General features: G+C 45.0%; 1 protein-coding gene across 4 annotated transcripts; it reads left to right on the plus strand.

Annotated features, from left to right (window-relative positions):
* Positions 1-20,364: 20,364 nt before the first annotated feature.
* LOC137427048 (RNA-binding protein 4B) lies at positions 20,365-60,243 on the plus strand. 4 transcript variants are annotated; one of them, XM_068116177.2, is made up of 5 exons: positions 20,522-20,768; positions 21,401-21,424; positions 32,204-32,290; positions 47,873-48,923; positions 58,504-60,243. In XM_068116177.2, the coding sequence occupies exons 3-5, from the start codon at positions 32,281-32,283 to the stop codon at positions 58,535-58,537; spliced, it is 1,095 nt and encodes a 364-aa protein (XP_067972278.1). In that variant the 5' UTR covers positions 20,522-20,768; positions 21,401-21,424; positions 32,204-32,280; the 3' UTR covers positions 58,538-60,243. The 4 variants fall into 4 exon arrangements, with proteins under 4 accessions (XP_067972277.1, XP_067972280.1, XP_067972279.1 ...); XM_068116176.2 differs by lacking the exon at positions 21,401-21,424 and having other exon boundaries at positions 20,365-20,768; XM_068116179.2 differs by lacking the exon at positions 21,401-21,424 and having other exon boundaries at positions 20,398-20,768; positions 47,932-48,923.
* The last annotated feature ends 11,846 nt before the right edge of the window (positions 60,244-72,089 follow it).

Raw genomic sequence — 72,089 nt, forward strand, 5'->3', positions numbered from 1 at the left:
GGCACTCCTGAGGGTAGACACACACTTTTTCCGAGCTTGGTGGAAGGAACTGAGATTGCCTTCAGTTGGATTAGCCTTCCAAGAGGCAAAGGCAAGTTGTTTCAGGGCAACTGCCTCACCACAAGATTCAGTGTACCATGGACGGGAGGAAGGGTAAGACAACTGAAGACGAGATGGGATAAATCTGTGCATGAGAGAGAGCAGTTTGCTTTGGAAGAATTCCCAGGAAGAATTGATGTCAGAGGCAGTGGAGATGGGAGACCAATCCAGACGATTGATGGCTGCTTGAAGACCGTCCCAGTCGGCCTGAGTGAAATGCCAGACTCGTCGACGCTGAGGAGGCTCTCTGAGAATGGCCAGAGAGATGTCCACTTTGACAAGCACATGATCAGAAGAACCGATTGGAGCAGAAGAAGAGCAGCAGACATTAGCAGGGAAGTTTGTCATAACCAAGTCTAGAAGAGAAGATACTCCATTGGCTGAGACCCAGGTCGGGAAATTTACAGATTCTGTCAATCCCAGTGAGTCACAGAAGTCCTTTGCTGAGGTGCCATGACTGGTGAGAGAGGAACCCACACCCAACCAGCTGGCATGATGACAGTTGAAGTCACCACATATGAGGAAGAGAGAGTTGGGATGAGTGGATAGAAGTTGGTCCATGTTGTCAGATAGTGAAATGTAAATGGAGTCATCACTGTTTGGAGGACGGTACAGAACACATATGAACAAAAGGTGGGAGCGGAGAGGAAGCCGTAGCCAGAGGTACTCCTGGGGGTGAGGAGGAGAGAGGGCAGTGCAAGGAGAGTGAGGAAGAGAGTTTTTGATAAAGATAGCCACCCCACCACCAAGACGAGGCTCAGGTCTATCATACCGGAGGAGGGAGTAACCAGGAAGAGATATTAAGGAATCAGAGACATCTTGAAGGAGGAAAGTCTCTGTTAAGCAGATCAAGTCTGGATTGTCAGAAACAACCTGTATGGAGAGATCAGTCATGTTTGAGCGAAGGCCCCGGATGTTAGAGGTCCATCTATCTATAATTCCAGTAATCTCTGTTTGTACGTTTGTCTGTGACCGCTGTTTCTCGACAACCACGGGTCCGATATACTTTTAAATTGCCAGGTATATTGCTGGGGACCCGAGGATGTGCCTTTTCAAGGTTTCATATTAATCGGACAATTACTTACCGAGCTATGTCCAAAAAACGATTCAACCAATCAGAGAGCAGCGAACTATCGCGTGTGCCGAACGTGGCGGACACACTCTGCCTCGGATGGCACATTTGAGAGCGTATTCATTTATTTCACGTTTGCAAACTATGTTGGCGTTAACCTATGTTTTAAAACTAATAAAAACGAATTTGCGATTCATTCGCTTTCCTGCGCGTTTGTGCACGCGATGGCGATTTCTTTACCAAACTCCGGAAGCCGTTCGCTTTGGACCAAACCATTTCATGTAAATAGAGGGGGGGGGATATAATTTTAGATATAGATATAGTACGGGCAATGCCCTAGTACCGTTAAAGTTAATGAAGAGAGAGGGGGAGCATCGGGTACAGGACAGGGGAGGGGAGGAGTAGGGTAAGATGAAGGATGAGAGGGGGAGGTAGGAAGAGCAGTTGATAGTGTGTCAGAGATTACAGAAGAGGCGATGGGAAGATTGATGGGAAGATAGTTACTGAGGGGTCAAAGGTTATAGACCATTGTCATCTCACCGGTAAATATAGGGGCCTGACCCATCGGGACTGTAATCTTAATTATAAATCCCCCAACTTCATTCCGGTCTTTCTTCACAACAACGCTCATTATGACACACATCTATTTAATAAGGAGTTTTCAAAGACATGTGGGAGTATTTCAGCAATTCCTACCACGGATCAGGATTACATTTCATTCACTAAAACAATCCGCACAAAAATAGGATTTGACAAAGAAAAAGGCAAAGATATATATGATATGACTCACATCAGGTTTATTGACTCATTGTCCCCCGTCACACCACGGAGCGAAAGGGGGACGATGGTTTTCCCCACCGTCCATGCGTGCGTTGAACCTTGTGAGCAGAATATCTTGAAAAATAAATGAACTACTAACTTCTAATCTGGTGTGTGGGTGTATTTCGGCATAAGGAAGAACACTATTGAAAATTGGGTCGCCACGTCGAAATCCAAGATGGTCGCCGCTATATATGTCTGAACCTTGTGAGCGAAATATCTTGAAAAATAAACGAACTACTAACTTCTAATCTGGTGTGTGGGTGTATCTACGCATAAGGAAGAACGCTATTGAAAATTGGGTCGCCACGTCAAAATCAAAGATGGCCGCCGCCATGTATGTCTGAACCTTGTGAGCGGAATATCTTGAAAAATAAGCGAAGTACCAACTTCTAATCTGGTGTGTGGGTGTATCTCGACATAAGGAAGAACGCTATTGAAAATTGGATTGTCACGTAAAAATCAAAGATGGCCGCCACCATGTATGTCTGAACCTTGTGAGCGGAATATCTTGAAAAATAAGCGAAGTACCAACTTCTAATCTGGTGTGTGGGTGTATCTAGGCATAAGGAAGAACGCTATTGCAAATTGGGTTGCCACGTCAAACTCCAAGATGGCCGCCTTGCGTCTTCCACTTTGTGAACTCACATCACTTCACCGACGGGGGACCTAGGCGTAACGCTTGTTTAAATCAATGGCAAGTCCATTATCTACCTTGGCATCAAATATTAAAAACTTTCCTTGTCTTTCAGAGTATATATCAGATAAAAAAGAAATTGAACTCTTATCACAAAAGGGAATATACCCGTATGATTACATGGATTCATTTAAGAGATTTAAAGAAACACAACTCCCCCCAAAATAATGTTTCTATAACAAGTTAAATAAATGTCATATAACTGGTAAAGAATATACTCAAGCACAAAATATTTGGAAAACGTTTAACATAAAGAACCTTGGGGAGTATCATGATTTGTATCTTAAAACCGACGTCTTACTACTAGCTGACGTCTTTGAAACCTTTAGAACAGTTTGCCATAATAAACAGACATACTAAACGGCTAGATCCCATCCACTACTACACCGCCCCCGGATTGGCTTGGAGTGCCATGTTAAAAATGACGAAACAGAAGTTGGATTTAATCAGTGATGAAGATATGCTTTTGATGATGAAAGAGGCTAAAAGAGGAGGAATATCACAAGTATGTTCTAAGAGATATACTGAAGCAAACAATAGGTATCTTCCTAATTATGATGATACGAAAGATAGTTCTTACCTGATGTATTATGATGCTAATAATTTGTATGGATGGGCTATGTCTCAAGCTCTACCTTATGGAGGGCTCAAATGGGTTGAAGAGAAAGATTATGAAAAGGTTTTACAAAACCTCGTTACATCCTCACAAAAAGAATTGGATGATTCGGAAGTTTGATATTATTTTGAGGTTGATTTGAAATATCCAGAAGAACTCCATAATAAACACGACGACATAGAAATACCATATGCCCCTACCAAAGAATGTCCGAAAGAAGAATGGCTCAGTGATTATCAACGAACATTTAATATAAAAGGTAAACCAACAGAAAAATTACTTACTACATTATATGATAAAGAAAATTATGTTTTACACCAAAGGAACTTAAAGCAATATGTATTGGCAGGATTGATAGTAAAGAAAGTCCATAGAGTTATACAGTTTAACCAAAGTCATTGGATGAAGGAGTATATTGATTTTAACACTCAAAGGAGAACTGAAGCAAAAACTGATTTTGAGAAAGACTTTTATAAATTGATGAATAATTCTGTATTTGGAAAGACGATGGAAAATCTTAGAAATAGACAAAACATAAGACTTACTACATCTTTAGAGCAAGCAGCAAAATTAATTAATAAACCTAGTTTTCAAAGAGAAGTGGTGTTTTCAGAGAACTTTGTTGCTATTCATTTGCAAAAAGAGAGTATTAAAATGGATAAACCTATTTATATAGGAACGACGGTTCTTGATTTATCAAAATTACTAATGTATGATTACCTTTACAATAACTTGAAGAAGAAATATCAAGATAATGTTTCTCTACTTTATATGGATACGGATAGTTTCATTTTAGAAATTAAGACGGAAGATGTTTATTCAGATATGCTTGAGGATAGTGACTCGTATGATACGAGTAATTATAAGTCAACTGATAAGTTGTTTTCCTCAAAGAATAAAAAGGTTATTGGAAAGTTTAAGGATAAATTAGGGGGAAAGGTAATGACAGAATATGTTGGGTTGAGAGCTGAGGCTTATGCTTATAAATGTCTTGATAATGGTGTTGAGATATGTAAGAAGAAGTTGAAAGGAATAAAGAAAAATGTTATCGAAAAAGAAATAGTGTTTAAACATTATTATGATTGTTTAACTTTAAAGAAAGAGGAGTTTAGAAAAATGAATACGATAAGAAGTTATAAACACCAATTATATATGGAGGAGGTGATCAAGAAAGCTCTGGAAGCTTATGATGATAAAAGGTTTATTTTAAACAATGGCATTGATTGTCACTCTAATGGGAATATGTACATAATTAAAAAATAAAGTAATCTAATAATAAAATGAGTTATTGTATGAAGTGCAAAAAGAAAACCAAAACTAAAAATATATCGTACGATATAAATAAAAAGAATAGAGTTTGTTAAAAGGGAGAATGCGTAATATGCGGCGCTAAAAAGTGTCGATTCATCTCATCTAAAAGTGGGGGTGATATACAAAAATTTATATCGGGGAGTAAATTTACAACAACGGGGATTCCAGGGGAACTACATCTACCAGGCTATTCCTTCTGTGGTCCAGGAACAAACTTAGAAAAAAGATTAGATGAGGATGGTAATCCTAAACCCTGGTCGAAACCTAAAAACAGGGTTGATGAAGTGTGTCTAAAGCATGATATTGCTTATGGTAATACCAATACATTAGAGGGAAAACACGAAGCCGACAGAGAAATGTTGTATAATTTATCTCTGATACAAAATCCTTGTTGATAGGTTTATCGTGAAGAAAGTTGATAGGTTTATCGTGAAGAAAATGATAGGTGCTACATTGAGGTTTTGGCTTGGGGTTGCCCTTCAAAAAAACTACTAAACCAAAGAGTGATATTAAACCTGAGGAACGGGTCATTTTAGCTAATGAGTTACACAAACCTATAATCACAAAGTTTAAACGAAGGAAGGTTTATTCCAAAGGGGTAGATTACATCTGGTCTGCTGATTTAATTGAACTAAATAATGATAAGGGGTATAAGTATGCTTTAACCGTTATTGATTTGAGGAGTAGATTTGCTTGGGTTGTTCCCCTGAAAAACAAGAAGGGTAATACTCTGATGTTAGCCTTCAAATTGATATTTAATAAAAGCAAGAGAACACCTAAGAAGCTATGGACCGACGAGGGTTGGAGTTCTACAACAGCATATTGTTATGTCTGGCAGGTAGTGATATGTAGAGCAGATAGAGCTGAGTAGGTAACATGCTTCGAGGTGTCGCTGTAAGGAAAACTACCTTGTAATAAGTTAATGTGTCGGCGTTTGTCAGGTTAAGATGTATACTTGTGAATCTACCAGGAGGTTCGAGTGATATGTAGCATAGGGATTAAGGAGTAGTGCCCCTGTGTGTCCTCACCTGGTTAGCCAAACCTTTGTCCCTTTTGGCACTGCACACCACATAGACATTTCGACGGATCCTTAGTGCAACACTAAATAACGCCCTCCCCCTGACATGACTTCGGAAGAAACCAGGCCAGGAGACCGCCGATGGGCGCCGCCGCCATTTACACCTCCGACAGACCTATCCACCTCGAATAGCACGTGCTATGACACCAGGAGCAGGGAGCACGAGTGGGAGTGATGCAGGGGGCGTGCACCTGGGCGAGCCGGCGAGGCGGTGGAGGAGATTGATTGTTTGGCAGTGCACCAAGGCTGACGTCACGAAGAAGGTCATATTAGCGAGCGCCGAACGCCATTTGAAAGAGTCGTTCAGGGATCCCGAGTGAGTTACGCACGAGTTGAGCAGTTGCGCACTAGTGAGATTCCTGGCCCTGGCAGCTTCCTGAGATCCATGGTTGCGTTGGCTCGCAGATTCCAGTGAGATTCCTGTCAGATTCCTGGAAGATTCACGGGCTGAGTTGGCCGTCCCGGTGAGATCCGAGTTGGCTTGTCGACCGTGTATGAGGGTCGACCTCGTGGTGATCGGTGCTTGGTGCGTGGTGCTCGGTGCTTTGGAACTTGGAGCGAGGCGTGCCACGGGACGAAAGGAGCCGCGTGTTGGACGGCGGCCAAAGCCAACGACAAAGACCAGATAAGACCGAATTGCGCGTTCACCAGTACATGACGTGTTCTTTTCCTTAATTCAGTTCCCTCGTTGTATTTGATATCTGTCGTGTGCGGGATCCCGATTTAGGAAATAGATTTACCGGTGCGTGCTTTTCCTGTCCCTGCCTTTATTTAATAAACCCTTGCATTATTTTTGTACATATACCTGAACGCAGTTTTCCGGGTGATTGATTTAAACAGGTATGGCTGCAGGGCTCTCGCCGCGCCCCTCCACCCCGCGCGCTTGGTGTAGCTTTTTGGAATCCGCCATTGAGTTTTCGCCTCAGGGGCTAAGGCCTTCGCGATCGGCAGCCGCGACCGCCTGATATTAATTAAAGGCGGTTGCGCGACAATATTCATGAAATTTCTTAAAGAGCATGGCATTACGTTATACAGTACCTTTAATGAAGGAAAAGCAGTTGTTATTGAGCGTTTTAATCGCACTTTGAAAGAGTGGTTGTATAAAAAATTCATACAAGCCGGTTCTCAACAATGGATATCTATAATTCAGGATATTGTTGATAATTACAATAATGCGGTACATTCATCGACAAAAGAAAAACCATCAGAAACAGTTACAACATCAGTGTATGCAAAGAAGATTAACTTGAGAAACCCCAAGTTCAAAGTTGATGATGTGAGAATATACAGATGGAAAAACCATTTTGAGAAGGGTTCTACAAAGAGATGGACTAATGAACTTTTTTAAATCGCTGCTGTAATGGATACGGTTCCTTGGACTTACAAGTTCTATGATTTAAATGGAGAAGAAATCTTAGGTTCATTTTTGTCCCCCATAATTATTTTTTGGTTCATCACCTGCTTCTTTTATAAGGCGTCCAATTTCAGAAGCTAATGTAGGAATCTCGTAAGCTCCAGGTGTAACTTCTATAGTTTTATACCCACTTCCCGGATTATAACTAAACTTGTTATTTTTTTCTGTGATATTAAATAAGGTATTATAGGTTTCCATAGACAATAACGCCACTTCATATTCTTTTGTGGGATCAAGTTGTAGCGGGTATGGGAATGATTTTGTAAAATCGCTCTTTCTAAAATTGAAATTAAGTGTTGTATCTCTCATTTTATTTAACGTGAGATAAAAGATCTTTGTATTGGCATTTATTAATTATTTTCCTATTCATCAATTGATCTAGAATGGCTGATATTTCATTAAAACAATTGTTGTTTCCCACTTCCTTACTACCTAGCAACAATAATAGTCTATTAATTAATTGTGATGAGTCACTCGGAAGAAAACTAACACCCGAACCAAGCTTACTTAAAGCATTAAGAATATCCTTTTCCTTCTCATTCTTCTTACTTTTACCGGCAACAGAAACACGATAATCAAGCGAGTGTAGTACATCAATATATACCTTATCTTCCACATTTTCCATATCAAGCGGGTCATCAAAATATTTTGAATTAGTATACCCATCTTTTGTGAGAAGAAACATTAATCTGGTGGTTAATGTAATAGGTGATAGGTTAGAATTTAAGAATAACAAATTATATCATTAAATATATATACCTTTTCTCTAACAAGATAAAACATTGCTGGTTCTTCTGTTGGAGTGAGACCCGCTTTGGTTTTTGAATCCGTCGAATATTCATTGTTTTGAAGAGCTTTCACAACATAATCAGGAGGGTGATTTCTCTCCTCAAATTGTTGGACTGAGTCTTCATTATCAGATTTTGATGCTCCTATATCTCCAAGCTCTTGCTCTGTCATTTGACTAAAATCTTTTATCATTTGAAGTTTTTTGGGAGTATATTCCAGCGCAGGAACTTGAAACGAAACCGCCTTTTGTTCGGAAGATTTTAAAAGAGGCTTAAAAAACTTCTCTTGTTTTCTTTCAAATATTTCTTCACCCGTTAGTTTCTGTCTCCGTTTCTTCTTTATCTCTTCCTGTTGTTTAACAACTTCTGAAAGTAATTGTTGATGTTCCTTAAATTTTCTTGCTCGTTCTTCAGCATTCATTTTATTTAACCGAGAAAATTATTGTTTATTATATCATCTTCTTTAACAACGATATATTTATATTTTTCAGCCGTATGTTTCATAACGCCCTCAAATTCCTTTTTACGACATAATGTAGAGCAATTATCCCTCCAAAAAAATATTTATATCTATTGCATTTAGTTTGAATAAAATAAAAGTATTAGCATTATTTCTTATTGAGCGACGAGGAAGTTGAAAGTATGACTAAAAAAAACAAAAAACAAACAAACAAAAAAAAACCTTTTGAGGCCATTTTTCCCCGCAAGCGGGGGCCGGGGGTTGGCCTTTTTTGGGGACTGTGGTTGTTGTTTTTTTTTTTGGTCTCCTTTTTGAAGCAATGTTTTACGGCCGGATGCCCTTCCTGCCGCCAACCCTTTTTGTCGCCTTTTTACGACAAACAGGGAATTACCAGTGAACTGGTACTCAATTTGCCGACCTCGGAAGGATGACAGGCTGAGTCAACCCCCCTGGCGTTAATTCAGCGATCGACCGGGATTCGAACCCAGGATCCTAGGATCCTAAGCTGGCACCCTAGCCGCTAGCCCAACACCAGGCAAGACTGACTGAGATAAATGCAATTACAAGAAGAATGCCTCCCCCTTGTATAGTAGCTGTCCATAACCGTTTGGTTTCTCTCATTAACACAATCGTCAAAGATAACTAGATTCTTTTTTGTTTCATCTAAATCTTGTGGTAAAGGTATATCATCTGTATTATTGCTAAGAATACAAGTTATAGGTATAAACGATGTGGGTTTTGATTTCTTTTTACCTTTTTGTGGAGTATCACAAAATTGTTGTATTAGATCTTCAATGTCAAACTTATTTAATTTGTGTTGAAGTTTAAATAACCCAACTATATCTTCTTTTTGAAGTCCCGCATTAAAACCTTGATAGTAGTTGATACTCTGGTTGAAAACTTGACTTTGTGAAAATTGTTAAATTTTCATAGTCTAAAGATTTTGGAGTAAGGAGCATCTTTAAAAGCAAACAGGTTTTCCCACATCCGCTTGAACCAACTATTAGACATCTTAATGAATTTGGGAGATTCTTTTGATTATTAAATTTTATCTTTCCCAAACGGGTAAAAAATCATCCATTTTATATAGGATTGAAAATATATAACGTTTAATCACTCATCCTGTGTGTTATCCCTATTATAATTATGTATACATATTAGAAGTGACTCAACCAGCCATCTAATTGTGTTGAATATATCTTGAAATATTTTGAAAATGGGTTCATCCATTTTATATACTCTGGTAAAAAAAAGTTTTTCTCAAATATTTTAAAAGAAGTATAACATAAATGTTATATTTCTATAATTTTAACCACAACTTACCCACAGCCTATCGTATAAATTTAATTACATCTTTTATATGACATATACATACATGCCGCTGCTGCTTCCGTAATTTAATTTGGAGGTGTAAGATTGTTAATATTAATCATTAGTTTGTTTGTTTTTCCACATAGTTCTTGGACAACAACATCATTAACTTTCAATCAAATGTATGGACCCACACCACCGATAAAAACATTTGATATCTCAATAGCGCAAACAACTTTACATTTTGTATCCATCAATTTTTCTGGTTCAATACGATGATCTTCGAGACATGATTCTTCATTGATGTTGTCATCATAAAACGAGGTCAGAATTTCGGGGGGGTTGTCCTCTTTCCTACATTTTTCATATTTGGTTAAAAGTTTTGGATACATTGTTGGTGGGACTCCCTCAATAGGAATTTCTCCATCACGTTTCCGATAAAATATTGTTGCGAATATGGAATTTGGCCTCCATATCCGCTTGTAAATATTCCCCTATTTTCTCCAATACTCCCCAACTTTCCCCAATCCCCCATTCCCTAGTCCCATTGCATGTAAATAACAATCAGTAGAGCCGACCTTCCCCTTATTCCCCCATTAAATGTCGTGCCCAGGTCCACCGCACCACACGTAGCCAACTTTCGGACATCTTCCTAGTTATTCTTAATCTATGTCAGTTAAGGCCTCGTTTCCATTAATTATGACTCTTCGTTGCACCAGAATGTGATTATATGGCATCAGTAGTGAGTTTAGGACCTTTCCCATACCTCCTCCCATCTTCTTCCCCAAACAACAACTACAACAACAATTACAACAACAACAGAGGAGATGGCGGCGGAGCGGGGGAGGATGCGTCCTCACACCGGCTCGATTAGCTCCAGACCATGCGCTCCACGGGGTTACCCCGAAGGGGCTGGCTGTCAGCTCCTCGTCAGGGGCGGAGCCAGTAACCCCCCCCCGCACGCACCCAATGAGAAGCAACGTGCCGATTCCACGAGGCGGAGCTAACGAGCCGAGGGCGTGTCACTCCCCGCCGGATATACGCGGCCCCGCGCCGGATGTGACGTCAGATGCGCCCCGAGCTGGAGAAAGAAGGACCTGCGAGCGCTGAGAGAGAAAGGCCCGCCTGTGAAAGAACGTCCCCTCCGAGCGCTGTGAAACCTCCCGCATCTCTGGACCGGACCGGGTCGATTCTGCCTTGAGCCAAGAGTGCACCTTGAGCCATCGCGACCTGCCTTTCCTTTTCATCAACCCCCGTGTGAGTCAGCATTTTGTCCCGTGTGTCTGTCGTCTGTCCGGGGTTAATATAAGAGTGTGTCTAAGTGCCTGTCTTCCTGTAATATACCTCTAGCCCCTGTAATCTAACCTTTTTCCGTACGAATATACTTGAGAATCGAAACGTTGGTGTCGTATTGTGTCATTATAACCCAGCCGGGTGTCTTCTTTTTCCTTCATTGGTCTAGCATAGCGCGATTAGTCAACCCCGGGTGCAATCGGGGTAACTTGTACGGATACGGCGGCCATCCCGCTCGGCCCACCATACCATCAAAGTCGTATCTGTAACAATTGGTGTCGGGAGTGAGATTCGAGGCCCGACCAAATTTTGAAAAAAAAAAAAAAACGAATAGAGGAAAAAAAAAATTTGGTCAAAATTTGGAGCGGCCGAAATTTGTTTTGTTTTACGAAACTCGAATTTTGCAAGTCGCGCTATGGCGGATCAAGACGGCTGGGGTCCGGTAGGGGAGAGTGAAGCAGGGTCGGTCCAGGACCAAAATGAGGGACAGGAGGAGAGCGAAGCAGTGAGGGCGGCAGGTTCGCAAAATAGCGCCGTCACGCACGAAGAAGCGGGCGCGCAAAATGGCGCCTCGCTGGTCACCGCGCCCGCGACCGTGGCAGCGCCCCTGGTGGATTCGAACCTTTTCCTCCTGCAAATGAGGGCCCTTATGGAACAAATGGTGGGAATGAGGGCTGATAGTGAGCGGTTGGGAAACCAAATGGGGGTAATGAGGGACGAAGCGAGGGCTCAGAGTGAGCAAATGGGGGTAATGAGGGACGAAGCGAGGGGTACCAGTGAGGGGTTAGACAATAATTTTGAGGAGTTAGACAAGAAATTTGGGAAGTTAGACAATAATTTTGAGGAGTTAGACAAGAAATTTGGGAAGTTAGACAATAATTTTGAGGGGTTAGACAACGGGATAAAAGAAGTGAAAAATGGGTTAATGGGGGTAGAAAATAGAATGGCTGCCCAGGAGAATCAGATAGAGGGAGTGAAAAATGGGTTAGAGGGGTTAGAAAACAGTATGGAAGGCAAATTGAGGGACATGAGGGACCAAGCGGAAGGGAAGGTGCCCAAAACTCACCTCCCCCTGGCAAGGCCCAGGAGTCGTCCTGTCGCAAATCTGTGACGTGGTCTTTAAGATCAAAATGGGGCCACGAGCCCTCCCTCGGATCGTCCACGCCGACCGGATAAGACCTTACACCGGCGAGCAGGCGCCCCCGTGGATCGCCTCGGCTTTAGATGCCGAGGCGGGACCCAGTACCTCTGAATAAGGGGGGCTTATTAGTGCCAGAGGACTGGGGGATTGAGGAGCGATAGGCCCGGTGGGAGAGGGTGGCATCCCTGCCACCTTTCCCATGTGTGGGGGGCAAATGCGCAATAGCTTATGGGGTGTATGGCAGTGAAAACTAGCCCGGGTGGGTTAGGATATGGTGTGTAGGGATCTAGCGAAGATGACATTAGGTAACGTTAAGGTTAGTTAGTGACTGATACCTGTAGTGGGGACGCAGGTAGATTAGAGTGGATGATAATGACGAGGGAGCGCAATAGTTTAAAGGGACGACTGGGAAGCGCAAGTTTCAGAAGGGAGTAGTTAGCTGAGATGATGCCGTGTTTGTGAGAATTGAACAGGTGTGATTGCACAGGTGTGCAACTGGACAGGTGTGTGGAGCAGTGTATGAGTAGTGAGTGTTGTGGATCAGCGCGAATGCGCTTGGGGAGAGAAGGGTGCCGGTGGCACCAGGTGTGAGAGCACAGGTGTGCAAATACAGGTGTGTGGAGAGAGTTGGAGTAAGTGGTACGGAGTGGTGTGCATGGTGTGAAGGTGTGAATGGGGGAAGAGTGGACCCCCATCACGGACACCCGGGGCGGGTAGTGTAAGTGTTAGGTAGAGGGTGCAGGTAAATTGTGGTTGGATATTGGCATTTGTGGTGCGGTTGCAGAATGGTGTTGTGAATGGGTGCATTAGTGTTGTGGAAATGGCTGGGCGTGTAGCCTGTTAGTGTGTGTAGTTGGTTGGGCACTCCACCACTGTGAGGATGTCGGCCAGGTGAGGCCGCAGGTGGGCTCTGGGAGCCGGTAGTTGTGAGTGGGTGCCTGAGGATCCCGGGTGTGGATCGGGCAGCCCAGTGCCAGAGAGGGCACGGAGTGGGGAGAGAGCCAGAGGGCCTTCCCCTGGTAGTTAGGTTAGGGTAAGGAGCAGGTAAGCTCGGAGGCAACTGCAGTGGTGGAGGTGTGCAGGTGGGTAGACCCACTGGGAGAGGTACACGTCGCAGCCCAGAAATTGTACGAGGGCACCGGGAGATGAATCGGGGGAGTGAGACCCCAAATTGAAGAGCACCACAGTTTGGCCAATGGGAATTGGTTTTTAGAACCCATTGTGTAAGAGGGCCAATGGTTTGGCCGGAGAAAGACCCCGGGTGGTGTAAAGTTGTTAAAGTCATTTAGGAAATAGTTAGGATTGAAGAACCTGTCGCACCATACGCAGCCACTTACCTGTGGTGATGATGATGACTCCACACCTGTGTTTTCTTTGTTCTGTGTGCAGGAAATGAGATTGCTGTGGATTTGTGAGACGCATCACGACGTGGATGAGACATTGGGGTGATTCCATCTCTCCCTCCCTAGGAGGGACTGATGTTGAGTTGGAGATGGCAAATTTTGATGAGAGTTGAAAATGGCAAATTTGATTGGTTAGGAGGGAGAGAAGACGAATTTGGTTTATGGGAGGAACGGGGAAGACAGTAGGGATGTTTGTTGATTTGTAAAGTAGATGTTTATGGGTAGTGTTGTGTTTTGTGGATACAGTAAGGGGTAAGGGAGGGGCCATGTAGGTTACCTGGTGGGGGGGGGGGCGTACGATAGGAACGTACCTGTCTCACCTGGTTCCCATGTGCCCCCAGTGTGCATTACCAAAATTGCGTGCACTTTTGCGCCCTTACCACCTTACTCACTTGTTTCTTCTGTTGTCTCCCACCTCCGAGGATCTGGCTTTGGGGTAGAGAGAGAGGAGAGAGAGGTGCTGGCTACGCAGTTGTGGGCCTGCACTTTCGCTGCTTGCTGCCTGGATCGATACACCATATGGACCGCAATGTTGGTGGCCACCCACGATGGACCGTAGTTCTTTTGCGGCCAAGCACCACCCGTGGATGGACCTATGGGTCAACGTGGCACCTATGCCATACAGGTGAACCACTTTTAGTTGACACCAAGTACACCACAAGAAGAGCAAGAGACACCTGCAGGGTTAGGGGTTGTCGAATTTATTTTTATTCCAATGAACAATGGTGACTGCACCGATTGGTGGTGGGGTGGTGCTTTTGATGCTCGGGAAGGGTGCTCTGCACGTTATTAAAGGCCGTCGGCCACAGAGCACTCGTGGGTTGGTGTATCGATGCTGGCAAGCGCGCTCTCTCTATGCATAACATCTGCATGTGTTCCTCCAAAAACAGGTCCTGGATCGTAGTGTAAATATCAGCGTAATCTTGTAAATAATGCTCCCTACCGGCTGTATGTGTAGTTTGCGAATTCTTTCCGGATTCGGTTATCCTGTGGGTGTGTTTCTGTGAGGAGAAGGGTGCAACGTCGCAGGGGGACATATTTACTCATTTGTGAATATCTGTAAAACTGTCGCACTCAGGGTAGAGTTAATAGTAGAGGGAACTACATTGCGTGCCACACTAAAGTAGGTAAAAATTTATCGGGTCGGGACGCCCCGAGGGTAGAGAAGGGTGCAATGTTGCGAATATGGAATTTGGCCTCCATATCCGCTTGTAAATATTCCCCTATTTTCTCCAATACTCCCCAACTTTCCCCAATCCCCCATTCCCTAGTCCCATTGCATGTAAATAACAATCAGTAGAGCCGACCTTCCCCTTATTCCCCCATTAAATGTCGTGCCCAGGTCCACCGCACCACACGTAGCCAACTTTCGGACATCTTCCTAGTTATTCTTAATCTATGTCAGTTAAGGCCTCGTTTCCATTAATTATGACTCTTCGTTGCACCAGAATGTGATTATATGGCATCAGTAGTGAGTTTAGGACCTTTCCCATACCTCCTCCCATCTTCTTCCCCAAACAACAACTACAACAACAATTACAACAACAACAGAGGAGATGGCGGCGGAGCGGGGGAGGATGCGTCCTCACACCGGCTCGATTAGCTCCAGACCATGCGCTCCACGGGGTTACCCCGAAGGGGCTGGCTGTCAGCTCCTCGTCAGGGGCGGAGCCAGTAACCCCCCCCCGCACGCACCCAATGAGAAGCAACGTGCCGATTCCACGAGGCGGAGCTAACGAGCCGAGGGCGTGTCACTCCCCGCCGGATATACGCGGCCCCGCGCCGGATGTGACGTCAGATGCGCCCCGAGCTGGAGAAAGAAGGACCTGCGAGCGCTGAGAGAGAAAGGCCCGCCTGTGAAAGAACGTCCCCTCCGAGCGCTGTGAAACCTCCCGCATCTCTGGACCGGACCGGGTCGATTCTGCCTTGAGCCAAGAGTGCACCTTGAGCCATCGCGACCTGCCTTTCCTTTTCATCAACCCCCGTGTGAGTCAGCATTTTGTCCCGTGTGTCTGTCGTCTGTCCGGGGTTAATATAAGAGTGTGTCTAAGTGCCTGTCTTCCTGTAATATACCTCTAGCCCCTGTAATCTAACCTTTTTCCGTACGAATATACTTGAGAATCGAAACGTTGGTGTCGTATTGTGTCATTATAACCCAGCCGGGTGTCTTCTTTTTCCTTCATTGGTCTAGCATAGCGCGATTAGTCAACCCCGGGTGCAATCGGGGTAACTTGTACGGATACGGCGGCCATCCCGCTCGGCCCACCATACCATCAAAGTCGTATCTGTAACAATATATTAAGGCTATTAACAAAACCTCTAAATTTATTCTTTTCCTTTTTCATCTTTTCAATAACATCGTCTCTCATCAGATGTGTTTTAACTGCACTAAGAATTTCTTCAAACAATTCTATTGTTTTTGATTCCTCCGTTGTCATGAGCATTTGGGAGTTATGCATAACAAGAGGTAACGAATATGATTCAACTCTACAGTCCTTGGTATTATTTACAATCGCTTTAATACCCCACGAAAACAACGTTGGTGTTTCGATAAACAATTTTCTAATACCGCTTTCTGTGTGAGTATGATTGTAATTATATTTAATCATATGATAATAAATAAATCTATTGTTGTTGTAATACTTTGGTTCTTCAAAGATAATATTTTTAATATCAAAATTCAGATAAGTCAACGCCATAATAGTTCTTTTTAATAATACTATTTTTTTTTTAAATCAAAAAATCATTTTTTTTAATTTAATTTCATAATCTTATATAAATGACAATATCTATTATTACACAAATATTATGCATCATGACCTCATTCTCCATTATGAACCGTTGTACACCGCAGCTAAATGATAACATTAACCTTGTTATTTACCGTTATTTTCCATGTTGTTGTGCGTGCGATTGTGTTAAGGATAATGGTAATTACATTACCGAGTACTGTGAGTCCGTAACCCTACCCGAATGCTGTGAACACCTCGTTACTTGTATGAAGCATATTAATATTATAAATCCATATTAATAATATTATAATTAATTAATAAATTGATATTATAAATGCAAATAGCAACATTAGTGTTAATATGGTAGATGGTATTGATATTGATTATTGTCGTGAGTATTGTTGTACATAATAATGTGTTTAAATAAGATTTGCTTCATTAACCTAAAAATTTAGGGAAATCGTGAAAATCGAGAAAATCGATAAAATGGAAATTTTGAAAATCAATTTTTTATTTTTTTGGAAAATCGTGAAATCTGAAAATTAAATAACTAATTGGACACTTCCGGTTTTGATTTGAGTCAGTTTCGGTTTTTGAGGTAAGGGGGGGACATGGAGATCTGGTCTGGTCTGGTCTGGATCTCCCCTTTTCTAACTACTGGGGTGTTTTGGGTCTTCGGGGTGTTTTGGGTCTTTGGGATATTTTGGGTATTTGGGGTATTTTGGGTATTGAGGGTCTTTTGGGTCTTCGGGTGTTTTGGGTCTTCGGGGCCATTTGGGTCTTTGGGATCCACTGGGCTTTTGGGGTGTTTTGGGTCTTCGGGGTCTTCATTGTCTTTTGGGTCTTCAGGGGCTTTGGGTCTTAAGGGTCTTCCAGGTCTTTGGGGTGTTTTGGGTCTTTGGGATGTTTTTGGTCTTCAGGGTCTTGAGTGTATTTTGGGTCTTCCAGGTCTTTTGGGTCTTTGAGGTGTTTTGGGTCTTCAGGGTATTTTCGGTCTTTGGGGCCATTTGGGATTTCAGGGTCTTTTGTATCCTCAGGGCCTTTAAGGGTATTTTGGGTCTTTGGGGGCTTTTCGGTCTTTGGGGGCTTTTCGGTCTTCAGGGTCTTTTGGGTCTTCGGGGCCATTTGGGTATTCGGGGTCTTTTGGATCCTCTGAGCCTTTGGGGTGTTTTCGGTCTTCCGGGTCTTTGGGGTCTTCAGGGTATTTTAGGTCTTCAGGGGCTTTTGGGTCTTAAAGGTCTTTTGGTTCCTCTGAATCTTTAAGAATCTTTTGAGGCTTCGGGATGTTTTCGGTCTTTGGGGTGTTTTGGGTCTTCTGGGTGTTTTGGGTCCTTGGGGTCTTTTGGGTCTCCATGGTGTTTTGAGTCTTCATGGTATTTTGGGTCTTTGGGGCCATTTGGGTCTTCAGGGTCTTTTGGATCCTCAGGGCCTTTATGGGTATTTTGGGTCTTTTGGGTGTTTTGGGTCTTCGGGGTCTTTTGGATCTACCAGGTCTTTTGGGTCTTTTGGGTCTTTGGGGTGTTTTGGGTCTTCATGGTATTTTGGGTCCTCAGGGTATTTTGGGTCTTTGGGGTGTTTTGGGTCTTCTGTGTCTTTTGGGTCTTCAGGGTGTTTTGGGTCTTCTGGGTGTTTTGGGTCTTCTGGGTGTTTTGGGTCCTCATGGTCTTTTGGGTCTTCAGGGTGTTTTGGGTCTTCGGGGTATTTTGGGTCTTTGGGGCCATTTGGGTCTTCAGGGTCCTTTGGATCCTCAGGGCCTTTAAGGGTGTTTTGGGTCTTCGGGCCTTTGTGGTCTGCAGGGGCTTTTGGGTATTTTGGGTCTTCCAGGTCTTTTGGGTATTTGGGGTGTTCTGGGTCCCCCAGGCTCAGGGGGGCAGATTTCGACACGTGGCAATGACGAAACACGTGGGTGGGGGGGGAATGGAAAACGGGTTTAATTTAAATATTTATTTTTCCCAAACGTGGTTAAAAATGTTTTATTACCTCCGCCACCAAAGGTGGGTGGAGGTCATGTGTTCACCCCTGTTTGTCCGTTTGTTACTTGGCAAAAAAAATATTTGGACAAGTATGTTGATCACTGGTTTGTGTATGTGTTTGTGTGTTTGTTTGTCTGTCTGCTCACTTATACTTGCCTACAGGTCACAATTTTAAACCGAGCTTCACGAAACTTCACCAAATGGTGCAGTTCGTGGTCCGACAAAATCATATATTTTTTGAGGTCAAAAGGTCAACCACTTTTTTTCAAGTTTCTAAAATTCTCAATTTTGATCCGATTGACTTGAAATTTGAATAGGATTTTCATATTATCGAACTGAATTCAACCTCCAACTATTTTGGAGATCAACATCGGCCAAAAGGTCAACATAGGCCAAAAGGTCAACAACCTTTTAAAATCTCTAAAATCCTCCATTTTCATCTGATTAACTTGAAATTTGAATAGGATTTTCATATCAGCTAACTGAATTCAACCACGAACTATTTTTGAGATCAACATAGGCCAAAAGGTCAACAACCTTTTCAAATTTCTAAAATTATCAAGTTTCTTCCGATTGACTTGAAATTTGAATAGGATTAGGATTTTCATATCAGCGAAACGAATTCAATCACCAACTATTTTTGAGAACAACATCGGTCACAAGGTCAACATAGTCCAAAGGTCAACCCCTTTTTTCCAAATTTCAAAAATCCTCAATTTTCATCCGATTGACGTGAAATTTGAATCGGATTTTCATATCAGTAACTCAATTCAACCACCAACTATTTTTGAGATAAACATAGGTCACACGGTCAACATAGGCCAAAAGGTCAACATAGGCCAAAGGTCAACAACCATTTCAAATTTCTAAAATCCTCAATTTTCATTTCAACCTCAATTCAACCGACAAAACTTGGTGGACCGGTTGGGTGTCTGACAAGGAGGAATCGATTCGATTTTGGTGAAGATCCGAATCCGGATCCAGCTCGTAGATTTTTAAAAAGTGATTCTTCACCATTGCGAGATAGGGCCAACCAGGTGGAGGTATGCTCTCTACTAGTGCCGTTCTAGTTCATTTCGTACTCATAGGAGGGGAAGAGGTGGGTTGCGAGGGAAGGGAAGGGGTGGGATGAGGGAGGAGAAGAGATGGGAGGAGGAAGGTGAAGAGATGGGAGGAGGAAGGTGAAGAGATGGGAGGAGGAAGGTGAAGAGATGGGAGGAGGAAGGTGAAGAGATGGGAGGAGGAAGGTGAAGAGATGGGAGGAGGAAGGTGAAGAGATGGGAGGAAGGAGGGGAATAGATGGGAGGAAGGAGGGAAATAAATGGGGTGGGAGGGGAAGAGATTGGGTGGGAGGGGAGGAAATGGGGTAGGAGGTGAAGAGATGGTAGGAGGGTGGAGAAGAGGTGGGCTGGGAAGAGATGGGAGGAGAAAAGGGAAGGGGTGGGAGTAGAGAGGGGAAGCGATGGGAATAGAGAGTGGAAGAAATGGGGTGGGGGGAAGGAGAGGAAGAGATGGGAGGAGGGAGGGAACATGATGTGGTGGGAGGGTAAGAGATGGGTGGGAGGGGAAGAGATAGGTGGAAGGGGAAGAGATAGGGTGGGAGGGGAAGAGATATGGTGGGAGGGGAAGATATAGGGTGGGAGGGGAAGAGATAGGGTGGGAGGTGGGGAGGCAGGGGAAGAGATGGGAGGAGGGGAAGACATGGGGTGGGAGGAGGAGGAGAAGGGACGGGGTGGGAGGAGGAGAAGGGAGGGGAAGATATGGGAGGAGGAGAACAGATGGGGTGGGAGGAGGGTAATATAGGGGAAGATATAGGAGGAGGGTAAGAGATTGGAGGCGGGAGGGGACGATACAGGAGGAGGGTAAGAGATGGGAGGGGGGAGGGAATGGGTGGGATGGGATGAGCTGATCATTTCATTGGTTGTTGTATCGTTTTAAATCCGACTACAACGGTCGCTTTCCTTACTTAACAAAGCACTTCTGTTAATCGCTTGCTCCGCTTACCGAGTGGCTTGCTATACGGAACGACTAGCTTGGAAAGCGATAGCACGCTGCTTGCTTACGGCACACACCCCTGATACACATGTTCAAGCACAAGTCCGATTTTGACATGACAAAAACGCCAAAACCAACAACAATAACAACAACAACACATCCACAACAAGAACAACAACAACATCGTCGTCGTCGTTTACGCAATTTACAACAATCCGTCCTGAATGTGTTGATCAAACGACGTCTCATGATATTTAACGCGTTAATTCATAGACGAAATGTTAAGAGAATCATCTATTTGAAAAGAGTGCCCTCCTCAGACGGTGTGACGTGTTGCCGCCATTTCGCACCGGGGAAGGCCGAGCGACGGGAGTAGGTCGGTTTTGCCGGTCTGAGCTTCGTGCCGCGAACGAAAAATCTCAGATTGCGGCTCGAGGAAACATCGGGAGACGTCAGGGCTTGGATGTCACGGGCTTGGGTGAAGCTCGGCACCCTGAGGGGATATTAAGTGCTGAGCGCGAACGAGGCCTAGCGCTTCGGGCTCTGGGGTTGAGGACGTGACCAGGGTAAGCTGAACGGAACTAAAGGATCTTTAACGGACTTGGTGTTGCAGTTTAAAGTCTTAGTTAATCCTACTCTGCTTATTGAATTGGAATTACTTTTTCAGTGACTTGGTCTCTTGTGGGGAATCTTCTCCTTGGTGCGGTACATGTTTATAAATACCGTAATATGATATATTATTTGATTCCCTGCTAATGAGTAATGGAGATGCTGTGGTTGCTTTTCCCCACTATGGTCGAATACTAGAATGGATGTTGTGACCCCTTCCTCCTCCCCCCTGCCATCCCCTCCGCTTCCACCCCCCCCCCCCCCCACCTTCCATCCCCCACCCCACCTTCCATCCCCCACCTTCCACCCCCCACCTTCCACCCCCCACCTTCCACCCCCCACCTTCCTTCCCCCACCTTCCATCCCTCCACCTTCCATCCCTCCCGCTTCCATCCCCCCGTTTCCATCCCCCCTTGCCACTCCTCCTTCCTCCCCACCCCCTCCCCTCTTCGGTGGTTCTGTTTCGTGTGATGTGTTTTGTGTGATTTATTTATTTTAGTTAGATCCTCCTGTGTCATAAACACGTCAATGCGCTTTCTAATGCCAAGGTGTGTGTTGTGTTGTGTTGTGTTGTGTTGTGTTTTTCTAGGTCTTGAAGTATCCACCTGTTTCAGTAAGGGATCATAATTCATGGACCAGTTTGTGAAGTTTTCTTATTCTCAACGTTTTGTTCTGAGGGCTCCTTTGGGAATCATCACCGAGCATCGCGAAACTTCCTATTGCAGTTTGTGTTTGTCGTAATATTTCCAGGGATAGTTTTAAGATTAAAATCCCATGGATGGTAAGGTTCTTTTTTATCATTCTCGTTGCTCCAATAATCACTGGTACAATTTTGGCGCTCTTCCAGCTTCCAGGATCTTTTCACTTCATTTTTGAGATATTTTTATGTTTTGTTCATTTTCTTGATTTCCATGTTGTTTGGGCTAAAATAGTTATAGGGACTGACACCTCAATTATTTTTTAATTCTAATAATTTTAACAACGCCTTCTTTTCTTTTTTGCATCTCAGTACTATATCCGGTCGCAATGCTTTGTTTTCTGTTCATGCTTGATGGGATGATTAGGTCATACGTGAGCATCATTTCTTTGTTTTCAGTGATTGCTTTTGGTTCACGTTTCCATGAGTTTTCTGGAATTGTGAAAGTGAGACTTTTGTCGATGTGCCAGTGGATTACTCGACATACTTTGTTGTGACTTTGGGTGTACAGCTGCTCTGACATGAGTGTTTTACATCCTGATCAGAGGTGGCTCGTACTTTCTGTTTCTACCTTGCAGAACCTACAATTGTCCGATTGACTCAGTCACACCATTTTCTTGAAGTCCTTAGTTTAGTATCCTTGGTCTTGGGTATTTATTATGATTTGCTCTCCATCCCAGTTGAGCTGACCTCTTCTTAGCCATTTAAAAGAGCCGTCTTTGTCTAGTCCCAATCAGTCCAACTTTTTTTTCTTTTTGGACCTTCCTGCTCTTTCATCGTTTACCCAGTTGTCAGAGTACATCTGTTGATATTTGTTTTAGATTTTTCTTTCGTCGTTTTTGCAATTGTTGGGGCTGCATTTGTTCTTGTTTTGGTTTCTTGTGTGACATCTTTCACTCACACCTGTCTTTGGGATTTTTTTTTTTTTTTTTGCTAGGTGGGGTAGGGATCCCTTGTCTGGTTTGTTGTCTTCGTATTCGCTTACAAATTGAATTCAGTAGTCTGTTTGCACTTTTCATGTACTTGGCCAATCCTAACAGTTGTCATTCTGTGACTTGTTTGAGTCCCATCAGGCTGCTGCCTCCTCCTTGTCTCGGCTGGTACATTCTTGGGATGTGTTGATTTTTGTCGAATATTTTGTGGATAGTGAGGAGTTTCCATTTTTTTGATATCCAGCTTCCGCTTGTGGTCAGTTTATTATTCCACAGCTGTATTGGAATACAGTAAACCCTGAAATATTGCGGGGGTTACGTTCCTGGTCCCACTGAAGACAATGATACGATCGACTCAGAAAATTCTAGTTAGTCAGATGAGGATAATGAGGCCGACGAGTAGTCCCTGAGTATATTGCCAACGTTTGGATACACATTTTGATTAACATTTTGCAGAAACATAATATAACAAATAAATCGCTGGCACATGCCGGATGCATGTTTATGATGCATGTTTATGTGATATTGATAATGTTCATGCCAGCCTATTCTATGTGCTGTTCCATGAACCACCACAGACTACAAGTCCGATGGTACACCGAAGCTACGCTCCAAGTTCAGTGTTGCATTCCTCTCGATCTGAATAATATCTCTACAGATCCCTAAATCGTCAACTCAGCATTTCTCAATACCTTAGGTCCTAATAGAATGATTCGTACGTGATGAATCCCGACTGATACAAGATTGGGATATATGTAAGGAGTCGAAGGTCTTGAACCCCTTCGGTCTGCATGAGCATGTTCTTAAAACACTACTCTTATTAAAAAAAACAATTGGCTGCTTTGTACGTTTGGGAAACGGCTGTTATCTAGTTACCAAGAAAGGCTTCTTGATCAGGTTCGGTCGAAGTGAAATCGTTCTTCCATGGTCGATGCTGACTGATATGAGATCGGAGGATATATTGCCATTGATTTCATGCTTGGGCTCCAAGGTCTAATTCGAACACTAATTAACCCTTTGCGTACGGATGACGTCCAGTGCCGCAACCTGCGAAAAAGTTTTGTGTACGGATGACGTTACTACACGTCATCGACTATACCTATAAATAGATCGTCAGTAAGTGATTGCATTCCCGTACCAAAATGCCAAATTAATCCCATACCGGGGGTATTTTTATCAAAAAAAATCACGTACTCAAAGGGTTAATGCTAATAAAGGCCGTTCTTGAACCCTTTCTGTCTGCATAGGCCGGTCATTTTACGAATATACCCACCACAAATTGCAATAGTAATGAAACTTGGCATTTTTGCTTCTTTTGACCCATGTAATAACATAGTAAAAGTCAAGGAATAACGAGGCATTGGAACACATTCATTTCGAGGAACCACTTTTTGACAGTTATGCACGAAAATAAGCTAATAACTAGAATCCGGGCACTCGGTAGAGCGCATACCTTCGCCGCAGCTACTGTTCTGTACTTGGCATGGGAGTGTATGCGATGTGAAACTTTATGTGAAATGCGATCGATTTTTAAAAATCAGAATTTGAGCAAATCTGTTTCATTCGTCTGTTAATATGCCTCCCCGATTGACAAATCTGCAATTTGAATTTCATTTGAGGTTGAAATGATTGCGGGAGATCGCGTTATAGTGATGACGTCTTGGATGGACATCCTCTTCTTCAGTCGCTCATAACTTTGAGTGAAATACGATCGAGTTAAAAATAGTCAGAATTTGAGCAAATCTGTTTCATTCGTTTGTTAATATGCCTCATCTCTTGACAAATCTGCAATTATAATTTTTTTTGAGGTTGAAATGATCGCGGGAGATTGCGTTATAGTGATGACGTCCTGGATGGACATCTTCTTCTTCAGTCGCGCATAACTTTGAGTGAAATACGATCGAGTTAAAAATAGTCAGAATTTGAGCAAATCTGTTTCATTCGTTTGTTAATATGCCTCATCTATTGTCAAATCTGCAATTATAATTTTTTTTGAGGTTGAAATGATCGCGGGAGATCGCGTTATAGTGATGACGTCCTGGATGGACATCTTCTTCTTCAGTCGCTCATAACTTTGAGTGAAATACGATCGAGTTAAAAATAGTCAGAATTTGAGCAAATCTGTTTCCCAAAATCTAATCAAATGTGTCCCGTATAATAACCAATCATCCCACCAAATTTCATGCAATTCGGTTGAATACTTTTTGAGTTATGCGATTAACATACACACACACAGACATACAAATAAATACACAGCGATCAAAACATAACCTTCCGCTTTTGCGAAGGTAATAAATACACAGCGATCAAAACATAACCTTCCGCTTTTGCGAAGGTAATAAATACACAGCGATCAAAACATAACCTTCCGCTTTTGCGAAGGTAGTTAACCTGAAATTGCAGACAGAATTATTTATTTTATCTGAGAAGCTAAACGAATCTTCTTCTTCTTTAGTACCTCAAACTTTATGTGAAATGCGATCGATTTTTAAAAATCAGAATTTGAGCAAATCTGTTTCATTCGTCTGTTAATATGCCTCCCCGATTGACAAATCTGCAATTTGAATTTCATTTGAGGTTGAAATGATTGCGGGAGATCGCGTTATAGTGATGACGTCTTGGATGGACATCCTCTTCTTCAGTCGCTCATAACTTTGAGTGAAATACGATCGAGTTAAAAATAGTCAGAATTTGAGCAAATCTGTTTCATTCGTTTGTTAATATGCCTCATCTCTTGACAAATCTGCAATTATAATTTTTTTTGAGGTTGAAATGATCGCGGGAGATTGCGTTATAGTGATGACGTCCTGGATGGACATCTTCTTCTTCAGTCGCGCATAACTTTGAGTGAAATACGATCGAGTTAAAAATAGTCAGAATTTGAGCAAATCTGTTTCATTCGTTTGTTAATATGCCTCATCTATTGTCAAATCTGCAATTATAATTTTTTTTGAGGTTGAAATGATCGCGGGAGATCGCGTTATAGTGATGACGTCCTGGATGGACATCTTCTTCTTCAGTCGCTCATAACTTTGAGTGAAATACGATCGAGTTAAAAATAGTCAGAATTTGAGCAAATCTGTTTCCCAAAATCTAATCAAATGTGTCCCGTATAATAACCAATCATCCCACCAAATTTCATGCAATTCGGTTGAATACTTTTTGAGTTATGCGATTAACATACACACACACAGACATACAAATAAATACACAGCGATCAAAACATAACCTTCCGCTTTTGCGAAGGTAATAAATACACAGCGATCAAAACATAACCTTCCGCTTTTGCGAAGGTAATAAATACACAGCGATCAAAACATAACCTTCCGCTTTTGCGAAGGTAATTAACCTGAAATTGCAGACAGAATTATTTATTTTATCTGAGAAGCTAAACGAATCTTCTTCTTCTTTAGTACCTCAAACTTTATGTGAAATGCGATCGATTTTTAAAAATCAGAATTTGAGCAAATCTGTTTCATTCGTCTGTTAATATGCCTCCCCGATTGACAAATCTGCAATTTGAATTTCATTTGAGGTTGAAATGATTGCGGGAGATCGCGTTATAGTGATGACGTCTTGGATGGACATCCTCTTCTTCAGTCGCTCATAACTTTGAGTGAAATACGATCGAGTTAAAAATAGTCAGAATTTGAGCAAATCTGTTTCATTCGTTTGTTAATATGCCTCATCTCTTGACAAATCTGCAATTATAATTTTTTTTGAGGTTGAAATGATCGCGGGAGATTGCGTTATAGTGATGACGTCCTGGATGGACATCTTCTTCTTCAGTCGCGCATAACTTTGAGTGAAATACGATCGAGTTAAAAATAGTCAGAATTTGAGCAAATCTGTTTCATTCGTTTGTTAATATGCCTCATCTATTGTCAAATCTGCAATTATAATTTTTTTTGAGGTTGAAATGATCGCGGGAGATCGCGTTATAGTGATGACGTCCTGGATGGACATCTTCTTCTTCAGTCACTCATAACTTTGAGTGAAATACGATCGAGTTAAAAATAGTCAGAATTTGAGCAAATCTGTTTCCCAAAATCTAATCAAATGTGTCCCGTATAATAACCAATCATCCCACCAAATTTCATGCAATTCGGTTGAATACTTTTTGAGTTATGCGATTAACATACACACACACAGACATACAAATAAATACACAGCGATCAAAACATAACCTTCCGCTTTTGCGAAGGTAAAAATGGCACAAAATAATGCACTTAATTTGTTATTTCGTTCACATTCTCAAAAGATGTCAGAAATGTAAGTGTTTAAGAGTGTAAGACAGGCCTTATGCCCTGGTTTTACAATACATTTGACATGTAAAGGTATATATATTGAGATAATTGACATTTAAGGTAGCTTTATCCCAATAAAATTGAATTTTTTCGAAAATATACATATCAATGAATTTTGAAAGCTAATATAATGCTTTTGCTTTTGACTACAGCCAACACTGTTTGTTCTGTGGAACACCAGACAAGTACCAGGCTAGAGAAAAAACACATAAACTTATACCAGTCCGAACAACGGACTTCCAGAGCAAGGTTACAGAGAGCTGTGTTAAACGCAATGATGCCTTGGCAGAGACAGTAAAGGCTCGAGTAGAATTCGCCCAGGACTTGCATGCCGCTGACGCAGTCTATCACAATGTATGTAGCGTAAACTTCAGAACTGGGAAGCAGATTCCACGCCAGTTCCTTACAGTGCCAAGCAAGCGACCTAAGTATGGTAGACCGGTTGATGACACACGAAACGATGCATTCCTACAAGTTGCAGAGTACCTCAAAGCCCATGACGAGGAACAGACAACGATACAGGATCTCATAGAGAAAATGGGGGAACTTCTTGCTGGAACTGATTGCACACCATATGGATTCACCTACATGAAGGAATGTATCCAAAAGCAGTTTGGTCAGGATATCGCCATCGCTGAAATAAATGGCAAAGAGAATGTTGTGACCTTTCGCCACAGGGCCTCTGCGATCATTCACGAATTCCATCAAAGGGAAAAGGAGACAACCTCTGAAGCTGAGAAGATGAGACTGATTGAGACGGCAGCAAAACTGATCAAAAGTGATGTGAAATTAGTAGAACAGTCGATAGATATGTATCCATGCTCAACTGAATTTTCCGCACCAGAAGAAGCCATGTCGTTCCTACCGGAATCATTAAAACTCCTTCTTCAAACACTCTTTGTCGGCCGAGATGCTGATAGGAAAGTCGGTTCTGTACGCCAAGCAATCATGCAGGCAATTCGGCCCCGAGTGCTGCTGGCACCCCTACAGATAGGACTGGGTGTACAGATGCACCATCATTTTGCATCAAAGTTCTTGATCGACACGCTCCATGCTCACGGATATTGCAGTTCTTATCATGAGATACAAAGGTATGAACGGAGTGCAGCAGTTACACTAGGGACAGACATACCAAACTACCGGCCAGAGTAGGTCATCCAATATATGGCGGACAATGTCGATCACAACATCCGTACAATAGATGGCCTCAACACATTCCACGGGATGGGAATGATTGCGTCTGTCACTCCTGGCCCCCGCCGGACATCAACAAGAGTGCCACGTTTATCTGTGACACTGAAGGATGTTGAAGCTGTGGGTCGGATAAACATCCGGCATCTGACATCACCTTGCGATGGTCTAGATACTCTGAGGTATGAGGTTCTGCAAGATGAGATGGAAAAGGACAGATCTACCAACCTTGACCTCCTCTGGAAGCTGTCCCTCACATTGCGCTCACCACGACCAGCATGGTCTGGCATGATGCAAGCCGTGCACACTGGTGTACATCCAGGTCAGTCTGCAATCTTTCTGCTTCCCATGATCGACATGAACAGCAGTGATCCAACTTGCATCTATTCAACATTGACATTTCTATGTGAGCACGCCAAACAGTACAACGCAAAGGTCATCATCACATTTGACCAACCACTTTGGTGGAAGGCGCTTACCATCATCGAAAGCCAACCGGAGGGCAGTGACTTGCGTAAGGTTGTACTGCGCTTGGGAGGCTTCCACACGTTGATGAGCTTCTTGGGGAGTATTGGAAATATCATGTCAGGATCTGGACTGCGCTCTGTTCTGGAACTGGTGTATGCTGAGAACACTGTAACGCACATGCTCTCTGGCAAGGCATATGACCGAGCTATCCGTGGTCATCTCTTGGTTGATGCAGCACTGAACACTCTCCTCGCAGAAAGGGTACTTGGTACGCTAGTTCCTGCTTGTTCGCAGGCTCAGGATGATGGCCCTCAGGGCACTACAGGAGATGACGAACCAAGTGAAGACGCGATAATGCAAAGCATAGATGAGGCACAGGCAGCCATGGATCCGCATGATACCGAGGCAGGACAGGCAGCCATGGATCCGCGTGATACCGAGTCAGGGTCGCAAAGTGTGGGAGCTGGCCCAGTTGACCTGTGTGAGCTACGAAACCTGTATGATTCATTGTTGAAGGGTGAGGGTTGCACTGAAGATATCCTTTCAGCCCCGGTTCTGGACTCTGTTCGTGACATCATGTTTCATCAACAAATAAACAACGTTTCATCAATCTACTGAGTGATGACCTTCAACGGCGGCACAACGCTGTTCATCATGCCAGGCAGATGCAGATGTTCTCATAGTGGAGACAGCCATTGCATGTGCAAACACCAAGGACACCGTGATAGTTGGCGACGACACCGATCTTCTTGTTCTCCTTTGCAGTCGTGCAGGGCCCACATCTCACAACCTGTTCTTCCGACCTGAGCCTAAGCTGACGTCAAGGAGGCAAGCAAGATGTTGGAATATCGAGCAAGTGCAAAAGACACTTGGACGCAATGTTTGTGACAAGCTTCTTGTTGCACATGGACTCCTGGGTTGTGATACCACATCAAGAATTTACTCGATTGGCAAATCAACAGCCTTGAAGAAGCTGAACTCCAGTGCGTATTTCTCCGAGCTTTTGGCAAACTTCAACACTCCTGGAGCGTCAAAAGAGGATGTCATGACAGCTGGAGAGAATGCCCTGGTTTGCTTGTATAATGCCCAGCCCGGGGAAACACTGGACATGCTGAGGCTTCAACGCTTCCACCAGAAGGTTTCAACAAGCACTGTCAGAGTTGAGCCTCGTACCCTGCCCCCTACATCAGCATCTGCAAAGCAACATTGCCTACGGGTGTATGTTCAGGTTCAGCAGTGGCAAGGAGTTGCCATGGATGCCAATGGTTGGGGATGGGCTATCCGTGACGAGAGAATGGTTCCCGTGATGACCGAGATGAAGCCTGCTCCAGATTACCTTCTAGATGCCATCCACTGTGGCTGCAAAACAGACTGCAGCACCCTACGATGCAGCTGTCGCAAGTACAGCCTGGAATGCTCTTACGCATGCAGTGAATGCAAAGGACTTCACTGTTCTAATGTGACCTTGTCAGAACCAGAAAGTGATCCAGAAGAAGAATAAGCTCTTAGGTTGGTGCTTGAATCGCAGTTCATTCAATTATTATTAAATAAAACACTTTTTTTTTTTTCAATATATATATTTTTTTTCAATATTTTTTTCAATATTATTTAACGATTTTTTTTGTATATATAGTACGATATGAACTTGTTCACATAAAGCCATTACATTGCAGGCCTCAGGGACATAAAATTGCAGGATCTCATAAGGATTTAGCACGGAAACAGTTTTTGGTCTGAAAAATTTATGCAGATTTTCGCTTAAAACCTTCTCTTAAAGATTGCAAAAATTGGAAATGTTCCAATGCTCCGATTCTCCTTGACTTTTAGTATGTCATTCTCCACTAAATTTGACATTGAAAAATGCATGTTTCATTACTATTGCAATTTGTGGTGGGTTCGACCCCAAAATGGCGTAGATTGACTGGACTAGCAGTACTACGTTCTTATGCTACATATTTTTGAACAGGACGTCGATACCTATCATGTGGCGAGAACTATATCCTTGTCCACTAAACTCTAATTAAGACAGATTTTGGCACCCTTTTTCAAGGTGCCAGGACCACTTAAGTCTACCTCGGGACACACAAGAATCCACGTTCTTACATTAGACCATCACCGTTTATACACTGGATAGGTCAAATCTTTTGTGCGCAAGAGTTTAATTAAAAGCCTGTGGGTTCTCCGACAATGTATTTCCTCCAACAAGCTCCCTAACCGTCAGTTCCAAGAAAAAAAAAATATTCAGGACAGTTATTGGGGTCAAGCTAAAGAGCACTATAAAACAATTTCCACCTTCCTAATACATGTATCTATTACTAAAATGAGCATTCATCTGGCCGTGTGTCCTTCACGGTGTATTCTAAAGGGTTCTTCATGTTGAAGGATAATACAAATGGGACTGTTGGTTAACTAATAATTGGTTTACTGGAAAGGAAAAATCGTCCATTTAATCATAAAAATGCATATTTTTAAAAGCCTGTCTTTTTGGGATAGAAGAAGACTAAGAAGAAGAAGAAGAAGAAGCCGGACCCAATGGTGCAATTTTTATTATTTGACGGCAGCAGAAGTCTTTAGAATAAAGCATGAGCACACAGCCAACAATCCACAGCGGCCACGACAGCAACAACAACAACAACAACAACAATTACGTGTTGTAAACTATCCTTTTTGGTACATTTCAAATCATTTTACATCCTCATTCACACTCATGGATACATATGCAATGTGTTTGTGAAGTGCAACTTGCTGTCTTTTGAACCCATCAGCGATGCGACGTGTATGCACACTTACCCATACATAAAACAAAGCAAGGCAGTCACATGCGAGATGCTCTCCATTCATTGAGCTGAGCCGAGTTGTATTCTCCGTCCGTTAAAAGTGCCATGAGTGATTGGAGGAAGTGCGATTATGTGGATTGTACATGCTGCCTGTACTGGTAACATTTCTCTTAAAACTATATTTTCCCAATAAAGTGATTTTGGTGAACCCATTGATACCCCTCCTCCTACCAATAGACATAATCTCCATCACACAAAAATATGCCACGTATTTGTGCGAAGACGTGGCATTGTGTGAGTTGATTAAATGACACCATAATTTGCTCCCTCTGGGAGTGGCTATTTGCTAGTTATTGCATTTTCAGTGAAATGAATGAATGAATGATCGTTTTAAGGCCATTTTCACCCGCTAGAGCAGGGGTTAGCCTTGCGGGCCCCATGACAATCATTGTTCCCTGTTTGAGGCAATTTTTTATGGCCGGATGCCCTTCCTGGCGCCAACCCTTAGTCGCCTCTTACGATGTGCAGGGATACGGTGTACCTATTCTAGGCCGGGGTACACACCGGGATATTGCATTTTCAGTGTGCTGTGCAATATCTTGAGCCCTTTATTCAATTGCTGTTTCCTTTGAATACACATGTTGTACTAATATGGAAATATGTTATCCCAGGCACGGTGTCCTTCACGAAGAGTAGGCGAACTATCGCCGGCACCTTGAACAAATTACATATTACTACCCGAGCCTTAGTCAATTGTCAGGCTTAGCTAGCCCGTTCATGAAAGACTTGGGCCAAGCTTCCCCCAGCCAACCCCACAAACATTTGTAAGAATGGAACAATCCATGCAAGTATTTACGTGATCAATTGGAGAGCTTCACAAGTTGAGTTTCATAGAACAGCCTATTTCTCCAATCTACTTGGCAAGCACGTGTTGGCGCTGATATATGATTATGGAAAATGTAATGTGCCTTGTAGGTACCTGTAAAGAGTAGATTTGTCTGTCTCATTCCATTCCTCAAGCCCGAGAACCAACATAACGCATTGGATGGATCAAAGTTTGCCCTCAACTGCATATCCAGCTTGAGATCAACGTTTTTATGTCCAAAGGTAAACATCGCAATGACGGTTTGTGAAATTGTATTGTGAAATTGTATTGCTCGTTTCCCCCTCTTCCACTAGCGTAATCTTTGACAAAGCTAGTTGGCTGTGTGCTTGAAAGGTCTCCGGGATCTTATTTTTGTGTCGGTGCAATGGTGTAGCATGTTGTGTGGGTGCCAGGCTATGTTACTGTAACTTTAAAAAAAAAAAAATTTTTAAACGTTTTGCTTAGCGTATTTTAGGGTGATTAAACATAGAGGAATAGGACAAAGGCGTGCGTGTAGATATAGCTAGATTTATACCCGACAAAGTTGCGTTTGTTTTTGCATTTTAGAAAATCTGGCCACATTCGAGTCTGGGCCTCAGGCAAGATTTTGTGCAACTTGGGCCTGTGGTGGAATCCCTTCTCTGAAGGAGAAGAGTAGTTCAGCCCCTGTTTATTTATTTCTTTCTTTACTCCTATCAGTGTCATATTTGATTAAACTAAGATTCCTTTGTGGAGATAAGATTCCAACAATGGGATTTGCCCTTGATCGATTGTTTGTTAGAATGTGTGTATGAAAGGGATTGGTCTCATTTGTTCTCGAAGGTTTGGGCAGTTACATGTGATTTGTGCACTTTAAATCTCCAACTAAACTGGTGTGACTAGCAGACATGTGGAAGTCACATGATGTGTTTGATCCTTTGGTCACATCCTTCATCTCCAGTTGATGACATTCTGCTTCAGGAATTCTGAGTTTGCACAGTGCCCTACCACATAAGACTGGATCCCTACTCCTACCTTTATCTTCTTGTTTTTGGCTACAACCACAACAAAGCTTTTGCATCAAAAAAAGTTTGGCTTTGTTTTCTTTTTCTTGACCTTTGAATTAAATGCTTGACAGAAATCACCCCCAAAATTAAAAGTTTTTTTTTCCTTGCTAATTTGAGTAGATGCATTTCAGATAAAATCTGAATTGGTTATTTTCTCTCTCATACAAGCCATATACAGGGTCCGGCTGGGAGGTGTGACGATTTTCAGAAAACTCGTACACAGTTATTTTTAGTCGAATTTCAATTTTTGTTTTTTTTTAAAGACTACATATATAATGCCATTTAATACACTGTAACAAAGACATTTAAAAAATGTAATTCATGTTTGAATTAAAGACATGTTTGAATTGGGTATAACAATGCAAGTGGGGGGTCTAACGCATGCGTGATGGCTGTTGGTTACTCGTTGTTAGGCGCCATTTCAGTAGCCATGGAGCTGTGGACGATTGAACATCGCGTCTTTGTTGTTGAGACGTTTATTCAAACGGGTAGTTCGGTGGTGCTTACACAGTGCAGATTTCGTACTCACTTCAATGTTGGTCGACGTGGCACCATTCCGTCTCGAAACACAATATTGAAGTGGGTAAAAAAACTTCAGGACGACTGGATCTGTGAGGCCGGGAGCAGCTCGGGGAGGTGATCGAACCGTTAGGACCCCGGAAAACATCGAAAGGGTTCGACAAGCTGTGGAGGCCAGCCCTCGTCGGTCAGCGGTACGGCACGCTCACGCTCTACGGATGTCAGACAGATCAGTTTGTCGAATTTTGCACTTGGACCTTCATTATCACGCGTACAAAATCATGGTGGTTCAAGAACTGCAGCAGAATGATTTCGTACGGCGGTTTACGTTCGCAGAAAGAATGCTTGAACTGCTGAGGGATGACACTGTTCTCATCATGAGTGATGAGGCGCATTTTCACTTGTCGGGAAGTGTAAACAAGCAAAATTCCCGATATTGGTCAGCAACAAATCCGCGAGAACTCCATCAAAGATCCCTGCACTGCGAGCGAGTCACTGTGTGGGCCGGAATAGTCCGATTCGGCCTAATTGGGCCTTATTTTTTCAAGGAAGGCGGACGCACTGTGACAGTCAACTCACAACGTTATGTTACGATGTTGCGCGAGTTCTTACTGCCTGAATTGAGACGACGTCGCATTGACCTCCCTACAGTTTGGTTTCAGCAAGATGGGGCTACTTGCCATACCTCAGAATCAATGGCCTTATTAAGAGAACATTTTCCAGGGCACCTCATTTCAATCCGTGGGGATGTGGAGTGGCCCCCTCGATTGCCCGATCTTTCACCCTGTGACTATTTTTTATGGGGTTACCTGAAAGCTAAGGTTTACATTGAAAAACCACGCACTCTTGAGACCCTTTCAGATGCCATCACCAGAGAAATTCGAGCTATTCCACTTGCCATGGTTGAAAGGTCTATGGACAACTTTTCCGCGCGTCTGCAAGAATGCTTGGACAAGAACGGCCGCCATTTAGATGATGTCATTTTTCAAACATGAATTACATTTTTAAAATGTCTTTGTTACAGTGTATTACATGGCATTATATATGTAGTCTTTAAAAAAAATAAAAATTGAAATTCGACTAAAAATAACTACGAGTTTTCTGAAAATCGTCACACCTCCCTGTACATGTTTTTGCTTCATGTATGTACTCGTGCATCAGGTTATTTTTTATTATTATCAGCAACGTACGCGGCATTATACACCGCCCAAATTAGAGGGATGTGTTTACTCACTGGTGCAAAATGTATGAGTTTTTCTATCCCCTTAAGCCTTTAACATATTGAACTGAAACTTATAGGTAGGAGCGAGTATTGCAAAGTAATTCTCCCTCTTGTTTTTTTTTTTCTCTGAACTCAGAAGACAGACTAACTGAATACTTCGTAGAAGTTTTCTTTTCTTTAAAATTGGGCGATTTTAGTCCCATTTCTCGAGTAAAGAATCACTTGAAAATTAAGACAATTTCTCAGATCCGGAATTGAGTCAATTCTTCCTTATCACCAAAATCGATCTTCACCAAAATCGAGTCAATTCTTCCTTATGACACACCAAACCTGTTCACCAAGGATCGTCCGAATCCGATCGACAGAGAGACAGAGGTGAAAAAAAAACGAACCTCCTTCCACCTTCGGTGGCGGAAATAACTAGAACGACACTAAGAGTGCATACCTCCGCTAGGCTGAACAGTTTACATTTTGTATCCCACTGATAGGCGAGATCTGCATCCGGACCTCGACCAAAATCTAACCGGCTTGTTCTTGTGACCTAACCAACTCGTAACACCAAGTTTTATCATAACCCATCCGCAATTTTTTGAGATATAGTACCATACTGATACTGTATATTGTTTTTGGCCACATCTCTTAAATTATGAAGAATCAATTTTAAAATTATTGTATGCAGATCTACACCAAAATCTAATCAATTTGTCTTTGTCACACACCCAACCTGTCCACCAAGTTTCATCGGAGTCCGTTGACCTTTTGCGATATCCTGCTCACAGACAGGAGTGAAAACATAGCCTCCGTCCACGTTTGGTGGCAGAGGTAATTAAGAAGTCGCAGTCGATTTATTCATTGAAGGTAATTAAGAATCACCAGGGTAGTTGATATTTCAGCTTCTGCTTGGCCAGAAACACAATGCAACACAATATGTTGACATATATCTTTAGAAACCGGCATAATTGAGAGTAATATAATTGAGGGTAGGTTTGTGAGTATTTATTAATAATACTGTGAGGTTTGTGAGTAGTAATACCCCCGGAGATTACTTCAACCCTTGTGGTTTCGCAAATATGTCGTCACGTTATTAATACCACCTTGATATTCGTCATTTTAAAAGCCATACTTTTTATTCTAGAGTGTTTTCAGAACTTACAAGACTGATAAAGACACCAGAATACATTGCTAAAATACCAAATCGGAAGATTGCAAAATCGCTGGAAGAGTTCTGCAGGTTGGCTCAGTGTTGCACAGAAGTGAAATTAGATGTTATTTGTCGAATGGATGCTGGTATTAATGGATTTCTGGGTTATCAAGTTTGCTTCCGATCGATAAATATGAACCACGCTGCTTATTCATGGTCGATAAAATGTGACCTGCTTCTACATCTTCCACAAGCATAACACAGTTCGAAAACATACCTTCCAACAGCCACGCATAAAGCAGCTGAACGTACGCAAAAAACATATCTTCCATGATTCGCGCGCATGACCTGCTTCTACATTCGCACGGCCCTGTGCTTCATATTTTCATGTTTTTTTGCGGGTGTACACATTTTTTTTTAGGGCCCACTATAAACCTAGCTGCATGGCATGTCCCACCATTCACGCTATAAAGACGCTGCTGCGTAAGACGTTGTCACCCGCCAAGATCCCACACAAACAATGTGTAGATTACTCGCCCCCTCCCACAGCTGCCCCCCAATTCCCACATGAAATACTTGTGTCCAGCGTGCCCTGGGTCTCTGTCATTCTTCTCGTCTCACTGCCTTGATCTGTGTTTTGCTTCTTGCTCTGCTCATTGATCAAACATGGCTCCTAAGCATAAGACCAGTGCTGGAGATACGTCAGCTGCCAAGAGGCGGAATAAATTAATGAGCCTGTGCAACAAAGTGGAGCTGCTGGACCCGCTTCCGAGAGGAGACGCAGACGGAAGCCTCTCCTCGGCGAAAGACACATGAAAGCCCGCTTGGAGTTTGCAAAAAAAGCACCTAAAGGACTCTCAGACTGTGAGAAAGAAGATTCTGTGGTCTGATGAAACCAAGATTGAACTGTTTGGCTTCCGTCTGGCCACTCTGCCATAAAGCCCAGATCAGTGGAGTGTTGCAGTGATGGTTGTCCTTCTGGAAGTTTCTCCCATCTCCACACAGGATCTCTGGAGCTCAGCCAGAGTGACCATCGGGTTCTTGATCACCTCTCTTACCAAGTCCCTTTACCCCGATTGCTCAGTTTGGCCGGGCGGCCAGCTCTAGGAAGAGTTCTGGTTGTTCCAAACTTCTTCCATTTAAGAATTATAGAGGCCACTGTGCTCTTGGGAACCTTCAATGCAGCAGAATTTTTTTTTGTAGGCTTCCCCAGATCTGTGCCTCGACACAATCCTGTCTCTGAGCTCTGCAGGCAGTTCCTTCGGCCTCATGGCTTGGGTTTTGCTCTGATATGCATTGTCAGCCGTGAGACCTTATATAGACAGGTGTGTGCCTTTCCAAATCATGTCCAATCAATTGAATTTACCACAGGTGGACTCCAATCAAGGTGTAGAAACATCTCAAAGATGATCAAGAGAAATGGGAGGCACCTGATCTAAATTTCAAGTGTCATAGCAAAGGGTCTGAATACTTATGTCAATGTGATATTTCAGTTTTTTCTTTTTAATAAATTTGCAAAACTTTCTAAAATCCTGTTTTCTCTTTGTCATTATGGGGTATTGAGTGTAGATTGATGAGGGGAAAAATGAATTTAAACGATTTCAGCATAAGGCTGCAACATAACAAAATGTGAAAAAAGTGAAGGGGTCTGAATACTTTCTGAATGCACTGCATGTATTGTCACGCAACTGCGATTAACATCAGAGTTGCGGAGGCCGATTACGAGGCTTTAAACTCCCGAGGCGAAAACTCAACAGCGGATTCCAAATCAAAGCGCGCAGGATGGAGGGGAATGACGAGAGCCCCGCAGCCTTAGCTATTAAAACCAAACAGGAACCTGCGTTCAGGTATATACAGAAAATAATAACGATTTATTAAATGAAAAGCAAAGACAGTGAAAAAGCACGCGCCGGTAATAAAATATCCTAATCGGGACGTTCCCACACACACTTCAGATACAGACGAGGGAATATGAATATGAAATAAAATGTCTCGTCATGTAAAGTGTAAACGTGGAGCTTGGGCTTATCTGGCTCTAGTCGTCTTCATTGTAACACGGCCCCGCGGCCCTCTCCGTCCGCCTCCGAGTGCCACCAGGCCTCGTCTGTTCAACGGCATACCACGAGCTCCCTCGCTCCATAGGTCCAACGCAGGGCTGCACAAAGCAGGCAAACTCCACTCGGGCTGCCGGCCGGGACTAAAGCTGCTCGAGCTGCAACTCCCCCCTCGACCAGGGGCAGGACTCTCCAAACTCGGGATCGCACCGGAGTGCCAACTCAAGCCGTGAACTGCGAACCGAACTGGTCAACTGCAAACTGCCAGGGTTGGGAATCTCTCTTTGACTCCAATCTCCAAGAGTCAAGCAGGAAGAAAAACGAATGACGTCCAAGCACGAAGGAAGGGCAAAATGAGAGCTCTCTCGAAGACTCTCAGACCTCAGTCTCTCTCTCTCGAACCAACTGCTCTCTCAACTGCTCTCTCAACTGCACTCAACTCAGGGCTCATCCGAACTGCACTCAACTCGACTCGACTCTCTGGTCCAACTCAACTGCCGAAAATGGCGTCCGACCCTCGATAATATCCCTGGCCGATGACGTCACACTGGCGCACTGCTCTGCCAATCAGAGCCACCCACAACTCGCCGGCTTGTCCAGGTCACACCCTCTGTGTCACTGCCGCTCTCTCCACTCCTGCTCCATTGCGCGTGCTATCGAGGTTGGTAGGCCTTTCGGAGGTGTAAATGGTGGCGGCCAATTGTGGCAGTGTTCCAGCCTGATTTCTTCCTAAGTCATGTCGGGGGGAAGGGTGTCATTTAGTGTTGTGCTAAAGGTCCTAACTAATGTTTATGTGGTTTGCAGTGCCATAATGGACAAAGGTTTGATGACCAGGTTGGACTCACCGGGGCGTTATCTTTAATCCCATACTACTTAACACTCGAATCTCCTGCTAGATCCACAATCGTACATCTTATCCCGACAAACGCCTAAACATCTATATAATAATAGCGTAAGGACTCGACTTTGTTATCCCTTTTCGCCGCACCCAGTGACCCGATGCCCACGGCACCAATGGATTTACGATCTACGAACCGCGCTCTTTGTTTATCACGTACAAACATACTCGAAAAATCGGAATTAGCCGACGTTGGGGCCCAAAAGCATCCGATTAACTGCCGATACGACGCCATCTTACGACGCCATCGTATTGGCGTCTGCTGGGCGAAGGCGAAGCAAGCCGTCCGCTGATTGGACAGTCGAAGGCGACAGCAAGCCGTCCACTGAGTGGACAATCCCACAGTGGTGCTATGCCGATTCCTATTACGAATCAATTCATTCTATATAAAATAAATGTATTATTATTATTATATTTTTTCAAAAGTATATCGTAGCGTTGTCATTTAAGTAGATTGCAATAAATACGTTGTTCATATACGCACTCTTCATTCTCATCTTTCTTCCTAACTCTTACTCGGACGAGCAAATCCTCTATGCCATCCATAATGGTACACTCTATCGATACACCACATCCTCCCTTCCGTGGATCTTCCACGGGTTTCGGCTAGTGAAGAACTTATTACAGGTAGATTCCCTATCGCGACATCTCGAAGCATGTTACTTACTCAGATCTACCTGGCTCTAGATATTGCTTTACCCCCAGACATAACAGTATGTATGTATGTAGTGTATATTGTTACGGACGCGGTTAAAGATGTTATTTACCGAGCGGTGGTATTGCCGCGACCTAACAGTTTCCCCGATTCTTCCCCAATTCACCCGATTCACCCAGACGTTGGCCAAATCGCGCTATGCCAAATCAATGGTAGAAAGGACACGACGACTGGGAAAGAGGAAACGACGCAAGGGGTACAGTTCTCAAGACCTCCGGAGGAGGGTATAATTACAGTGGTGGAGAAAAGGGGTAGATTACAAGGCAGTGAGGTAAAGACACAGAAGAGATGGGCACTTAATTACCCTCTTATCTTAGCCCAGACAGACCACAGACAAACGGAACAAGGCAGACTTACACAGGGATTGATGGCAGGAAGGGACAGGTAGTTCGATGGCACAAGGTGCACCTTGGCTCGGGGACAGGATAAAGCACGGTCCAGAAGATGCGGGGAGGTGTCACAGCGCTCGAAGGGGACGTCTTTCTTTCTCCAAGCTCAGCGCGCATCTCTCGTCACCTCCCCCTCACCGCGCATGCTCAGCCGGGAGTGACACGCCCTCGGCTGGTTGGTTCCGCCCCACTGGGGCCGGTCCGCCGCTTCCATTGGGTGCGGGGGTTACCGGGCTCCGCCCTTGACGAGGAGCTGACAGGGAGCCCCTATTTGGTAACCCCGTCGAGCACATGTTAGATGGCGGCTCGTTGGGAAGGCCTGGTGCCCTCCCAACACCCCCTACCAACCATGCCGGAGTGAGGACGCGCACGTCCTGCGCTCGTTGTTGTTGTTGTTGTTGTTGTTGAACTGTGAGGAAGAGCTGCGGGGAGGTATTGGGAGGTCCTAAACTTCCTAACGGTGCCATACAATCACATTCTGGTGCAACGAAGGGTCAGAATTAATGGAAACGAGTCCTTAACTGACATAGACTAAGAATAACTAGCAAGATGTCCTATAGTTGTCTTACATGAGATGCGGTGAACCTGGGCACGACATTTAATGGGGGAAATAGGGGGAGGTCGGGTCTACAGAGTGTTGTTTACAGAAAATGGGACTAGGGAATGGGGGATTGGGGATAGTTGGTAAGTATTGAGGAAATAGGGGAATATTTACAAGAGGATATGGATGGATGCAAATCCCATATCCGCAACATTGCACTCTTCTCTACCTCGGGGCGTCCCGACCCGATAAATTTTTACCTACTTTAGTGTGGCACTCAGATGTAGTTCCCTCTACTATTAACTCAACCCTGAGTGCGACAGTTTTACAGATGTTCACAAATGAGTAAATATGTCCCCCTGCGACGTTGCACCCTTCTCCTAACAGAAACACACCCACAGGATAACCGAATCGCGGAAAGCATCCTCAAACTAAACATACAGCCTGTAGGGAGCATCATTTATACAAGACTACACTGATATTTACACTACGATCCAGGACCTGTTCTTTGAGGAACACATGCAGATGTTATGCATAGGGAGAGCACGCATGCCAGCATCGATACACCAACTCACGAGTGCCCTGTGGCCCTACGGCCTTTAATAATGTGCAGAGCACCCCGTCCAAGCACCACAAGCACCATCCCATTACACACAGTCAGCACCATCCGGTGCACCAATAAAGTGTTCATAAAAATGCACAATTAAGTGTCCATGGTCACCGGTGGTGTCGCAGCCGGCCGATGTTCTGCCGCTGGTCTTGCCTTCATGGAGTGCACTTGGCCTTCTGGCTTCTTTAGAAATAAAGAAAGGCGCCAACCGCGTCCATTTCTTAATTGTGGCCGTCAGGGGGGCCAACTAAAAGTGGTTCACCTGTATGGCATAGGTGCCACGTTGACCCAGGTCCATCCACGGGTGGTCCTTGACCGCAAAAGAACTGCGGTCCATTGTGGGCGGCCACAAAAATTGCGGTCCATATGGCGTATCGATCCAGGCAGCAAGCAGCGGAAGTACAGGCCCACAACTGCGGAGCCAGCACCTCTCTCTGCTCTCTCTCTGCCCCAAAGCCAGATCCTCGGAGGTGGGAGACAAAAGAAGACAAGTGAGTAAGGTGGTAGGGGCGCAAAAGTGCACGCAATACAAGGTAATGCACACTGGGGGCACATGGGAACCAGGTGAGACAGGTACGTTCCTACCGTACGCCCCCCCCCCCCCCACCAGGTAACCTACATTGCCCCTCCCTTACCCCTTACTGTATCCACAAAACACAACACTACCCATAAACATCTACTTTACACATCAACAAATGTCCCTACTGTCTTCCCCGTTCCTCCCATCAACCAAATTCGTCTTCTCTCCCTCCTAACCAATCAAATTTGCCATTTCCAACTCTCATCAAAATTTGCCATCTCCAACTCAACATCAAAATCTGCCATCACCAATTCATCATCAGTCCCTCCTAAAGAGGGAGAGATGGAATCACCCCAATGTCTCATCCACGTCGTGATGCGTCTCACAAATCCAAACAGTAATTCTCCTTTCCTGCAACACAAAACAAAGAAAACACAGGTGTGGAGTCATCAGCATCACCTCAGGTAAGTGGCTGCATATGGTGCGACAGGTTCATCAATCCTAACTATTTCCTAAATGGCTTTAACAACTTTACATTACCCGGGGTCTTTCCCTGCCAATCCATTGGCCAACTTACACTATGGGTTCTAAAAACCAATTCCCATTGACCAAACTGTGGTGCTTCTCAATTTGGGGTCTCACTCCCCCGATTCATCTCCCGGTGCCCTTGCACAATTTCTGGGCTGCGACGTGTAGCTCTCCCAGCAGGTCTACCCACCTGCACACCTCCACCACTGCAGTTGCCACCCGAGCTTACCTAGCTCCTCACCCTAACCTAACTAACTGGGGAAGGCCCCTCCTGGCTCTGTCACCCCTCGGTGCCCTCTGGCACTGGGCTACCCGGGTCCGTCCTCCGGATCCTCGGGCCCCATCCACAACAACTACTACCGGCTCCCAGAGCCCACCTGCGGCCTCACCTGGCCGACATCCTCACAGTGGTGGAGTGCCCAAACCAACTACACACACTAACAGGCTACACGCCCAGCCATTTCCACAACACTAATGCACCCATCCAATCATCATTCTTCCACCCGCACCACAGATGCCAATATCCAACCACAATTTACCTATACCCTCTACCTAACACTTACACTACCCGCCCCGGGTATCCGTGATGGGGGTCCACTCTTCCCCCATCCACACCTTCGCACCACGCACACCACTCCGTACCACTTACTCCACCTCTCCACACCACTCATTCTCTGCTCCATATATTCCACACACCTGTACTTGCACACCTGTGCTCTCATACTTGGTGCCGGCTGCACCCTTCTCTCCCCCAAGCGCATTCGCGCTGATCCACAACACTCACTACTCACCATGACACTCATCCGCAATGCTCTCTCATTCATCACTTGTACACTCACACACACCTCGGAGCATTGCCTCACCGATGCCTCATTTGAAGCTGCTCACCAGCACTTCCATTCACACTGCATCATCTGCTCTGTCTACTCCCTTCTAAAACTCGCGCTCCTCCGTCTTCCCTTACACTCAGCGCTCCCACGTCATTATCAAACACTAAGCTACTACGTCCCCACTACAGGTACCAAGTCTCCTACTTAAATCTGGTCACCTATAGTCACCTCTAGTCCCTATCATTATCCAAGCCCTCCCTGGCTCGGTTGTCATAGCCACCCCATATACTATAGCGCATTTGCCCCATCATGGGAAGGGTGGCAGGGATGCCACCCTTACCCACCGTCATACGGCACGAGTGGGACCTTGTGGGACCACCTCGTATGTGAGTCGTTGCCCGCCTGCCGGACCCCGTGCGTCGCCCCTTGCGGGGTCAGCGCGGGGCCGAACCGGCCGGGCCCCCACAGTACATTACCCCCAAGGGGCTCCCGTGCCTCCCCTGTCCCTCTAAAAACTACCCCTGTTGGTGTCGATGCATGGGTCACGCTTCCGCAACCCGCTACCCATTCCATACCACCACAACCTTGCTCACTCACACCTCGCACCTCTCCCATCACCGGACCCTCTCGCTCGCACCCTCGTTCCATACACTCCGGACCAGCCATACACCTCACTCTTGGCCTCTCACGAACATCCGGGTCCATCTCGACCCCCAAGCTTATTAAATCACCTGGCGCATCATACGCACGACCATATTGGTCACCACTTACACCGGGTGCTCTTTCTCTTCGCTTCTCCTCCATCACCTGCGAATCCCTCATCCGGTTAATGAGCACATCATCACGATCCGAACACAGACTTTGGACCAATTCTTTTACTTCCTCTTTTATCTCTTTCTTATCCCCTCTCCGTCGCTTCTTAATTTCGCTCACCCCTTCTTCCACTTCTTCTAATTTCTGCTTCACCTCCTTCATCTCCTCGTGCGCCCCCTTAAGTTCTTCCTCTAACTCCACCTTATTTTTTTCTATGTGCTCCCGCACCTCCCGCTCTTTAACCTCCATCACCTCTACCACCTTGTTCATTTTCCTCGTCAGGTCCTCATGTACCGTCTGACACTCTTTTTTAATTACCCCTACGTCCTTTTTCATCTCCTTCTGTGTCGATTTTAAACCCTCTATTACCGCTGTGTTCTTCTTTACCTGGTCCCCAAACTCCTTTTGTCCCACTGTCAGTTGTTCTACTCCCAGCATCAACTCCTCTATACCACCTTGCAATTTTACAGTCCCCTTTCTCACGTCCTTCTCCATGCGCTCCTCACAGTGCCTCACCTCCTCGCGCACTCCTCCGACCTCCTCGCGCACTCCTCCGACCTCCTCACTCACACCTCTTCTGATCTCCTCTCCCATCACTTGCATCTCCTGCCCAGATGCCACCCTCATCTGCTCCATTTCCTCCCTGTGAGCATCCAATTTAGTTTCTACCCCCATTCTGACCCCCTCTATCTGCTGCCCCATTTTTTTAACTTCCCTTTCCGCTTGGTCCCTCATGTCCCTCAATTTGCCTTCCATACTGTTTTCTAACCCCTCTAACCCCTTTTTCATCCCTTCCATTTGATTCTCTTGAGCGGCCATTCTGTTTTCTACCCCCGTTAACCCATGTTTCACCCCTTCTATCCCATTGTCTAACCCCTCTAATTTAGCTTCTAGCCGTTCCCCCATTTCTCCCATTTTGCCCCCCAATCTGCCCCCCAATCGCTCACTATCAGCCCTCATTTGCTCACTCTGAGCATCCATCCGGTTCCCCATTACCCCCATCATTCTGCTTTCCATTTCTTCGCTATTCTTGTCCATAAGGGCCTTCATTTGTATAAAAAAAAGGTTCAAATCCACCAGCGGCGCTGCTACGGTCGCGGGCGCGGTCGCCGTAGCCATGTGCGAGGCGCCATTTTGCGCGCTCGTAACCTCGTGCGCGAGGACGCCATTTTGCGAACCTGCCGCCCTCACTGCTTCGCTCTCATGTCCCTCAATTTGGTCCTGGATCGACCCTGCCTCACTCTCCTCTACCGGAACCCAGCCGTCTTGATCTCCCATAGCGCGACTTTCACAAATCGGGTTTTTGTAAAACAAAATCAAATTTCGGTGACTTGTAATTTTGAGCGCGTTAAGCGCGCTTCGGGTCCGTATCTCACTCCCAGACACCAATTGTTGCGGACGTGGTTTAGATGTTATTTACCGAGCGGTGGTATTGCCGCGACCTAACAGTTTCCCCGATTCTTCCCCAATTCACCCGATTCACCCAGACGTTGGCCAAATCGCGCTATGCCAAATCAATGGTAGAAAGGACACGACGACTGGGAAAGAGGAAACGACGCAAGGGGTACAGTTCTCAAGACCTCCGGAGGAGGGTATAATTACAGTGGTGGAGAAAAGGGGTAGATTACAAGGCAGTGAGGTAAAGACACAGAAGAGATGGGCACTTAATTACCGTCTTATCTTAGCCCAGACAGACCACAGACAAACGGAACAAGGCAGACTTACACAGGGATTGATGGCAGGAAGGGACAGGTAGTTCGATGGCACAAGGTGCGGTGCACCTTGTCTCGGGGACAGGATAAAGCACGGTCCAGAAGATGCGGGGAGGTGTCACAGCGCTCGAAGGGGACGTCTTTCTTTCTCCAAGCTCAGCGCGCATCTCTCGTCACCTCCCCCTCACCGCGCATGCTCAGCCGGGAGTGACACGCCCTCGGCTGGTTGGTTCCGCCCCACTGGGGCCGGTCCGCCGCTTCCATTGGGTGCGGGGGTTACCGGGCTCCGCCCTTGACGAGGAGCTGACAGGGAGCCCCTATTTGGTAACCCCGTCGAGCACATGTTAGATGGCGGCTCGTTGGGAAGGCCTGGTGCCCTCCCAACACCCCCTACCAACCAAGCCGGAGTGAGGACGCGCACTTCCTGCGCTCGTTGTTGTTGTTGTTGTTGAACTGTGAGGAAGAGCTGCGGGGAGGTATTGGGAGGTCCTAAACTTCCTAACGGTGCCATACAATCACATTCTGGTGCAACGAAGGGTCAGAATTAATGGAAACGAGTCCTTAACTGACATAGACTAAGAATAACTAGCAAGATGTCCTATAGTTGTCTTACATGAGATGCGGTGAACCTGGGCACGACATTTAATGGGGGAAATAGGGGGAGGTCGGGTCTACAGAGTGTTGTTTACAGAAAATGGGACTAGGGAATGGGGGATTGGGGATAGTTGGGAAGTATTGAGGAAATAGGGGAATATTTACAAGCGGATATGGATGGATGCAAATCCCATATCCGCAACAATATGTTAGACATATTAGGCCTGGGTGATAATGGAAAAACCTATATCACGATAATGGACCTCATTATCTCAATAATATCATGATATAAATAATGTATTTAGTGCCTTGAAAGCTATGTAGCATACAATCACAATCCACATGAGAACAAACTGAATGGTCATGGAGTTATGTGTGTGTTCATACTCTTTATTTCATAATTCTCTTGCAATTTGTTTAAAGTCAAACCATTTTGCTTGCATGAAATTGCTTTGCTCTGTTTGCCGAGTGACTGGACGAGCAGTTTGCAAAGCGGTTGATACGGAACGTCTGGCTTGGCAAGAGCTGGCAAGATACGTGCCAACAGGGACACACCGAGCAAGCTGATTACTAATTGGGACATTTGTGAATAATTCAGTCATTTACAATAACGCCGTTGATGCTTAACTTCGCAAATAATAAATGCCAAGCAATCCGATGCCATGACAAAAATGGGATATATAAATAAATAAATAATGAAACGCACAACACCATATTTCCCACTCCTTTCAGTCCAACGAGAACAAGAATGCTGAGAGGAGAGAAGAACGAGATTACTTGCTTGTCCTTGTCCTCTATGACAAAACTCCGCACACCGTGGATGCTCATCTTATCTATCTTTGACATGATGTTGCCTTGAGTGTTCAACTTCGTGCACAGACAAAGCGCAAACGGATTGGTCGCCAATTTGGACACTGGAAGCGCTTTTGGCACCTTGAGTTGGTCGTTTGTTTTGACATTTATTGCTTAACAATATACTATTTAAATTACATCTTGGTAAATATACATTCCATATTTTATCACCTGCTTTATTATATAGCACTGCATACAGGTATATCTTTTGAGAGAAACTAAACGTTAAATGATGACAAGCTTGCCTGAGCTCTCCCAACTTCAAAGCTCAGCTGACAAATACAAACTCTTTTAACAAATATTGTTGCGATGTAAAAGCATCACTTTAATAGTGTTGACTAAGTGACCAACATATAGAATAAACCAGTGCCTCAATGCAATCTCTTCGCTTCCATAGTGATGTTTTGTCACTATGTGATGTCACCATGTTTTTCATGGTGACAGACAGCTTAGAGACTTGCAGTACTTCAAAAAAAAAATAATACTCACGGTATTTGCTAACTGGTATCCCCACCCAGTTCATACTATCCTCTTCAACTGAAGTATTATATGTACTGGAAAGTAATGTCGTTTTTTAAAGCTGTGTATTCATTCCTCTTTGAAAAACGACATTACTTTTCGGTACACCTACTATCAAACAAGCCCGGCTCGGCCGCTGTTAGACTTTCGGTCTTGTTTTAATTATTTTTCTTTTTTTGGTAATTCTCCCTAATGAAACATATTGGGACCTTGCCCATGGGCCATTTAAAGGTTTAAAAATATTAAGCAAGGGTTTTTTGATTGAAGATGGTCTTCATTTGATTGAATGGGTACTTTTCTCTTTGATGGTGTTTTCTTCAGGGTTTGGGAGGCTGGCCGTCGGCACAATGAAGATCTTTGTAGGAAACGTGCCTTTCCAGGCAACAAACAAGGAACTCCGCGACCTTTTCGAGCAGTACGGTCGTGTGACTGAGTGTGAGATCATCAAGGAGTACGCGTTCGTGCATATGGAAAAGGCTGATGAGGCGGACGAGGCCATAAAGAACCTTAACCGCTTCAGACTACACGGTGCTCAGCTCAACGTTGAAATCTCCCGTGGGCGCCCTAAGATGGTGCCCCCAGGAGCCACAAAGCTCTACGTGGCAAATGTTGCCTCTGATGTGACTAATCTGGAGCTTCGTGCTAAGTTTGAGGAGTATGGAATTGTAGCAGAATGTGACATAGTCAAGGACTATGCATTTGTACACATGGAACGGGAAGAGGATGCATTGGAAGCCATTCGTCGTCTCAACAACTCTGAGTTTAAGGGGAAGCGCATCCAAGTTGAGTTGTCACGAAGCAAGTTGCGTCCCAGACCAGGCATGGGTGGGCGAGGAGAGTGTTTCCGTTGTGGCCAAGAAGGCCATTGGTCACAGGACTGCCCTGAAGATGGTGGGCCACGATTACTTTCTGATCGCTTTCGTAATGGAGACACATCTGCTGCGGCAGCGGTGGCTGCAGCAGCAGTGAGCGCATATGGTGCTGCAGGCGTTTACGGCACATATCCACCTCCCGGCGCATATCCTGCCCCACCGCCACCACAGCCAGCCCCAATGGCTCCCACGCCTAATGCTGCATATGGTTACGGTGGTGATCGCTCATTTGGTTTGGTCGATTATTATGAACGTTACCGAGCACGGCCCACATTTGCAAGTTCGATGTCGCCCTATGCCAGTGTCCCTGGCGGTTCTTCCTCATCCTCTCCACGTGATGTGGATTACTCGAGTCGTGTCGCAGCAGCAGCTGCGTCATCGGCATCTGCTGCGGGGTTCGGGTATGAACAAGACCGAAATCCTGTTCGGGGAGATGCGGCTATGGCGCTGTCGGGTTTGTACGCCTTTGAGCCCACCAGACTCTCACCAGCATGCACCAGGTATTGATTTGATGTCACAGGAAGTACACATGGTCTTTTTTGTTTTTCTTGTATTTTTCACATTTGTAGTTGAGCTAAGAATAATTCTCACCTTCAAAACAATGTGTTCTTAACCATTTACTCACTTTGCATAATTTGGAGCCTAATGCTTGAATGGCTGGACAAATCTTGATAATGTTTATGGTGGTATGCAGCTTTTAATACCAAATTTTATCTGAAATGACCAGATTAAGAGATTAGGATAATTATTTTAGAGATAAGACTGATTTTGTTCAACTTCACTCTGGTATGAAAAAAGTCTGAGAAAACCAGTTTTCATCCAATATTCAAATCATGTGTTGTAGCATAGCTCTGCGATTATTCAATTCCACCCAAGAAAGATCCCAACTGACGGTGAAGCCCAAAAGCCTGACCCAGCATCCCCAAGTACTCCATGCAGGAAGTAGACTGGAGGGCCTGTCAGACATCCCTTCCCCCTCCCCTCCTCCTCCCCCCTCTACTCTTCCCCTCTCTTCCTCCTCCCCCCCCCCCCCCCCCCATCACCAATCGCAGAGAGGCACGGTGGGTGTGCAGGATCCGACAGTGTTGAAAGACTAATTTTAAGAGCTGGACCAGCTCATGACTGCCGAAGAGAGAGATCAAGCCTCCGTCGATAGGACGAGAGATGACATGCAAAGGGCGGAATCACCAGCAAAGAGAGAGCAGTATCTGCCTGGGAATCGGAGACCATTGATAAAGACTACAAACAAGACCAGGCTGAAGCTGCCCTCGGGCACCTCAGCCCCAATAGGGAGAGCCCACAATGAGCTGCACATCGACAACAGGAGTGGAGGAAGTCAGTGAGCCACGAGAAGAGGCGGCCCTGAACACCACAAGCAGAGGGTCCAGAGATCAAAGCAGGGTGCTAGACCGCCTCAAATGCCCGAGACTCGTCCAGGAATATGGCCCTGATCCCACCCCTGAGACCGAGAGCCTCCATCCACCATTAGGAGAGCAGAAGCAGCACTTCCAGGGCAGAATGACTGGGCTTCAAATTGAACTGATTATTTGAGACGAAGCCACCAGAGAATAGCAAGGGCACAATGCAACCACAATGATAGACTCCATGACCCTTGCCCATAATTAGAAGCAAGTTAACAGGCTTACAGTCGAGAGGATCAGTTCCTGCACTATGTCCATATAACGAAGCGATGCTAGCTAATCTCCAGGCAGAAGTAAACTGACTCGAAGAATAACTAGGTGAACAGAGCAGAAAGAGGATGAGCAAGAGCAGCAGAGCAGGTCCTCAAATTGTTTGGATATAAAGTGAGAATAATTGGACCCAAAAATTGTCGGGCATGCTAAAAGATCATTGGGTATGGTGCATTTATTTGATGACATCACCCATGCTGAGTACATTGTATTAATTTGTGTGAATGTTAGCTGTAGACCATGACGAACAACACTTTATACCACCGTCCGAGAGATGACTACAAACATTATTCCCACGGTCTTGTGTGGTCAGGTCAGCTGAGAAAAGTACAGACTTGGCATTTAATATGGAATTTTTTTTTTTTCTTGACTTGGGTTTACTTTCTTAACTCAGTATATCAATCTGGTGAGTTTCTTTTACACTTTGGTGATTTATTTGTTCAAAGAACCATGTCACTGATTGTCTGTCGCAGCAAGAAGTCAACAACAGGATTATATCACAGGTGGCGTGGCAAAATGTACGGACAGGTGCATTTGACGATTGGCTTCACGGTCGGGTATACAAGGGTTGTTGTGTTCTGTATTAGTGGAAAACAACTGCTGCACGTCTCCAAAAGTTATTGCCGCTTCCTCTGGAGATGGTCCGTCAACTCGACAATGCTGTTGTCATGGAGTGGCGGCTTTACGAAATTACGGCATGGAAGAGCGTGCTATTGCCCGGCAGTATGGCATCACTCAAGGTCAGGTGTCAAAGATCCTGAAACGAAATGCTCAGAGGGGTGTCCCTACTCCAATACCGAGGCCAGGACGTCCCCGCAGAACCACAAGGGAGGATGATCGCCAGCTGCACCGGTTAGTCCGCAATGACCGTACCAAGTCAGGTAATCGGCTTAGGGCTGAGTGGCAGCAACTGACAAATGTGCCTGTATCCAGAAGGCTAGTCAACCAACGACTGGTTCAAGCAGGCTATCGTGCCAGGCGTCCCCTGAGAAAGCCACGCCTGACCAGACAACACCGCCAGCGGCGATTGCAGTGGGCCAGAGAGCACCGTCAATGGCAGCCAGGACACTGGAATCACGTGATCTTCAGTGACGAGTCTAGATTTCTGGTCTATCGTCAAGATGGCCGCATCCGAGTGCGCAGACAAGTGCATGAAGCCTACAACAAAGATTGTATAGTGCCAAGAGTCCAAGCTGGAGGTGGTGGGGTGACCGTTTGGGCTGCTTTTCATGCAGGGGGCAAAACTGACTTGGTTGTTCTGAATGGAAACCTGAACCAGTTCAAGTACAGGGCCATTCTGGAAGAAACATTGCTTCAATTTGCTCATGCAGCCTTTCGAGGAAACTTTGTCTTCCAAGATGACAATGCACGGCCTCATCGTGCTCGCATGATCCAACACTTTCTTGCTGACCGTGGTGTAGAGCATATGGAGTGGCCTGCCATGTCCCCGGGTATTAATCCGATAGAGAACTTGTGGGCAGAATTAATGCGTCAAATCGACCACTTGGACCAGCAGCCGACCTCTGTGTGTGAATTTCAGCAGGCTATTGTCACTGCATGGCAAGCGATTGCTGTCCAAACCTTGGCAAATCTCGTGAACAGCATGCCTCAACGTGTTCGTGCTCTCCTGAATCCTCGTGGGGGTTACACGAAGTACTGAACTGTAATTTTACTGTCCGTAATCCCAGTCGTAATTTAACTTTTGTTTTTGTTGAAATTTTTTTTGGCTAATGTGCAAAATAAAGAGATACTTCTGGAAAACGTACAGAAGTTTAACACAGTACTGTCCATGAATTGAGTTCGATATCAGTTTACATCACTTTCAAGGATCAATTTAATTGTTTTGAAATGTCAAATGTGGTTTTTGTTTCTTTTAAAGGTCATATTAACAAAATCTAGAATAATTTCAACATAATTCCAATGAACTTTTGGTTCTAAGACATCTTGAAAAGTAAGTTCACCCCCACAAAAAAAATATTCCATATTAAATGCCAAGTCTGTATTTTGCTTAAGTGGTTCACCTTTGACTGAAGATGGCAGAAATTTGAAGTTTCTTCAGGGAGCCAGAGAACTCGCCGATTCTTCTCAAATAACACCATGAGATCTTTAACGTCCACCAACTAATGCTGTCAGATGGGTCACCCAGCTTAACGGCCACTGAGGGACGGCACACTTTATTACACCACACCCTGTCTGCGAAGCACCAATCTGACGGTTTGTAACTGGGGTCTAGAAACGAACCCAGGCTAAACAACTCAAATGTATGTATGTATGTATGTATGTATGTATGTATGTATGTATGTATGTATGTATGTATGTATGTATTGTCGTGTGCCTGCCCTCTGGTGAACACCGCAGGGCGACACGGATGACCAAACGAGCTTTAACTCCGAGGCGTTCAATTCAATGGCGGAACTTCATTATACGCGTGGGGAGCAAGTGGGGGAGAAGATGTGAGCGCTTACCTGCACGAGTCCACCCGACGTCTTCGACCCTGCAATAAATCAATTCAAACCCGACACGGAAATAAAATGTACAAAAATACCGGCTTTATTAAAGAAAATGCTGGCCACAAAGAATGCATGATAAAACTAAATTCCTAATTGGAGCGCCCTCACACAGACTCGATTACAACAAAAGGGAAAAATAACTGGAAAATAAATGTGTGATTTATGGCACTTAACTCTAAGCTGTTCTTGAATCTCGTCAGGAATCGTCAAAGATTGTCTGAGGCCTCTACGTCCTTGCGTGCGAAAACGCGCTCGTTGGCGCGCAGTAGGCATTGGCGCGCAGCTCGCTCTTCCAGCTGCGCTTATCCTCACGATCTTGTTCACCAACACCACAGCCAGACAATGCCTGGAAGTCCAGAGCCTCGACCGTTCGTTGTCAAAAGCCAGGCCCCGAGAATGAAAGAAGAAGGGTGATATTGGGGCACGACCGTTCACCGCCAGATCCAGAACCCGAGAGAGAAAATGTCTGCCGTTCTAATTCTTTTGTACTCGAGGCTCTGACGTCATCCCACGATGTCTCCGTGTCTGCTCCTATCAGCGAGTCCCATCTTACCAGCCCTTACGCCAATCAAATCCCTGACCAATCACTGCTCTTCGGTGCGTGGCCTCACGGACCTTTTGTACCTGTGTGCTCACCAGGTCGATGTTATCTGCGGAAGTGCTCAATGTCCTGTTTCCGGTTGGTTTTTATTTAGTGTCATAAATGGGCGATTTCTTACTGTGTGTGTTGGCTGCGTGTGTCATAAGGAACAGAGGAATAATAACAGATGCCATTACATACAGGGGATTAATTTACCCATAATCCCTAGCTAATTAACAAACCCCACCCCTCTCATGGGGACGTAGATACAAGCTTACACGACATACGGCCTGACTTATGTACATGAAGATGGCTTCACGACATTTGGAGCATATTACTTATGCACTCTACCTGGGTCTAAGGTAATCATTGTCTACCCCCTACAAACGTAACAATATGTATGTGTATGTATATGCATAATGTCCACATATCTGCTACCTTCCTTTTTACCATGCCACCATAACTCCACCTACCAACCTTTCCATGGCTACTCATTGCCTAACTGAATGAATGAATTAATGAATGAATGATCGTTTTGAGGTCATTTTCCCCGCTAGAGCGGGGGTTAGCCTTGCGGGCCCCATGACAATCATGGTTCCCTGTTTGAGGCAATGTTTTTTTGGTCGGATGCCCTTCCTGACGCCAACCCTTGGTCACGCTCCTACGATGCGCAGGGATATGGTGTACCGATTCTAAATCGGGGTACACACCGTGATCATTCATCCCAGCAAGCTGGTACTCAATTTGCCGACCTCGGAAGGATGACAGGCTGAGTCAACCCCCCTGGCATTAATTCAGCGATCGACCGGGATTCAAACCCAGGATCCTAGGATCCCAAGCCGGCACCCTAACCGCTAAGCCAACACCAGGCTTCCAGCCTAACTGTTAATTAAATTTGTTCTAAATTTGTTCCAGCCTAACTGTTAATAATAAATTCCTAAACTTTGATTGGCAACAAGATCAAAGTAAAAACTGTTTCACATTTTCGTAGCAAGGCTATAGCAACAACATATACGACTCGAGAGTTCATTGAACACTTTACTGTGTTACTATATTGAAAAATCAATTTTTGTCAATCTGGTACTTCCTAATGTAGCTAGAAGGCTGAAACTTGGTGTGCAGACAGTATGTAACAAACCTCAACACAGATATTACGGGTTTTGACGATGTCCGAAAAATGACCTCGTCGTAACCTATGACATTTTGACTGAAGCCTACAACAAAGATTGTATAGTGCCAAGAGTCCAAGCTGGAGGTGGTGGGGTGACCGTTTGGGCTGCTTTTCATGCAGGGGGCAAAACTGACCTGGTTATTCTGAATGGAAACCTGAACCAGTTCAAGTACAGGGCCATTCTGGAAGAAACATTGCTTCCATTTTCTCGTGCAGCCTTTCGAGGAAACTTTGTCTTCCAAGATGACAATGCATGGCCTCATCGTGCTCGCATGATCCAACACTTTCTTGCTGACCGTGGTGTAGAGCATATGGAGTGGCCTGCCATGTCCCCGGATATGAATCCGATCGAGAACATGTGGGCAGAATTAACACGTCAAATCGACCACTTGGACCAGCAGCCGACCTCTGTGTGTGAATTGCAGCAGGCTATTGTCACTGCATGGCAAGCGATTCCTGTCCAAACCTTGGTAAATCTCGTGAACAGCATGCCTCAACGTGTACGTGCTCTCCGTGAATGCTCGTGGGGTTACACGAAATACTGAACTGTAATTTTACTGTCCGTAAGGAAAACGTACAGAAGTTTAACACAGTACTGTCCATGAATTGAGTTCGATATCAGTTTACATCACTTTCAAGGATCAATTTATTTGTTTCGAAATGTCAAATGTGGTTTTTGTTTCTTTTACAGGTCACATTAACAAAATCTAGAATAATTTCAACATAATTTCAATGAACTTTTGGTTCTAAGACATCTTGAAAAGTAAGTTCACCCCCAGAAAAAAAATATTCCATATTAAATGCCAAGTCTGTAATTGAAAAATCTTCGACAAGACCAACTGATATACTTCAAAAATCTTTGATTTTCGCAAGGAACAAGAAGACGTCATGTAGATCACAACACTCGCAAAATCCGTCTTCCCCCCCCCCCCCCCCCCCCCCCAAAAGGTGCCATTGATCCATCAAATTGTCCATGTCGCCAAGGTTAAAATGACGATCTTGATCAATGCTTAGATCAATAGGATGAAAAGTGATGATTTTTCAGATGAATATTGATGATTTTTGAAGTTTGACCTCGAGTTGACCTATGACCTTTTGACCTCAAAGATAGAAAAATATTTGGTTTTCCAATTTAGTAGGGCACTCTGCCAATGCTGTTAAATGTTCAAGTCTATCGGATGAAAATTTCTTTTTCAGATGAAAATTTATGATTTTGGAAATTTGACCTGGAGTTGACTTTTGACCTTTTGACCTTAAAATTGTTGGTTTCACAATTCAGTGAGGCACTATGCAAATGCTGTTTTGTGACGTCTTTTGTGGAAACAATGCGACTTGTGTTCTATGGTGTTCAAGTCAATCGGATGAAAAATTGCAAATTAAGTAAATGCAATTTTAGAAATTTGACCTCCAGATGACCGTTGACCTCAAAATCAATAGGCTTCTTCCTTATCTATGGCATCCGCCCATAAAACATTGCTTCAAAAAGGAGACCATGGTGCCTGAAAAGGGCCAACCCCTGCTCTGCGTGGAAAAATGGCCTCTAAAGGTTGTTCTTATGACCAACTCTACCATCTGGTGAAGTTTCGTGAAGATCGGTTTAAAGTTGTGACCTGTCGGCATGTGACAAACAGACAGAATAACAAATGCAACCGACCAATATACTTGAAAAATCTTCCATTTTTCAAGTAACAGACAAATAGACAGGGGTGAAAACGTAACCTCCATCCACCTTTGGTGGTGGAAGTTATAATTTTAAACAATTTATTTAATATTGCACTCACCACTCACTTTGGATCCGTGTTCCCTGTTCCTATCATCATCGTATCATCACCAACTCCCATAATCACTTTGGTGCTTCGCTTCACAAATTACTGTAAATACCTGTGTATAAGCCATACTACAAATCGCAGTGTTCATTAGGCTTATGCTGTTCATACTCTGGGTAGGTTGTACAATTAATTTATGGTTGGGCTTATACACTGGTATGTACAGTATGCCTTAAACTGTAGCTTTATTAAAACCAGGAAACCCATGCGTTTGGCTATTAAATGAGTTTTAAGGCTTTTTGATGCAGACTAGCATGCGCTAGTTATCTTTGTACACGACGTTGTAACGGGACGTTGCGCGACTTTAAACTAGTGTGTTCTCCAATATGAGCGACGTAACAACGTTAAGTGAGGACAACTGTACTGCTAAAATGTAGGTTTATGGAAGTGGAAACAATGCGACTTGTGTTCTATGGTGTTCAGTACATCATTTCATCTGAGCCTGAGGAGCGGTGAGGTATTGTAATCAGGTCCGTCTGTCTGTAAACTAGTTTGGGATTGCATTTGGGCGTTGCACGCCCAAAAATGGGCGCGGCAGGGCAGCCATATTGAAAAATCAATTTTTGTCAATCTGGTACTTCCTAATGTTGCTAGAAGGCTGAAACTTGGTGTGCAGACAGTATGTAACAAACCTCAACACATATATTACGGGTTTTGACGATGTCCGAAAAATGACCTCGTCATAACCTATGACATTTTGACTCAATTTTTTCTAGTTTCCTGTTTAAACATGAGATACCTTCAACGTTACTGTACCTCTTTAGCACATATAAACTATATAGTTTGTGGTTCTATTATGCATATTCTAACCATATTGATATAGACCAGTTGAGTTCAGGTTCCCTGGAACCTCTAGTTTTGTCATCCGAGCACCGCGTCAAAGTACAAAAAAAAAAAGACCATTCCCAGTTGAAACTGCTACCTCTTGAAAGCTAAATAGATGCAACTTGGCTTATTGACAAAGCCTTAACAAACAAACAAAGGCAATTGTGGATGGTCACCAAAATGCTGCTTATACATTATTACATTCTGCTTATACTTGTACATTATTGCTGCCCACACCTTCCTAACCAGGGAATTCGTCATTTTCGATTTCTGACTTGCTTTCACTTATAGGACTACGTTATTTTGCGCTATGCGATGTCTGAGCACACTTGGCACATTGCATTTCTGCCCCCGACACAAACTCCTGCCCCCGTGCAGCTGTTAACCTCCTCAGCTGTACCAGGTGTTAGGAAAAAAAACTTTATTCAAGATAAACGAGTTACTCGTGCGCAGAATTTGTCAAAAATGTGATTATTGGGGCTACTTACTTTTTCTGCATTTTTTTTTTTTTTTTTGTTGTTTTTGTAGACTGAATCGAGGCTCGTGAAAGAGCTAACATTTACTTCACAAACAAATCAACCAGACAAACAAAATACCCAAAAAGAGGGAGCGGAAGACAAGATGGGGAGAGAAAGGGAAGCACACAAACACAACATCCGAGAGCAGGGAGATGTGGAAGGGAGAGGGCCCGGGGGGGGGGGGGGGGGGGAGGGAGAAGTATAAAACACAAGGACACCAAGGACTTCCTGGACAGAAGTTGGTATTTCAAAAAAGTGGAATTGGGGTGAAATTAGCGGGGGTAGAAAAGATCAAGGTTTTGGATGGGGGACGATAAGAGATGGTGGTGAACAGCTGTTTTAAAGACTTGGAGGGTGGACTGGGATTGAAGAGAGTGAGGGAGTTTGTTCCAGAGGCGGGAGAAAAGAGGAATGGAAGGAGTGAAGGTGAGCAGAGAGTCTTGATTTTGGCAGTTTAACCATAAGAGGGTTGCAGGCAGATCTTGTGCGACCTGTAGGAATATTTGCGGGACAGAGCCCAGAGAGAGCTGGGGGGGCAAGGCCAGAGTCGGTAGAAGACGGAAAGACCACCAACCTGCTTGCGGTGAGTGAGTGAGAGGCCCTTGGAGATAGCTTCATCGCGGGAGATTCCAATGATTCTGAATGCTTTGGTTTCAACAGCGTGAAGGCGAGCTAGGTGTGAGGCAGGTGCACCAGCCCAGAGGGGAGAGCAATATTCCATTGAGCTGCGGATGAAAGCCTTGTATGTGGTGAGGAGCTCAGGTGTGCCAAGGAAGGACTTCGCACGACGGAGGATGCCCAGTCGGCGACTGGCTTTGGAGGCCAGATTTGAAATGTGGTTTACCACATTTGAAATGTGCTTGTTTTCTTTACCAAAGTAACGACTTTAAATGATTTTTTACTTGTTGATCCTCCCTTTTCATGTTTTTATTTTTGTTTTTTTGTTTTTTCTTTTGCAGGTATGACTATACAAGTTACTACCAAGGCCAATGAAAGCATGCCTGTGGGAAGTACATTTACATGAAGACTTGGCCGTTAATATGGCTTTTGTAAATTTCACACATTCATTTATATAGGTTTTGTCTGATCTAGACGTGTCTTGCATGGGACCAGTATCGCATAGTTAAATTGTCTTGGAGATAAATAAATGCAAATTGCTATTTTAATTTTGCTTTTTGTTTATTTTATTTTATTTTATTTTCCTTTTGGAATTGAGGATGAATACGAATGTATATTTTTTACGTTTTTTTTTTTAATTTTAAATGTATGCCATTCTTGTGGTCCATTAGGCTTAGTTGCCCATGTTTGTTTAAATGTTCAAGTACTGTAATTGTGGTGTCAACCGAAGAGGGTGGTTTGAAGGTCGGCCTCTGAACATTATTCTGCTATATATATATATACTATATATAGGGCAGCTGTGTGCTTTAAATTGTTCATATAACAAATATCTGTGTAATTTGTGTCAAGTTTGCTGGTCCCATTTTGCCGAAACCTCTCGACGGAGTTGCGCGACTCCATCCGGGTGCTAAGTTTCAATTTTCGAATCGAATTTCGAACTCGAGAGACCCTAACGGATGCTAGTTGCTTTGAGTTGTATGAGGATTGTTTACAACTACTTTTCATTAAAACATTTATCAAAACTAATGATGTTATGTCTGCAGGAGTGACAGGATTTTATTTTTACTTTGCAGTGCCAGTGATAGCCAGAATTAAACAAAAAAGAATCATTTTTTAAAAATAGAGATTTCTTTGCATGTTGCCGTCAGTTGCGAGTGTGTCCTTAACCAATGTGTGACCTGTGTATGTTGCATGACGGCGACCCCATGTTGGTTATTCTCACAACCTGACAGCCTCTTGAGCTGCAATTTAAGTTGCCCATGTTTAGAGACCCTTTTGAAATGCAACTTTGGCAGCGTGAAGAATGCTCTCGTCTTGTCCAGCAAATTGGCATTTGTGAAAACTGAAAGTAGATGTGACTTTTTACTTAATTATTATTGTTTTAATTTTGTGTAGAATGCTGTTTTGTCTAACCCTGATACCCAAAGGGCTAAAGATTTTGCTTTACACACAAGCCCCTCTGCTCAAGAGCTCAAAGGTGGGCGCTGCTTTTGCTCAGCGGTATTTGATGTAAAATGTGATCCAGCAAAACAAGGTCGATGAAGGTATTGATTTACTAAATGTTTGAATGATGGAGTGTTGTATTATGGCCAAGGTAATAAATGAAGGTATGGCTTTAAAAAAAAAAAGAAAAGAAAAAAGGTAGTTTGCCTGTGTTTGTTTTCCTGATGCAAAAGCGGTTTATTTGCAAGGGAATTATATTATCTTTGTTTCCTTGTCTGTGTTATCTTTAAAAGTGCATATTTTTATATTATTATTTTTTCTCCAAGTTGATTGTTATTCTTTCTATAATTGCATGAAATGAAGTGTAATTATATAAATAATGCTTGTATCAAAGCTCGATGTTTTCTGTCCCATTTTCCGAATGAGGTTTAGGTGTGTGCGATATTCTGTGCTTGTACATTATAGAGCTCATTTGTACAATATTGATTGTTATAATACCATTGGTAATTGAAACATATAATTTGGTTGCAACTTTGTTTTAATGTGAGTGAGATTATGGCATCTTTTGGTCATATCTTGCCCTAGACTTTAATCAACTTGATGCAGTTGTGAATTATTAAAGGTGCATAGTAATTTTTCTTGGAACCCTCATCTTATTGTTGTATTTCCCTCAAATGCAGTATTTTATCCTCCTTTTTGTGAGTGAAGCGGTGAGGTTGGTGATGGTGGTGAAAGTTTCAGTGTGTACAACAACACTGTATATATGGCCATCTCATCTATAGGATGCCATCAATATCATTGGGATGTCCCAAGACGAAGCCAAATGTCTCAGACTGTTACTTTTGCTTCACAGACAGGTTGGTGGCTTCTCTGTATTCTACCACCTCCTTTTCGGCCTTGCAGCCTCTGCCTTCTCTTTGTTCTGTTCTTACCAGGTTTCTGAAAGGTGCACACGATCGGCCAGTAACTTTCTTCTTGTTAAACTCCCAAAATCCAGGCTCACTGCTCACCTCCACTGATTTGGTTCTCTTTTGTCTTGCATGTGGGACAAACTTCCCCAGTCTGATCTGTCCCGTTCTTCCCTCCATTGCATCAATACCACTGTTCACCACTACCTCAGGTCATCCCCATCCATACCCATTATCTCTTCAATCCCAAATGACCCCATTCCCAAGCACTTCCCCTTTCAAGGTTACCCCCACCCCCAATTCCACCTCCCCTCTCTTCGTTTTAGTTATCGGTTGGTTTGTACCTTTTCTGTTTCATCCCCGCTTCCCCTTTCCTCTTCTCTTTTGCTGCGTTTTTCAGCTCGTGTGCAGTTTGTTCACCCTCGTGTGTCCTCCCCATCCCCTTGATCTCACTCTCACTTCAACTCTGCTGTTTCCCCCTTTAATTTTGTTCCCTTCCATTCTGCTCGAGCTCTTCCATGAGCCTTGTTCATGTATACAAAAACAACAATGACCGCATTGTGGTCACAACCTGCGACCCAAAATATATAATTTTCACCTCCTCTGTCCACTCAGCCCCCTCGCCCTCGTCCTTGCTGTTGAAGGTATTCTACAATTCATCTCCGAGATTCTTCATGGTTTGGTTTAATATCTATTACGAGTCTGATGAACAGCTGGGTTTGGTTTCAGGCAACTAGTGCACCCACTCAGTAAAGCAGTGGCAGGAAAGGTTGTGTTATTATCCCTCTGTGGTGTATATAGATTGCAGTAGATCTAGACCCAGGTTTAACAAGTGTTCAGTTACCAATAATGCAGAACCGGGAATGCAACCCCACATGCAAGGCAGAAAGAACCCCAAAATCCGCCCCCCCAACAAGTGGTGATCGCATCATGGGCAGCTGCGGACAATCTACAACCTAAATGTTACTGATTTAGCCAATGTATACGTCTGATCGCTAGCGGGGACAATTGAAAGACGTTTTGCTATTGAGCATACAATAAAGGTTAAACATTTAAATTTTGTGCTATGATATTGGATTCCTTAGCATTTTATAGGGGGGAAAAACTGTGCTCATAATGGTTCTGGATACATTCAATAGGGTGGCCATCATAGTCACATGTGCTGCGTAAAAGAAGACTATTGACCTGGAGAGCTAAGCTGATGGGAGCATTAGTTCTTGGTAGGTCTAACCAAGTCAGACAGGTCAAAGGGTAGGGACCAGACAGAATGGTCATGCAAATAGGATGGAAGAGGTTCTTTAGCCACTTATTTAGTGGATTGTACCACAAACATAAAATCTCACCTGAAGGAGTTGTGGCTGCTAGTTTAGCGACTCGAGTACATCAAGTTGCAATAATTTGAAAAGCTCATGAGTACAATAAATAGCACGAGGGTTGAAGCCCCTGATCTCTCTAATCGGGCTAACTCTATCACGGGCAACATTGATATGTTTAATAAAGGGCAATCCTTAAACTTTAACAGGATGGATTGTGTGGAGGGCGGTATGGGCCTGAATCGCAAAACGTCCGGACTTCTTCGAAGCAAAAAAAACAATCACCATTGCAACTTCTAATGTTCTGACTTAAGTCAAGTTATAAACCAGAACGGCACTTGGTAGAGCACATCCCAGCTAACACAACACCGTTGGGCCAACGTTTGAGCAACGGCTGCACTTTCGTTGGACCAACGTCGGAAACTATGGCCCAGCCAACATCGGCCCGACGAAGTTAAGTCCCAGGCGACTATTGGGGGTGGGGGGCGGGGGGGGGGCGACCTTTGAAGGGAAGGTGGCACAATGTTGGACCAACGTTAGACAGACGTTAGTCACACGCTGGAATGAAGTGTTGGCCCAATGTTAATCAGACGTTGGAAAGGAGTACTGTTCCAATGTTGGGTTGTCGTTGTATTGGGCCAACGTCATCTATATCGTTGGGCCAACGTCAAAAAAAGGTTGGGCCGACGTAATTTTCCCCATTGTGCCACCGTTGGGCCAACGTTAATCAGACGTTGTAGGGAGTGCTGTCCTCCCGTTGGGCCAACGTTAATCAGACGTTGTGGGGAGTGCTGTCCCACCGTTGGGCCAACGTTAATCAGACGTCGTAGGGGGCGTTTGCCCAACGTTGGGCCAATGCTCCCTCCCATCCAGCATTTGCCCGACGTTCGGCTGACGTCATAGTACCCTCACCCATACAGTATGAAGAGCTTCAAATAACAATTGTAAAAAACATTTATTCAAAACATTATTAAAAGTTCAAATCAAAAACATATACCGTAAATCTAAATTTTTAAAAAATACCAAGAAGTAAAGTCAGGAAGAAAAAAAAACATTGTAATACATCGTCACATTTCCATCTGATTAATTTTCTACTGTCTTCTTCTTTCAGTGCTGCATGACTCCACCAAGCAGCAAAGTTAGGATCTGGGCAGCAGGGAAGAATGGGGAAGATTTGGTCCCAAACTTGCGTTGGGGGTACAACCACCACGAAGAGGTGTCCCTGATAGTTATGGAATCACAAGTTGTCACGCCTGCTGGACTTGACAAATTGGTTCCATCGGCAGTGAAGCTTGTGTTCAGGACACTGAAACTTGCCGCAGCTGTAATAAAATGACACATGTGAAGAGCCGGACACGCATGTTGCATTGCTGCAAAAAGAGATAATTTTATTTCACACAAATATGAAATATTACCAGAAACTAGAACGGTACTCGGTAGAGAGCATATACCTCCACCTGGTGAACAGATTACGTTTTGTATCCCAGTGATAGGCCGGATCTGGATTCGGACCTGAACCAAAATCTAATCGGCTTGTTCTTGTCACCCAACCAACTCATTCACCTAGTTTAGTCATAACCCGTCCACACCTTTTCCAAATATCATGTTGTTTATCGCTTTTCACCCGATCTCTCAAGGGGAGTGTTCGATTAACGATGGTATTTTGTTCAAAATGAATGCAGGAGGCGAGATTATGCGCTCTATGATCGCCATTCTAGTTTACCATGAAGATATAATGATGAGGTACAACAATATAGAGAATGGGTGGATGTCATTAATGAGGTCTGCAGATAAAAACGTAAATAATTCTTCAATTGGAGTTTTTCTTTTAAGTCTTCATGCAGACAAAGGTTTTAAAGGGTCTTCAAAGGTCTAAGCCTAAGGGGTGTCAGGAGTCTAAAGGGTCGAAAGGTCTAATAGGTTGTTTTTTTTTTGTATAAAAGGTCAAGGCTCCAAAGAGCCAACACATAAAACACCAGCAGAAGTACCCGGCGTTGCCGGGCGGGGGTGGGGGGAGAGGGTTAGGGGGAGGATGGGTGGTGGGAGAGGAAGGGGGTTCATCACCTTTTCGTCGAATATATGCTGGTGAATGTGGCGTTCATCACGTTTCTGAGTTAAGTGTGATGCCGATCAGGGAGAAGAAGAAGCGGTACTACCAACTTCGTACACTTCCGGAATTGTTTGATTAATTTGTGTTCAAATGTCTGGTAATTGTTTTGTATTTATTTATGCGAATGTGTAATTGTATATAACTCATTAATCAAAAAGGAATATAGATTGTATATAACTCTTTTTTTTTCTTTTCTTTTTTTGAACCTCTGACTAACTGTATATAACTCTTGCACTAACTGATGAACCTCTGAAAGTTTGCGAAGATCCGTTCAGCCATCTCAGAGAAAAATGGCGACAGACAGACATCTCTCTTATATAGTAGATAAACAGAAACACAGATGAAACATATAATCAAGGGAGCGGGAGACGAGGGGGAGAGAGGGAAGCACAACAACAGTGTAGAACAGGGACATCAGGAGATCTGTGGAAGGGAGAGGGCTGGGTTGGGCTACATGGGATAAACAACATGGACACTACTACGTCGTTCAGGAAACAAAACGGAATTTGAAAAAGGTCGATCTGGGATGTATTAACGGGGGTAGAAAAGATCAAGATTTTGGATGGGGGAAGATATTGTTTCGGACACGACTTATTGAGATGTTATGCTGGGCCGAGCGGAATGGCCGCCGTGTTCGCACAAGTTACCCGATTATACTCGAACGTTGGCCGAATTGCGCTACGCTAGATCAATGAAGGAAAGGACACAACGGCTGGGTTAAATGACACGACACCAGGGGTACAGTTCTCAAGACCTCCGGAGGAGGTTATAATATGGGTTTGCAGAATGTTTAGATTACCCGGACAAGAGGTACAGCACAGAAAGGTGGGCACTTAGACACGGTCTTATCTTATTCCTGACAGACCACAGACAAACGGGACAAGACTGACTCACACAGGGATTGATGGCAGGGGAGGGCAGGCAGTCGATGGCTCAAGGTGCACCTTGGCTCAGGGGCAGAATCGACCCGGTCCGGTCCAAAGAGGCGGGAGGTATCCAGCGCTTGGAGGTGGCGACTTCTCTCTCCAAGCTGGGGGCGCATCTGACGTCACCTCCGGTAAGTGGCTGCGTATATCCAGCGGGGAGTGACACGCCCTCGGCTCGTTAGCTCCGCCCCAGATGGAATCGGTCCGCCGCTTCTTATTGGGTGCGGGGGGGTTACCGGGCTCCGCCCTTGACGAGGAGCTGACAGTCAGCCCCTGTGTGGTAACCTCGTCGGAGCACATGGTCAATGGCGGCTAACCAAGCCGGAGTGAGGACGCGCACTCCCCGCGCCGCTGTTGTTGGTGTTGCTGTTTCATGAGATGATGGGAGGATGCGGAGATGAGATTGTGGGGAGGTATTGGGAGGTCCTAAACTTACTACTGGTGCCATACAATCACATTCTGGTGCAACGAAGAGTCAGAATTAATGGAAACGAGTCCTTAACTGACATAGACTAAGAATAACTAGCAAGATGTCCTATAGTTGTCTACGTGAGATGCGGTGAACCTGGGCACGACATTTAATGGGGGAAAAAGGGGAAGGTCGGTTCTACAGAGTGTTGTTTACAGACAATGGGACTAGGGAATGGGGGATTGGGGATAGTTGGGGAGTATTGGGGAAATAGGGGAATATTTACAAGCGGATATGGATGGAGGCCAAATCCCATATCCGCAACATTGCACCCTTCTCTACCTCGGGGCGTCCCGACCCGATAAATTTTTACCTACTTTAGTGTGGCACTCAGATGTAGTTCCCTCTACTATTAACTCTACCCTGAGTGCGACAGTTTTACAGATATTCACAAATGAGTAAATATGTCCCCCTGCGACGTTGCACCCTTCTCCTCACAGAAACACACCCACAGGATAACCGAATCGCGGAAAGAATCCTCAAACTAAACATACAGCCGGTAGGGAGCATTATTTACACAAGACTACACTGATATTTACACTACGATCCAGGACCTGTTTTTGGAGGAACACATGCAGATGTTATGCATAGAGAGAGCACGCATGCCAGCATCGATACACCAACCCACGAGTGCTCTGTGGCCCTACGGCCTTTAATAATGTTCAGAGCACCCCGTTCAAGTACCAACAGCACCACCCCATCATGTACAGTCAGCACCATCCGGTGCACCAATAAAGTGTTCAACAATCACCGGTGGTGTCGCAGCCGGCCGATGTTCTGCCGCTGGTCTTGCCTTCATGTGGTGCACTTGGCCTTCTGGCTTCTTTCAAAAATAAAGAAAGGCGCCAACCGCGTCCATTTCTGTATTGTGGCCGTCAGGGGGCCAACTAAAAGTGGTTCACCTGTATGGCATAGGTGCCACGTTGACCCATAGGTCCATCCACGGGTGGTGCTTGCCCGCAAGAGAACTGCGGTCCATGGTGGGCGGCCACAAAAATTGCGGTCCATATGGTGTATCGATCCCGGCAGCAAGCAGCGAAAGTGCAGGCCCACAACTGCGGAGCCAGCACCTCTCTCTCCTCTCTCTCTGCCCCAAAGCCAGATCCTCGGAGGTGGGAGACAAAAGAAGAAGACAAGTGAGTAAGGTGGTAAGGGCGCAAAAGTGCACGCAACATAAGGTAATGCACACTGGGGGCACATGGGAACCAGGTGAGACAGGTACGTTCCTACCGTACGCCCCCCCCCCCCCCACCAGGTAACCTACATTGCCCCTCCCTTACCCCTTACTGTATCCACAAAACACAACACTACCCATAAACATCTACTTTACAAATCAACAAACGTCCCTACTGTCTTCCCCGTTCCTCCCATAAACCAAATTCGTCTTCTCTCCCTCCTAACCAATCAAATTTGCCATTTTCAACTCTCATCACAATTTGCCATCTCCAACTCAACATCATAATTTGCCATCACCAATTCATCATCAGTCCCTCCTAGGGAGGGAGAGATGGAATCACCCCAATGTCTCATCCACGTCGTGATGCGTCTCACAAATCCAACAGCAATTCTCATTTCCTGCACACAGAACAAAGAAAACACAGGTGTGGAGTCATCATCACCACAGGTAAGTGGCTGCGTATGGTGCGACAGGTTCATCAATCCTAACTATTTCCTAAATGACTTTAACAACTTTACATTACCCGGGGTCTTTCTCCTGCCAAACCATTGGCCCTCTTACACTATGGGTTCTAAAAACCAATTCCCATTGACCAAACTGTGGTGCTTTTCAATTTGGGGTCTCACTCCCCCGATTCATCTCCCGGTGCCTCGCACAATTTCTGGGCTGCGACGTGTAGCTCTCCCCAGCAGGTCTACCCACCTGCACACCTCCACCACTGCAGTTGCCTCCGAGCTTACCTGCTCCTTACCCTAACCTAACTACCTGGGGAAGGCCCTCTGGCGCTCTCCCCACTCGGTGCCCTCTCTGGCACTGGGCTACCCGGGTCCGTCCTCCGGATCCTCGGGCCCCACTGACACTAACGGCTCCCAGAGCCCACCTGCGGCCTCACCTGGCCGACATCCTCACAGTGGTGGAGTGCCCAACCAACTACACACACTAACAGGCTACACGCCCAGCCATTTCCACCACACTAATGCACCCATCCACAATACCATTCTGCAACCGCACCACAAATGCCAATATCCAACCACAATTTACCTATACCCTCTACCTAACACTTACACTACCCGCCCCGGGTACTCGTGAAAGGGGTCCACTCTTCCCCCATCCACACCTTCGCACCATGCACACCACTCCGTACCACTTACTCCATGTACTCCACACACCTGTACTGGCACACCTGTGCTCTCATACTTGGTGCCGCCTGCACCCTTCTCTCCCCAAGCGCATTCGCGCTGATCCACACACTCACTACTCATACACTGCTCCACACACCTGTCCAGTTGCACACCTGTGCAATCACACCTGTTCAATTCTCAACCACACGGCATCATCTCATCTAACTACTCCCCTCTGAAACTTGCGCTTCCCAGTCGTCCCTTTAAACTATTGCGCTCCCTCGTCATTATAATCCACACTAATCTACCTGCGTCCCCACTACAGGTATCAGTCCCTAACTAACCTTAACGTCACCTAATGTCATCTTCTAGGGCCCTAACAATATAACCTAACCCACCCGGGCTAGTTTTCACTGCCATCAACCCCATAATCTAGTGCGCATTTGCCCCACTTTTGTGAGGGATGACAGAGTTGCCATCCCACCACATCCGGCATCTCCCACTACCAATTTGGCACATCAAATTTCAACAAATCAAAAATTTGCCAATCATTACTGCCAATCCTTTGCCAATCATCAAATTTTGTTTTTTTCTAATTTTGGGTCCAAAACACTAACCTCATCACACAGTCTACTCACTAATGCCTCTCGGTGCGCCAATTCCTGTCCAAAGCCCGGCTTCGTAAAGCCGAGCAATGAATGCGGGTTGTTTGGTGCCAGCGGCTGGATACGTCCCGCATTCGGGGCAGGGACGGGGGCTTACCCGGGCCGAGATCCCTCGCACCATCTCGGCACGGAGCCATCCCATGGCCCGATCTCGACCTGCCGGAATGCCTCAACAAAAAGTGGTCGCCATGACGACCCTTCCTATCGGGCTGCCCGCTCCGCCTAGTGGAGCACGGACGCGGCCGTTCAAAGCGAGGCCCGGCACGCACCGAGGGCCCGATTCGGCTATAAGTCGTTCTAAACTACCCCGGTTACCGTCGATGCTTCACCTGCATGGTTACAAGCATACGCTACCCCTTTCTTGCTCATACCTTTCCTTACACACCCAGGTACCCTCATTCCGCTCACCGACTTGGTCACACACCTGACCACCGAACACCTTGGCACACATTCGTCGCTCGCACACCTCACCAACACACCTCTTCGCGCCCCCTCCTCGGTCACCTCCTCTGTGACAATCACAGGTGTGCTCTCACTCGCACACCCCACCACGTGCCTCTACCAATTCCAGCGTGCATTCCCACTCACGCTCTACCATTCCAGGTGTGCATCCTTCCATCCCAGGTGTACATCCTCGCTCACCTGTCACAACCAACTCACGCTCCGTGTCACTCACTACTCTCACCTCCATTCTTGACAGCGCACTCACCCTTACTCTTGACAGCGCACTCTTTCCTCATGCACCCGTCCGTTACACACCTTTCTCGTGCACACTCTCCCGTCACACCCTCTGTAACACTTACCACACCGCGCTTCCATGTGCTCCCTCGCACACGCGCTACGACCGACTCACTCTCGCCAGCACCCTCACTCCTTGGCACGCACTTTTTCCTCACACACCCCAGAGTCGGACTTTCTCGCACACCTCCTTTTTCGCACACCAGACCTGTCGCACACTTCACCAACGGCCTCTCACGAACACCCGGGTCCATCTCGACCCCCAAGCTTCTTAAATCACCTGGCGCATCATACGCACGACCATATTGGTCACCACTTACACCGGGTCCTCTTCCTCTTCGCTTCTCCTCCATCACCTGCGAATCCCTCATCCGGTTAATGAGCACATCATCACGATCCAAACACAGACTTTGGACCAATTCTTTTACCTCCTCTTTTATCTCTTTCTTATCCCCTCTCCGTCGCTTCTTAATTTCGCTCACCCCTTCTTCCACTTCTTCTAATTTCTGCTTCACCTCTTTTATTTCCCGGTACGTCTCCTCAAGCTCGTCCTCTAAGGCTACCTTGACCGTTTCCATGTGCGTCCTCACCTGCCGGTCCTTCGTCTCCATTACCTCTGTCACCTCGTCCAACCTCGTTGTCAGTCCCTCACGTACCATCTGACATTCCCTCTTCGTCGCTATCAAGTCGTCTTTTAGTTCTTTCTGTGTCGCTTTTAACCCTCCTAGTACCGCAGTGTTCCTTTGTACCTGCTCCACTAACTCAGTCTGTCCCACCGTCAGCTGTTCCACCTCCTGCGTCAGGTCCTCTATGCCCCCTTGTAACTTTACAGTCCCCTTTCTCACCTCCTTCTCCATGTGCTCCTTACAGTGCCTCACCACCTCGCGCACTCCTCCGACCTCCTCACTCACCCCTCTTCTGATCTTCTCTCCCATCACTTGCATCTCCTGCCCAGATGCCACCCTCATCTGCTCCATTTCCTCCCTGTGAGCATCCAGTTTAGTTTCTACCCCCATTCTGACCCCCTCTATCTGCTGCCCCATTTGTTTAACTTCCCTTTCCGCTTGGTCCCTCATGTCCCTCAATTTGCCTTCCATACTGTTTTCTAACCCCTCTAACCCCTTTTGCATCCCTTCCATTTGATTCTCTTGAGCGGCCATTCTGTTTTCTACCCCCATTAACCCCTCCTGTATTTCCCCTAATCTATTGTCTAATCCCTCTATTCTACCCCCTAACCCTCCGATCTGGGCCCCCATGTCCTCCCTCAATTTCTCGCTATTGGACCCCATTTCGCCCCCCATGACCCCCATTTGGTTTCCCATTACCCCCATTTGGCCCTCTAATCGCTCACCCTGAGCATCCATCCGGTTCCCCATTACCCCTAATTGCTCACTCTGCAGTTTGAGGGACGCCTGCATTTGCGCCATAAATTGCTCCATGGGGGCCTGCATTTGGGCCATCCCTCCCACTTGTGCAGCGGGTGCGGCCGCCGTAGCTATGTGCGAGGCGCCATTTTGCGCGCCCGCAACCTCGTGGGTGACGACGCCATTTTGCGACCCTGCTACCCTCACTGCTTCGCTCTCCTCATGTCCCTCTATTTGGTCCTGGATCGACCCTGCCTCACTCTCCTCTACCGGAACCCAGCCGTCTTGATCTGCCATAGCGCGACTTTCAAAATTCGGGTTTTTATTTTTTTTGTAAAACACAATCAAATTTCGCTGTTATAATTTCGAGCGCGTCAAACGCGCTCCGGGACCGATCCCACTTCCCGACACCAATTGTTACTCTAATAGTACAATTGGTGTTCCAAAATTTGGGCCTAACAAATTTAGTCCCAGGTCCGAATCCAACTCCTCGACACCAATTGTTACGGACACGACTTATTGAGATGTTATGCTGGGCCGAGCGGAATGGCCGCCGTGTTCGCACAAGTTACCCGATTATACTCGAACGTTGGCCGAATTGCGCTACGCTAGATCAATGAAGGAAAGGACACAACGGCTGGGTTAAATGACACGACACCAGGGGTACAGTTCTCAAGACCTCCGGAGGAGGTTATAATATGGGTTTGCAGAATGTTTAGATTACCCGGACAAGAGGTACAGCACAGAAAGGTGGGCACTTAGACACGGTCTTATCTAATTCCCGACAGACCACAGACAAACGGGACAAGACTGACTCACACAGGGATTGATGGCAGGGGAGGGCAGGCAGTCGATGGCTCAAGGTGCACCTTGGCTCAGTGGCAGAATCGACCCGGTCCGGTCCAAAGAGGCGGGAGGTATCCAGCGCTTGGAGGTGGCGACTTCTCTCTCCAAGCTGGGGGCGCATCTGACGTCACCTCCGGTAAGTGGCTGCGTATATCCAGCGGGGAGTGACACGCCCTCGGCTCGTTAGCTCCGCCCCAGATGGAATCGGTCCGCCGCTTCTTATTGGGTGCGGGGGGGTTACCGGGCTCCGCCCTTGACGAGGAGCTGACAGTCAGCCCCTGTGTGGTAACCCCGTCGGAGCACATGGTCAATGGCGGCTAACCAAGCCGGAGTGAGGACGCGCACTCCCCGCGCCGCTGTTGTTGTTGTTGGTGTTGCTGTTTCATGAGATGATGGGAGGATGCGGAGATGAGATTGTGGGGAGGTATTGGGAGGTCCTAAACTTACTACTGGTGCCATACAATCACATTCTGGTGCAACGAAGAGTCAGAATTAATGGAAACGAGTCCTTAACTGACATAGACTAAGAATAACTAGCAAGATGTCCTATAGTTGTCTACGTGAGATGCGGTGAACCTGGGCACGACATTTAATGGGGGAAAAAGGGGAAGGTCGGTTCTACAGAGTGTTGTTTACAGACAATGGGACTAGGGAATGGGGGATTGGGGATAGTTGGGGAGTATTGGGGAAATAGGGGAATATTTACAAGCGGATATGGATGGAGGCCAAATCCCATATCCGCAACAATATATTCCAATACTACGTAAATAATGGACATACATGTAGTCAGGGTGCAACTTTATTTTTGAATTTTATTGAATTTCACCCAAAACAAGGCTGAAAGGAA

Source organism: Myxine glutinosa, chromosome 5 (assembly GCF_964187855.1).
Source record: "Myxine glutinosa chromosome 5, kmMyxGlut1.1, whole genome shotgun sequence".
Taxonomy (NCBI): domain Eukaryota; kingdom Metazoa; phylum Chordata; class Myxini; order Myxiniformes; family Myxinidae; genus Myxine; species Myxine glutinosa.

Excerpts from the sequence above, each read along its gene's own strand:
- LOC137427048 (XM_068116176.2), top strand. Across the intron at positions 48,924-58,503 it reads CTCTCACCAGCATGCACCAG|GTATGACTATACAAGTTACT; the intron begins GTATTGATTTGA and ends TTTCTTTTGCAG.